Source organism: Garra rufa, chromosome 23, assembly GCF_049309525.1.
Source record: "Garra rufa chromosome 23, GarRuf1.0, whole genome shotgun sequence".
NCBI classification, from domain to species: domain Eukaryota; kingdom Metazoa; phylum Chordata; class Actinopteri; order Cypriniformes; family Cyprinidae; genus Garra; species Garra rufa.
Genome location: NC_133383.1, coordinates 20,003,119 through 20,075,207, shown reverse-complemented (window position 1 = coordinate 20,075,207; position 72,089 = coordinate 20,003,119). Strand labels below are relative to the sequence as shown.

Here is a 72,089-nt window from a genome sequence, read left to right as displayed (position 1 = left end):
GTTAAAAAAATTAAATATTTTCTGCTTTCAAAAACTGTGACTCAACGGTTCATTTTTTTAATTTGTGGTGCAACTATTTTGATTTTGTGCTGACTTTTAGGCTCATCATTAGCAGTCTTTCTCATCATATACTTCATTAATATGATGCTAGTGACTGCTAATGATGAGATTAATGATAATAGGCATCATCAACCATTTGTATCCACTACAAAGTCACTTTTGAAGTGAGTAATTCATAGTCTTCACACATTCTGTTATCAATTCGCTATTCATCTTGACTTCAGTATGAGCTAAACATGTTAATCCCCATATGTTCTTGTTTCTAAATAAACAGCATGTCAAAAATGACATGAAGTGAATGCTTAAACTAACAAAGAAACATGTATGTTGACATAGGGGATAACTGTATGTAGCAGCATGCATGCCTTTACTTAGACATATGGATGTCTTTATGCTTGAAAGGAGTAAAGCTTTGCTGCTTAATATAGACAATCTGAATCCCCAGAATTCAGTGGGAGGATAAACTTGTCAAGTCTGGCAAGTTGTTTTAGATAGTGTATATACACTGTTTAAATTGTATGCGGCACACTATCATCATGGTCTAAAGTGGAAGCTGCTAAATCATACCAACTATTGATCCCCTAAAACTAGTCACAAAGAGACATTTCTGTTACTAAAAATAAAAGAAATGTTAATGTTAATTTTATTTCTGGTTTCTCAGTTTTACATTTTTTAGTTTTCATAGTTCAACAGTTTATGTACTACTTCCTTATATACTATAGATGAAACTAGATACATAAAAAACACAACAAAATTACCAAAACTTTAATTAAATTAAAATGAAAATGGACAATATACACTACCAGTCAAAAGTTTTTGAACAGTAATGTTTATTTTTAAATAAACGTACAATTCTCTTCTGCTAACCAAGCCTTTGCATTTATTTTATCCAAAATATAGCAAAAACAAATATTGTGAAATGTTTTACAATTTAAAATGACTGCTTTCTATTTGAATATATTTTTAAATATAATTTATTCCTGTGACCAAAGATATATTTTCAGCATCATTACTCCTGTCTTTGGTGTCACACGATCCTTCAGAAATCATTCTAATATGCTGATTTGCTGCTCAAGCAGCATTGATTAATAAAAAGATCCAAAGATCAGCATTTATCTGAACTAAAAAGCTTTTGTAACATTATAGCCTATACTATTTAAAAGCTTGGAGTCTTTGGGGAAAAGTTTTATTTAGGAAAATGAATACTTTTAATTAGCAAGGGTGCTTTAAATTGACCAAAAGTGGTGATAAAGACATTTATAATGTTACAAAAGATTTCTATTTCAGATAAATGCTGTTCTTCTGAACTTTGTATTCATCAAAGAAACCTGAAAAAAATCTACTCAGCTGTTTCTAACATAATAATGATTTTTGAGCAGCAAATCAAAATATTGATTTGAGAATGATTTCTGTAGTAATGATGCTAAACATTCAGCTTTGAAATCACAGGAATAAATTACATTTTGAAATATATTCAAATAGAAAGCAGTTTATTTTTTTTTTTACTGGTTTCGCTGTATTGTGGATTAAATAAATGCAGGCTTGGTGAGCAGACCAAGATATAAGAGACTTCTTTGAAAAACATTAAAAATCTTACTGTTCAGAAACTTTTGACTGGTGGTGTAAAAATAACAAAGCAAATTCAAAATATTCATAAAAACTATCCACCTTATTCTTCAACGCGTAGCCTATGGGCGATATACTTCCGCTCTCACGCCCCACATCATGTTTTCACCCAGTGGAAAATACATCGCGGAGCAAAGAGGAAACTAACAACACGAGACAGACAAGACAGGTTACTAAAGGTATGAAACAAAGTCTCAGCTTTCTAATTTTGAAACAATGAATACCGTTTTGAGGCTCTTTAATGTGTCGTGGCAGAGGTTTTAACGCCTCAATTCAAGTTCAGTTCAGTTTGTTGTACAAAATGGCAAATTCTGCGTTATGATTAGTCAGATCGCCTGTCAATCAAACTCCCTGTGAAGAGTCAATTAATCCTTACCTTGTTCTCACATGGTTTGGAAACATGCATCGAACCCTTTTATTCTACAGCACAGCAGTATTAGTGTTATGAACATCACTGTGATTTTAATATACTTAATGTAACATTAATATTAAATTTACATGGACCACAAAACCAGTCTTAAAGGGATAGTTCACCCAAAAATGAAAATTTGATGTTTATCTGCTTACCCCCAGGGCATCCAAGATCTAGGTGACTTTGTTTCCTTAGCAGAACACAAACGAAGATTTTTAACAAAAATGTGTGTTGATGGGCACCAGACCTTTAAAAGTAAACGAAAACAGGCACAGACAAATCCAAATTACACCCTGCGGCTCGTGACGATACATTGATGTCCTAAGACACGAAAGGATCGGTTTTTGCGAGAAACTGAACAGTATTTATGATTTTTTACGTTTGATACACAGCCACGTCCATCTGTCATGAGCACGAGTTTAGCATCAGGAACGTTACATGTGAACGCGCTCTGTCGTAGAATACGCAAACGCCGGAAGCGATCTGTCGCGTGTATACGACACTCATTGTTTACACAGTGCACAGAGATTGTGGGTATAGCGGCTATTCAAAATGGTAATTACTTGCGCTTATTCTGATTACTCAAACCAATTTAAAACTAAAAGATTACGTTTGCTTGCGCAAATTCATCCGGGACTTTTCACCGATTTCCCCTTCCGGCGTTTGCGTATACTACGCCAGAGCGCGTTCACATGTAACGAACCGGATGAAAAGCTCGTGCTCAGGACAGATGGACGTGGCTGTGTATCAAAGGTAAAAAATGATATAAATACTGTTCAGTTTTTCACAAAAAACGATCATTTCGTGTCTTAGGACATCAATGTATCGTCACGAGTCGCAGGCTGTAATTTGGATTTGTCTGTGCATGTTTTTGTTTACTTTTAAAGGTCTGGTGTCCTCCACTTCCATTATTTGGCTGGCATACTGCACCGGTTTTCATTAAAAATCTTCGTTTGTGTTCTTCTGAGGAAACAAAGTCACCTACATCTTGGATGCCCTGGGGGTAAGCAGATAAACATCAAATTTTCATTTTTGGGTGAACTATCCCTATAAGTAGCATGGGTAGATTTGTAGCAATAGCCAAAAATACACTGTATGGGTGTTACACCAGGCCAGCAGAGGGAGCCTTGCCCCTCACTGACTGTTGCTGCTCCCTCTGCTGCTTCGCTGGTTACTTCCTGTTTGTCAGCCTTAAAAGCAAGCTGAGGACACACACACATCGCGAAGTATTGATTTGCCGTTGCGGACTTTACCAAGCGTTATTCCTTGCTCCCAGGTTTTCCTAGTCTCCTTGTTGTTTTCCCCTAGCCATAGTTCTGTTTTTGTTTTCTCAGTCTTAGCCTTAGTTTCCCAGTTTCTTGTTTTCATTTCATTGTTTCCTTTGGACTGCCCACCTGGATTTGACCCACGCCTGTTTTGTTGGATTACGCTCTTGGATTGTCTTCGCTGTTGTTGTTTGCTGGTGTTTTCGACCCTGTCTGCCTGTCTACGATCGTCATAATAAAGCATTGCATTTGGATCCCCACTCTCAGTCGTCCCGCTTGTAACAATGGGTCAAAATTATATATATATTTTAATGCCAAAAATCATTAGGATATTTTGTAAATTCTCTACCATAAATATATCAAACTTACTTATATCAACTTCATTTGGACAACTTAACAGGCAATTATATCAATATTGTGATTTTGTAGCACCCTCAGATTCCAGATTAGACTATATCTTGGCTAAATATTGTCCTATCCTAACAAACCATACATTGATGGAAAGCTTATTTATTCAGCTTTCAGAAATGAATAAATCTCAATTTAAAAAAAAAATACCCTTATTAATGGTTTTGTGGTCCAGGGTCACATGTATTATTTACATTATGGAACAGCAAGCAAACCTACATTGTTTTTGCCATTGCTATTATTTTTATTAGAGATTCCTGTGTAACCTTAGATTTCCTAGCTCTCCATTAGTAGTTCTCTGTGTAAGTGTTGTGCTATTGCAAGTTCATTCTTATCGAGCCAACAACAACTGATCTGCACTTACAGTATAAGGCCAATAGTAAAGGCCATTTCTTTCTCCACACATCTGCTGCAGAGAAGGTCTTGTGCATGGGAGTTGCTAGACCTAAAGCTCTACTGGGGCACAGGCCCACATTACTCGTTAATTCAGTTGTTACATGTAGTTTAATGTCTTTATTTTGGGATTATCAATGTAAATTATAACTTAAATTTGAGATTTTACTGGGGCACAGCATATTTTTACAGGGGCACGTGCCCCAGTAAAAAGGGTCTAGCAACGCCCCTGGTCTTGTGTATTGTGGCTGAACTTGGAGGTTTACACATGTGTTCGATTACTCTCCATGTGTGCTCCTGCATGGGGACATTTTTGCAAAGTGAACATAATTTCTCATGTTTGTAGAAATGACCAAGGGAAAACTTCCTTAAGTATCTACAGAAAACAATAGTTACAGTCCAGAATCCAATGTGATTTGGAAAAACTGGTAAAACATTCCATTACAAATGGAACTGCAAAAAGACTGTTTCTAATCAAGATTTTTCAAAACCACTCCCCCTGCCTGCCATTGGTCATAATACCATGTAGCCCTGCCTAAAACTCACACCATTGGTAGAGTCAGTGTTGCTGACTTTAGGGGTTCAAGTGTGTAGCGCTGAATCCCTATTGTAATTGTTAGAATGGCCAACGATCAGCAATCTCCATGTAAAACTGAACGGGCAGACCAAACCGTAAGTTGTAGAAACTTAAAACTTGGAAGGATGGTAGTACTCACACCATCCATCTACAATGTCACCAAGGCTCATCCTAATTGGCCTGACGGGGGCGCTACAGCGATCAACCATTTGTCTTATGCTATTGGAATCTTTGGCTCACGCCGGACAAAATCTATGCCTTGACCCTGGTGAAATTTTTTAAAAACCTATTTTTGCGAGCTAGTCCTAGGTTTTTCACTCAATCTGAACCTAATCAGTGCAGGATGATTCCCTGGAGAGTGAAAGGGGTAGGGCCATTTTACCAAAATGGCTATAACATTTGAAGAGAATAGGTCATGTGAAAAAAGTTGCGGAGCTTGGGCACTTGGCCAGAGGGAAAAAAACATAAAATGGCCATAACCATGCACTTGTTTGTCCTATCAACATCGCCATGCACTGTCTTGGTCCAAAGTTCCACAAGTTGTTAAAAATTTGTGGCAGAAATTTGAAAGAAATCGGCCACTAGGGGGCAATATCGCATTTTTCAAGGGCCTAAACAATTGTATATAGGCTTTATGCCGAACGTCACATGACCAACCCCGGAAAACAGGTCTCATTGCTTCCGCTTGTCGGAGAACGTGTTAATAGCCGTAATAAATAATGGCGATATCGACGGACTTTTAAGGTAATCAGTTAAACAAGCCAGCTGTTTATTGTGGACGTTTCATTCGATATTTATATATAAATGTTAGTGAAAAGAATAAAAATTTAAAACTTTTATATATCAATCCACATATGTGATGGACATTGGTTATGATCATTTTTAGTGTCTACTTTGAATGAATCTTGAGTAAATCATGTTCATATTTAAAGAGGGATATGCAAAACGCGTGAACCGGAAGCAACGAGACCTGTTTAGCAGAAAACGGAAGCCTGTTGGGCATGAAGCCTATTGCGCCATTTTTCACACATACACACCATATTCATATCATACGATAGACCTCCTTCTTCTGAACCACTGCTGTCAATCAAACCATTTGTTAAAGGGATTGAGAAAATGTAAAAAAAAATAATAATAAATTACCCTTTGGGAAGCTATAATGGGGTCATTTAGAAAAGGGACCTGTCCAAATATACCCAAAAGCCTATAAAGCCTAAACGAAAGCTCGAAACTTCACAAAACCTATTGAGAACATGCAACAGGTGATTCTAAAAGTCTAAAAGCATGCAAAGTTTTAGGGAGATCAGACCACAGCTGGCACTATAATAGTCATAAACATTAAAAAACATCCTGTTCCTATGGTAAATGGCCAGGATTTGCCAAAAATGTTTTTTTAATAATTGATTTAGGTGGTTACAGGTGGTTAGAGTCATTTCAGTTAGTATTCTGAAAGAACCACAAAGACCACATTATATATAGCCTAACTTAACTTTGAGGCAAGTAACAGCATTGAAGGCAGTCATAAAGCTGGGAGGCACCTCCTTCTGTGTAACAAGATGCTGTCCCTGATATCAGAGTGTTGGTATGCCTTTGACTCCAGTCATATATCTGACATAAAGTCGTCATGGCTGTAAGCATGTAGTTTTACAGTGATTTATATTGGTAGTGAGGTGATGAGTGATATGCCTGCAGGGTTCAGGAGCTCCTTCATTAGACGGCTTCAGTACTGAGAGATGGGCTCCAACAGAGAAAGTCAAAAATACATGTGCTGCGCCATTGGCTAGAGAACTGAAGAAACACTATTTTTACTGCATTGCTGTTTGAATATAGGAATTTAAGTAATAAAACAGCTGAGATGGTTATTAAAAATGATTATTTTATTTGAGTTTCTCACAGTCAGTTTAATCTAATGGGCTGTTATCTATCTATCAATCTACTTATCTATCTATCAATATATCTTTCTATGTATGTATCTATCCATCTATCTATCTGTTTATCTATCTGCCCAACATAAGCCTCAATGGATTGCAAAATAAAAGTTTGCGAGAGCAATCATCCATCTTCCTGCCATTTTATGTTTAAATTTCACATTTTTATTATCTTATTCTGTGATTAGGACACTAAAGCACACAAACAGTATATAAAAACATAGCGCAGAACTATCACAGTGACTATTTCGGTGTATAAAACAGGATCGTTTGTGTGAGATTTGGATTTGTATCAGTTCTGACAGATCCACTGGAAGAACAGTCTGTGTGCGTCAGGTTAAAAAAGGAGGAAAGGCTCTGAAGCGGTGCACAAAAGCCAAAACATCCCTCCACGTGTGGATGATTGCTGTGATTAGGAGTTTTTACGAGACCAAACGAGTCATAAAACATACTGAAGCGGTTGTGGTCTGTTTCATCAAAGGGCTTAAGACCTTTCAAACACAAGTAAAGAACTGTACTTCTGGTTCTTGATGTCAATGAACGTTATTATGGTCTTGATTGATTTTTTTTTTGCTTGGATAAAAATACACATTACAGGCATTTACGAACAAAGTGTGCCATTCAAAAGTTTGGGATCAGTAAGATTATTAATGTTTTTTTTAAGTCTCTTATGCACATCAAGGCTGTGTTTATTTGATCAAGAATACAGGAAAAAATAACATTAAAACCTAATTTATTTCTGTGATCAAAGCTGAATTTTCAGCATCTTCACTCCAATTTTCAGTGTCACATGATCCAGAAATCATTTCAATGTGCTGATTTATTATTAATGTTGAAAACAGTTTTTTTCGGAACCTGTGATACTTTTTTCTCAGGATTCTTTGATGAATAAAAAGATAAAAAACAGCATTTATTTAAAATAGAAATCGTTTTTTAACAAAACATACTTCCAATCAAAGGTTTGGGGTCAGTAATTTTTTATTCTTTCTTTTTTAAAAGAAATGAATACTTATATTGTTAGAAAACTGCTGTTCCTTTTAACCTTTCAAATAATCCTGAAAAAAGTATCACAGGTTCCAAAAAAAAAAAAAAAAATTCTGTCAACACAGCTGTTTCCAACATTGATAATAGAAGTAATAAATATCATATCATGTGGCACCTAAGACTGGAGTAATTCAGCTTTGCATCACAGAAATAAATTATATTTTAATGTATATTAAAATAGAAACAATTTTTTCTATTGTAATAACATTTCTCAATATTACAGTTTTGTTCTGTATTTTTGATCAAATAAATACAGCCTTGATGAGCATACGAGACTTCTTTAAAAAACATTACTTATCTTACTGATCCCAGACTTTTCAGACTTTTTGTCAAAAAAAGAAAGAAGAAAACTCTGTCATGAGATTTTTACAAAAGTGTTCCCAAATGTAAAATGTAAAACTTTTTATGCATTTGGGTTGTTTATTTACATGACAATGGCATTTTGTGGGCCTGAAAACTTTTGACAGCAGGTTTTTTAAGTTTGTATAAAGATACTGTTATCTGTCTCCATGTAAACTACAAAAATGCATTTTTGAATTTGTGAAATTTGTAATTTGTAAAAAGAGGGACTTCAAGCATATTATGAATTTACATACATTTTTAGTCATTTCCTCGGATCCATATGATCCGTGTAAACATTTTCGTCTGTATGCGAAACTTTTCTAAATCGCGAAGGAAACCCTTTAGTGTTTAGTACATCGTTGTTGTGTAAATGTACCCAAAATGTGGCAACCAAATCTCCAAATTATAAAACAGATACAAATTGGCTTAGAAGTATGTTGAAACATACTTACTGTTTCCTCATACCAAAACATGTAATCATGCCTTTTTTCTCTCTAGCAGGGCACAGCAGGAAGTTTATCATGCAGTAGTTGAATGTGGAGCGAATCAATGGCCTTAAGGTCACTAACACAAATCTGTAAAACTAATGGCTCTGCAGAGTCTTACACAAAGCTGTAAAAATGACTGATGGAGAGCAGCTTTCTGGCAGCATGGCGGCCTTGCTGTTTGTACGCAATGCTGGAGGCCAAAAAGCCCAAATTCAGAGGAAAACGTGCTCTCTTGTGACTTTCATGACAAAAACTGTTCTCGTTGATTTGACAGCCAAGGAACACTCTTGATGGACACTGGCTTTCAGCCATACTTCACTGAAAGCTCTGTGTAAGTTCTTAGAGATCAAATTTAACAAGAAAAGAGTTGTGAAGAGGGACTTGTAACACACAACACTACTTCTACGACTATCCTTTTGGCGGTGGAGCAGGTTCCCCATGTAGGGGATTATTGCAAAAACAGTTGAATCGACTCTTATAACATACTTCTGTTTACATTATAAAACACATTTATACATTTTAAAGTGCATTTTCCACAAGTTGGTATGTTTCTTTAGGGTCTTCATGAAATGTCTGCAACATACTTTGGTTATATGTGACATCCCAGAAGGTTTGATAGTGAGCCAGTTATGTTTTAACTGAGTTGCAATTAGGTTGAAAATAGGTGCCTGGAGAGGTTTGTGTACAATGAGTGCATATTTCAGAAGTTAAACCCATTTTGAATAATTTGCGTCCAGTTAGATGAAATCTATCTACTGTATAAGTTGATGGTTGGCATTTTTTGTCATGAAGTAGATATTTTTGCAGATTTGTGTCCAGAAAGCAGCATCGGGAGTAATGGATAAGTCTGATTCCCATTTTGCGTTCGGTAGGCTCAATGTGTTGTCTGATTTGGATATTATCCTGTATAATTTGGAGAGTAGTTTTTTTTTAAGGAAGATATATTAATTAGCTCTGAGATTGGAGGTGAAAGGTCTAGATTAGTTATACAAAAGTCAATTTTTGATTGAATTGATGATTTGATTTGTGAGTATTCCAAGAAACAATTACTCCCAATACTGTATTTCTGGACCAAGTGGGAAAATGGTGCCAGGTTATTATTAAAAAGGATATGTTGAAGTTGTGGGATGCCCTTTTCTGCCCATGTGCGTAAATTAAGTGGCTTTTTGTTAACTATAAAATCTGGGTTATTCCAAACCCTGTATTTAGATGGTTCAAGTGGGGAGTTTGTTATTTGGTGAAATTTCCACCAGGCTGTCAGAGTTGCTGCTATTGTTGGCATTTTAAAACAGTAATGTTTTTTGATTGTCCGGTTTAAGAAGGGTAATTCTGAAGTGTTAATGTCCTTACAAATGTTTGTTCAACATCTAACCATGTGTTTTCTGATAGGTTAGGGTGGATCCATTTACAGTGCCTTGCAAAAGTATTCATTTTTTTCACATTTTGTTTTGTTGCAGCATTATGTTAAACTGCTTTAAATTAGTTTTTCCCCACATCAGTTTACACTCCATACACCATAATAATGACAAAGCAAAAAAACAGATTTGCAAATTTTACAAATGTATTCAAAATAAAACACTGAAATAAGTTGCATAAGTATTCATACCCTTAACTCAGTAGTTGAAGCACCTTTAAGCCTCAAGTCTTTTTGGGTATGATGTGACAAGCTTTGCACATCTGCATTTGGCAATTATCTGCCATTCTTTGCCTCACCTTTTCACCTCTCAAGCTCTGTCAGCTTGGATGGGGGCTGGCAGACATTTTCTAGAGTCCTAGTTGTTCCAATCGTCTTCCATTATGGATAATGGAGGCTACATGCTTCTGTGAACCTTCAATGCAGCAGATTTTTTTCTGAACTCTTCCCTAGATCATTGCCTTAACGCAAATCTGTCACTGAGCTCTACAGGCTCTCAGGACTTGGTTTTTGCTCTAATATGCATTTTCAGCTGTTAGACCTTTTCTGAGAGGTGTGTGCCTTTCTAAATCATACTCGTTCAAATGAATTTGCCACAGTTTAACTCCACTTGAAGTGTAGTAACATCTAGAAGCAATATGAATGCTCCTGAGCTAAATTTAGAGTGTCCCAGAAAAGGGTATGAATACTTATGCAACGGGATCTTTTCAGTTTTTTATTTCTAATAAATTTGCAAAGTTGTTACAAACCTGTTTTGTGCTTTGTCATTATGGTGTATGAGATGTAGATTGATGTGGGAAAAAAAAGTAATTTAAAGCAGTTTAACATAATGCTGCAACAAAACAAAACGTGAAAAAAATGAAGGGGTATGAATACTTTTGCAAGGCACTGTATGTATATATTGGAGCTGGTTGGCCAAAAAGTAATGATAAAAATGTGGTGCTTCCAGTCCTCCTTGTGTTTTTGATTTCTGTAAAGTTGATTCTTAGGGTCTTGTTTTTCCAGTAAAATTTGGTAATGATTGAATCTAGTGATTTAAACCAGGTAAAGGTGGGTTGTGTTGGAATCATTGTAAATAAATAATTTAATTTCGGGAGTATAGTCATTTTAATTACTGATATTCTACTGATATTCTGGTAAGTTCATCCATCTTCTATTGTTTTGAGTAATGGTGTGTAGTTTAGTCCAAACAACTCTGACAGCCTGGGGGAAACATTAATACCTAGATATGTGATATGATATAATTGGTGCACAGAGGAATTGGTGGTGTCTGGGATGTCACATCTAAGCATTAAGAGTGTAATGGAAGTACAGCAGATTTACTCCAGTTGATTGAGTATTCAGACATTTTTGAGAATGAATCATTGAGTTTAATCGTTTCTTGTGTTGATGACAAGGGGTCTTGTAAATATAATAAAATATCATAAACATAAAGACTTATTTTATGGTGTATATTTAATGTTTGAACTCCTTTAATGTAGCTGTTTTGATGGATAGCTGCTGCTAGTGGTTCAATGAAGATGGTAAATAGTGAAGGGGAGAGTGGGCATCCTTGCAGTGTGAAGCTATGTGATGTTAGTCCATTGGTGATAACAGTGGTTGAAGGTGACGTATATAGAATTTTGATCCAGTTGATGAATGACTTCCCAAAACCAAACCTCCCTAATGTGGAAAACAGGAATTGTCTCTTTAAATGATAATGAGCTACTGCTAACCCCACCCCCTCTTTTCCATTTTTTGTGTATTTGGTTGCAGAAAACGAAGACTCTTACGTTTACTTTTACATCCAACTACAAAACGCCTTTAAAAAAAATATGATGAAATATTGAGATAAATTAGTTCTCAGATTAAACTCTACTGCTTTGGTGATGCATGTGAGAGCCAAGGAGTTTAAGTGCAATTTCTTATGCTCCACCTTCTTTCTCCTTATATGGTGTTGAACAAGTAACATAAGCATAACATAATTGTGTGTAAACAAACAGATGTTCTTGCTTGGACATCAGATTCAAACTTTTTGTTTTGTTTCCTAGTTATGCACAACTGAAATTTCACTCAGTGAAATTTCACGTATGGCTTCTGGATACTTGCAACAATGCGCACAAGACATGGATTACAGTTAAAATAGTTTTATGTGCTTTTGGATACAAATTTGATTGTACTTTCTTGTGATTTTAGTCTATTATGACTTCTTTGACTGAGAACTTCTTGTTCATTAGTAGTTTCACCACTTGTCTCCTGTGGGTTTGTGTTTTATTTGGAATTTTCTAGTAAGCTCTTTAAGAGGTTTTTTTTTAGATGTGAAGCAGAAATATTTAAACGGAGCGGACATAAAGTTCAGCTTCACGGCTCTTAGCTCATTATTTTACAGGTCATATCTGGAATTCCTCAGCTGTGCTCCATACTGAGAGAATAAATGAACTGATTTGAACTTCATTTCGATGACATTTCATATTCAAACACACAGCTATAACATTTTTGTTTGAGGTTCACACTGAGCTCTGTGTCATTTCAAATGGACCGGCCAACATTTTGTTTGACGAACTAAACAATGTTTGTGTCTGTAAGAGGTTGCAGTTATTTAATGCACTTTTTGTAATGTATGAAGTGCAAACCAATTCTAATTTGTTTTTGTGAGCTCAGTATGTTTGTGGTGAATAAAAAGCAGAAGACATAGATTGATTTGTCATCTAACTGGCTCTTGGGAAAATAAGAAGGTAACATGATATGTGAGATATAAGACCATTTAAATGGTTTTATTTTACTCATAAGAACAACAGTGACCTTGGTTTTGGACCGGCCCTGCAGCTGTGTTTTTATACTTTTCTTCTGAAACAGAGAGACTGTAAAAGAACATGAGCGTGAAAGAATCAGATTTATATTAGTCCCAGCACCATTCAAAAACATGTTTCTCTCTATAAACCAAAATGTGTTTCATGCCATGTTTACGCAAAAATTAAATCATTTCTATCATGACAGCTCTCAGAAGATTTTACCACGGTATTGGATATGACAATGTTTATATATTTGATCTTGGCAGAATAGATCTTCTATGCACGGGTATATTTGTAGCAATTAGCCAACAGTGCATTGTATGGGTCAAAATTGTTGATTTTTCTTTTATGCCAAAAATCATTAGGATATTATAATTTTTGATTAGTGATATGCATTGCTAAGAACTAAATTTGGACAACTTTAAAGGGATTTTCTCAATATTTAGATTTTTTTGCACCCTCAGATTCCACATTTTCAAATAGTTGTATCTCAGCCAAATATTGTCATATACTAACAAACTGTGGGAACCTTATTTATTCAGCTTTCAGGTGGTGTATAAATCTCAATTTCAAAAAATTATACATTACGACTGGTTTTGTGGTCCAAGGTCACATATAATAACCGTAGCAGATCTAAACAGGTGGAGCTGGGGAGGTGGAGGGTTTCAGACGAACTCTGAAAGCGTGCTGCGCAATGCTTTAGTGAATGCTAACCAGCCATTTAAATGTAAAACAGTAAGCCTATTGGCTGTATTTACTAAATGAACCAATCAGCTTGTGCCAAGTAATTTTAGTGCTGTGAATATCATCAGTTTGCATTAAGAATCCATCAATCTGTACGAATTTCTTTTGTTCAACACAAAACAAGATCCTTCAGGAAGGAAAAATATCCTTCAAAATATCTTTTGCAGAAGGCAAAGTCATACAGGTTTAGAACAACATAAGGATAAGTAAATTATAACAGAATTTCTCATTGTTGGGCAAACTATCCCTTCGAAATGACTCAACAATTATAATAGAGTGCCATAATGATCTCATTCCTTTTCATCATATTTGGAGAGAAGAATAATTTGTTAGATTGCCTTTTACCTCAAATTACATCAGCTTAGTTCTTCTAAACTCAGGATCCCAAAACTCCTAAAATTACAAACCTTCAAAAATGGAGCCAAAGAAATAAGGGCCTTAAAATGCAACTGCTCATGTTCTGAAAGTCAGGATACATTTTTATGGTTTCAACTGGACTGCACCCTGGCATGTTAAAGGATTCTTTGTAGAAACATGCTTGACGTGTTTCAAATGTGCCTAAGAACAGGCAAGTATGTTTGACCCTGTCATGTCACAAAGAAAAAAGACCAGATGACATGCATGTATCTTCAGGGTGTTTTTTCAAAAGATGCAGAACACATATGATGGGCCGTCAAAAACGTCACACCCAGTGAATAAATCTTTTATGTGAGGCGAAAAGCAAAAGGTTTTGATTTACTAGTTAAAGGCAGCTGTGTTTACGACGCTCGCATCCTTAAGGTTATAGAATCAAACATAACAAATAAAAGTAGATCTATAAACATGTACAGACTCATTTATTGCCTATTAACCAAAGAATGCTTTGGCTTTAATGTTATTGTGAATTTAATAGTGCGGATAATGGACGACATACAATAGTAATCCCTATTTTAAAATGTATCCATGTTGTCTATTATGTACTTTTTAGAATGAAACTGAATCCGAAGCACACTCAGTTCACAGGAAATGACAGTGTCTCCAAACAATCACAACACAAATTGTGATGTAAGCACATATGGATCTGTAATTTACTCTGGGCACAGCCCATGTTTTGGCGAACATTTGGCAGCAAACCATGTGTATTTAAGTTTAATTCAGTTAAACTTCTGGGTATGAGAGCTGCTCATAATTACCATACAAAGGGCCAAAATCTCTTAGGACTGTGGATTTTTGTATGGCACAAAACACGAATGTTTCTTTCACGAATGAAACAGCAGGAGACAGTACACTTAGCTAACAAGCTAATGCTGCCAAAATGGTCAATTTCAATAAATGGACATCAATATGCAAGCCCTGGAAGTCTGACTGCTAGATTATTACATCCAAAGGGTTTGCCAAACCTCTGGGTATAGTACAATTTAAAGTGAATTGGAGAACAAATGTTGTTTGCACATGTTTAGAACTGCATATAAAATAGTGCCTTTGTTATTTGTCTTGCCTGCAACCCAGGGTTTCATTGATGTGCTGTAAAATTAGCTCAGTTGCAATTATTTGTGAAATAAATTCGTGCAGTTGGGTTTGAAATGCTTCTGTTTTGCATGTTTTTGTTTTAGTCTGTCATTTATTCGTCTTTTGCTTTAATGACATCAGAACTCAAGCTTCTGGATCTTCTTTGTGTTATTCAGCTTTATATTTTTTTTCAGTTACATCTTGTGTTTGCATGCTTTGTCTGTTTTGGAGCTTCATGGTCGTCTTGCAAGGGTCAGCTATTAATGTCCCCTACTGTGGAACCAGCTTTTTCCTGTTGAGGAAAAAATGTGTTCCTCTGCCAACTGCTGACATGAAGACTGTGCTAAATTATGGTTAGCTAAATTATGCTTTTTATTAGGTCACATTTTTGCCAATTTTACCAAGATTAACAACCTTGCCAACAGGCAACATCATGTGTATACGTCATTGGTAAAGCAATCCCATAAGGATTAAGAGGAGCAGATTTATCTCATTTATAATTTTGCCCATATTTCTTGTAATGTCTCTCAAGTCCTAAATTTGGTTAAGTATTCTACTATAAACTCTCAGCTTCATGTGATAAGTCAGCATTGTATGATGTAAACTTGCAATTCTGAGAAAGAAAGTCAGAATTGTGAGATAAAACTTGCAATTCTGAGAAATTATCAATCTTTATTTTTCCCCTCAAATTGTACTTTATAACTCGCAGTTGCAAGTTCGTATCTCACAATTCTGAGAAAAAAAGGAAAAAAGTTTTTTTGTGAGTTGTGAGATATAAACTCGGAAGTGTGAGAAAAGTTCAGAATTGCGAGAAAAAAAGTCAGAATCACAAAATATAAACTCAGAATTGCAAGAAAAAGTCTGAATTGTGAGATATTAACTCAATATTGCAAGAAAAAAGTCAGAATTGGACATATAAACTTGGAATTGCAAGAAAAAAAGTCAGAATTGTGAGATATAAACTCAGAATTAGGAGAAAAAAAGTCAGAATTGGACATATAAACTTGGAATTGCAAGAAAAAAAGTCAGAATTGCAAGATATAAACTCAGAATTAGGAGAAAAAAGTCAGAATTGGACAAATAAACTTAGAATTGCAAGAAAAAAAGTCAGAATTGCAAGATATAAACTTGGAATTGTGAGAAAAAGGTTAGAATCATGAGATATAAACTTGGAATTGTGAAAAAAAGTTACAACTGCGGGATATAAACTCGCATTTAAGAGAAAAGGTCAGAATTGCAAGATATAAACTCAGAATTAGGAGAAAAAAAGTCAGAATTGGACATATAAACTTGGAATTGCAAGAAAAAAAGTCAGAATTGCTAGATATAAACTTGGAATTGTGGAAAAAAGTTACAACTGCGAGATATAAACTTGCATTTGAGAGAAAAAGTCAGAATTGTGATTAAAAGTCAGAATTGCAAGATATAAACTTAGAATTGCGAGAAAAAAGTCTGAATTGTGAGATATTTGCCAGAAAGGCAGAATTGAAAGATATAAATTCCAAATTGAGAGATATAAACTCGCATTAGAGAGAAAAAGTCAGAATTGCAAGATATAAACTCAGAATAGTGAGAAAAAAAAGTATGAATTGAGAGATATAAAATCACTTTTGCGAGAAAGACAAAATTGCGAGATATAAACTCAGAATTTAGAGATATAAACTCGCATTCCAGAAAAAAAATTATGTGGTAAATGAGATTTTTTTTTTGGTAAAATTCTTTTTCTCGCAAATGTGAGTTTATATCTCTCAATTCGGAGTTTATATTTTGCAATTCTGACTTTGTTTAATCACAATTCTGACTTTTTCTCGCAAATGTGAGTTTATAAACTCAGAATTGAGAGATATATCTCGCAATTCTGCCTTTCTCGCAACTGTGATTTTATATCTCACAATTCGGACTTTTTTTTCTCTCGCAATTCTGAGTTTATATCTTGCAATTCTGACTTTGTTTAATCACAATTCTGACTTTTTCTCGCAATTCCAAGTTTATATCTTGGAATTCTGAGTTTTGTATCTCATGATTCAGATTTTTTCTCCCGAATGCCAGTTTAAATCTCGCAATTCCGAGTTTATATCTCATGATTCTAACTTTTTTCTTGCAATTCTGACTTTTTTCTTACAAATGTGAGTTTATATCTTGCAATTCTGACCTTTTCTCTTAAATGCTACTTTATTTTTAAGTCAGAATTGCGAGAAAAAAGTCAGAATCACGAGATAAAAACTCAAAATTGATAGACATAAACTCGCATTTGCAAGAAAAAGTCAAAATTCTGACATATAAACTCGCATTTGAGAGGAATTGTGATTAAAAAAGCTTTTTTTTTGACAGACACAGGCTTCCATAGTATTCACATGATGCACATTTGTCTATGACAAGCATTTCAAATAAATGAGTTATGAAGCAAACAATATGTTTTTGATATTTTAGGTCATCGAATTCTGTTACCACAGAATAAATGATAAAACTTCTTCAGAAACTTCTTTAGAAAACTTCACAGCCACCAAAATACGAAGACAAAAACAACACAGATGGGGTGACGTTAACATTTGTTCTCTTGTGTTTGTACCATATTTTGCTGCCAATCTCCAAAACAATATAAAAGTGTTTCTGATGTGGTGTGGAAATCACTGCTGCTTTGGCCTGGATGCCTCTTCAGTTGGCATAAATGCACCTGATGGAATCACTCCTTCCTTCATTTTTTTTTAGCTTTGACTTACAGCCATTTTTTACGACACTGCTTTTGTCACCATTGTAAGTGAGAGTTAATGGGAACTTGACGATGGCACCGCAGGGTCCCGTTCACCCAAACTCACAGACAGAGGATTTTTCTCAGCCCCACCCATCAGTCCACAGTGAGTCACTGTCTGACAGCTGGCCAGAACGAACGAACCCAGACCAGGGTCTTCAAACAAGTGTTTACCTTGCCCACAGTGTTGTGTAACGCCCTTGAGATACTGCAAGACTTATTTACTTGAGATGAAATGGAGAGTTTGTGATGCAAGAAGAACCAATTAAATTGTTTAAGCACACATGCATAATGCTTTCTTGATTTATTCACTAAATAAGAGGTTCAAAGAATGCACTCTTTGAACTGTTTCTCTACAGTGTCAAGATTAATGACTCAGTATATACATCTTGTCCCCTGAGGACAAGGATTTCAAAAGGATATTAAAAAAACCTGGGCTTCCTAGACTGTTTCAGTGTGATTAAAGGTCATTGGCTAATCAGACAGATGGGACACTCTTATGTGTTTAGGAGCTCAGAGGGTTGGAGTGTGTTTTATGCAGCTCTTTTAACTGAAGCCGTTGAGGTTACAGTATCTCTTGGATCGGATTGACTAATCTGGATGGGACTCAAGTTGGATCTTCGTTTCTGGCATAGCTGCTTTCTCAAGAAAGATCATCATCTAAATGGGAAGTAGTGATGGATGGGTTATTTATGGTTTGTGTATGTGGGTTTGCTGTGGTTTAGGAACAAAATTGTACCAGAAGTGAGTTAAATCTGACAAATCTCCCTTTGGGACATCTTTGAACTTTGCCCAATCTTGGCTGCTCAATTGACCCTTTGCTGAAAAAGAACGAATATGAACTCTGAGACTTTATTTCATACCAAAAGTACCCTGCTCTGTCTTGTATGTGCTGAAAAATACATCACAGAACAAAGAAAACAACTTTAGTTTTTTGGAAACATATTTTAAATTACCCTAAACATATTCAGATCAAAATCATGCACGTTTTGGCATGATTTCCATTGACATTGATGTATTTTTCAGCGCATGAGAACATCATGTGTGGCATAAAAGTGCCATGGTTTGTCAGAAGTAGCAACAGTAACTGAGGGGGGCAGGTCATTGCGAAGGGTCAATTAAGAGTGGCGGGAGTTTGCTGGCTCAGGTTCTGAGATGACAGCATTAACATCTTTCTTACAGTAGAAAATGACATCTGGAGTTTGTGCTTTGCTGCAGTGTCAGAATTAACATGCTGCCTATGACGAGCAATTATTTCACTTTGCTTAGCAGTGGAATCTGGTAAAATAGATTAAAAATGTTATTAATAAATAAATAAGAAATTAATAATAAATGCAAAATTACTAAATTATAATTACATGCTTCAAATACTTTTGGCAAATTCTGACTTAAAGTTACTTTTATTCAACCAGCAAGTTTTTTTTTTTGACCGGAAATGACACAGACTTCTCCCAGAAGATAATAAGACGGTGTACAAGAGGCATCATTGTGGAAAAAAATATTACTCATCTTTTATTTACATTTGAACAAAAAGTGGCATGTCCAAAATTATTCATACCCTTCTCAATAATCAATAGAAAAGCCTTAATTGGCTATTACAGCAATCAAACGCTTCCTATAATTGCTGACCAGCATTTTGCATGTCTCCACTGGTATTTTTGCCCATTCATCTTTAGCGATGAGCTCCAACTCTGTCAGGTTGGAAGGTCTCCTTGCCATCACCCTGATCTTTAGCTCCCTTCACAGATTTTCATTGGATTTAAATCAGGACTCTGGCTGGGCCACTGCAAAACGTTAATGTTTTTGTCTGCTAACCATTTCTTCACCACTTTTGCTGTGTGTTTTGGGTTGTTGTTGTGCTGAAATGTCCACTGGTGCCCAAGGCCAAGTTTCTCTGCAGACTGCCTGATGTTGTTGTTGAGAATTTTGATGTATTGCTCCTTTTTTATGGTGCCATTTACTGTGATTAGGTTCTGATCAGCTAAAAAGCTAAAAAAACAAAACAAAAAAAAAACAAACAAACATTAGGTTCCCACCACCATGTTTGACAGTGGAGATGGTGTTCTTAGGGTTGAAGGCTTTTCCTTTTCACACCAAATGAAGGCTACATCATTGCGGCCAAACAATTCAATTTTTGTTTCATTTGAGATTTAACAGTGCGGAACGTCTTGTATTTTTTTAATAATACTTTGGACTGTACCCACTGGAACTTCAAAACATTTTGGTACGGTCTTATAGCCCTTTCCTGACTTGTGAGCAGCCTCAATGCACAGCCGCAGGTCCTCAGTGAGCTCCTTTGTCTTAGCCATGACTGTCCACAAACCAACAGCAGAGAGCTTCTGTTTTTCACATGTTGAGTTGATTAAAACAGCTGTTTCCAATGAATCAGGGTAATTAGGATGCTTTAGAACAGCTTGGACTATTTGGAATGGTATAGAACTTTGGATTTTCCCATAGACTGTGACAGTTTGCAAAGGGTATGAATAATTTTGGACATGCCACTTTTTGTTCAAATGTAAATAAAAGCTGAGAAATATTTTTTTCCACAATGATGCCTCTTGTACATCGTCTTATTATCTTTTGGGAGAAGCCTGTGTCATTTCTGGTAAAAAAAAAAAAAACTTGCTGGTTGAATAAAATGATATTTGATATTTCAAATTCAGTCAAAATTTGCAAGCACAGAATTGGCCATCTGAACAAAACAAGCTAGCTTCCCACAAAAGGTCACTATAAAATGTATAATAAAAATAAATACTTGTAAAAATAACTTAGTATTCATTGTTTTTTTTTTTTTTTGAGGTCATACCACATATCCAAACTTGGTAACTACATACCAGCCATTGAAAAGCTTATATTTTTCCAAATTTAGACAGTTCCAAATCTGCTTGATGCTTCATTGGGTCCTTGGCAAATTGGTATATGATGCAATGTCCTATCTTTGAATGGATTTCAACATAAACGTCCCAAAATGGTAGTTTCTTAATGGCCGCACCACATGATATTTCATAAAATTGAAATCATCAGACAAAGTTTGTTTGTAAATTATGATGGAAATATAAAAACAAATGCTTTGCAATGTTATACAAATTTACAAAACACTTTGGAAATCATTCCAAATAGTGCAGAAAATGAATCTGAATACATTTAGGGTCATTTAAAATATATGTTTCCAAAACAAAACAAAAGTTATGGCTGATATTTTTGACACTTTGAATAACAGAAATATGACAAATAACTAATATTTTTTTGAAAAGTTAAAGTGAGTACATACATGGGAGAGGTACTTCATATATATATAGCATCTTTTTTTATATAAATTTAAACCAATTTTTAACTGAAAAAATGCAATCGGACAGAAAATATAGACGTCACGTCATTGACCCATCAATGATACTCACCTTCAGTCATTAAAAAAATTAACAAATATTAAAAATATTAATTGCAAAAATAAATGTGAGATTAATTAGTTTTTTATATGAACTGACAGAACTATAAATAACATATAACATTAATTACTGATTTTTTCCCCTACTGGTTTACATTATTTTTATGAACACTAAGTAATGGAAATGTTTCTTCAGAAGAAAAAGGAACGTGATTGTCTTTGTTTTAAAAACAGTCTGTTATGATGACACCTTTATTCCACTGGAAAAGCTGTACTTTCATAACACCACATTACTGGCAAATACAATGGAAGTCTCCGGATAAGGTGTTAGAGGTTTTCACATACATATTTGGCTTTTGGTACTCTCCATTTTCTAATTTCCATGGTCATCATGGATCAGCACTGTGCGATTTTCCATTCTCTGACAATTCTTATTGAAATGGCTTTAGAGAGTCATTAGTCTGTTGTTCTTGAGTTCATGTACAATAAAAATGGGAATACAAACAGACCGGCTTGCTCTCCACCATCTGTTGTGCACCTCAGGAGAACCTCTCCAGTTGGCCCATCTTTTCTGATTAGTTCTAAGAATAAACATATCTTTTCACTATTTAATCGCTGTTTAGTGCTTCAATGACCTTCTGGTTTTGTGTCCATCTTAACTTCTTTGCTCCTGAGCACAGCCAGTTAAGGGACTGCCAAGTGTAACATCCCTTGTAACTGCAATATGTCTAGCCAAGGTGTAAAATAAAACAAAGTCTTTCTCCAGACACTGATGTATCCTGTGGATGACAACTCAGATTAAAGGAGAAGTCCGGTGTGATATTGACCTAAAGTGTGTTGAATCATGATACTGAGTGTGAACTTACCCTTCATAGCTCATCTCGGCTTGTCCACTGCACTACGAAATCTGCCAGTGACGAGCAGGAAGGAATTTATCAGGTTATCAACTTATCAGGTTGTAGTTTCCTTCCAGCTCGTCACTCGACTTATCGTGACTAAATTCAAGATGGTGGCGACCGGTAATTTTACTAAGGGGAATGTCTGTATAAATCTTCTTGTAAATAAACTACCGGTGCTTTTTCAAAGTTCTCAATGTCTCGTTTTAAATGTCAGGGCCTTGGAAGTCTACCAATGAAGTGTGGCGCTACTTTGTGCACGTAAATGGTGTAAAACAGTGATTTATTTACATGGCTAGTCCGATGCCCTATTCACCCTCATTGACAACCTGTTGTTAGCATCGGCTAACTAACGCCAGATTTTGTGGATGACAACTCAGATTAACACTGTGGATGTTCCAGGTAGCCTGAATCTTGAGCGATGATTAATGTGGGTGTCAAAGAGAATGAGAAATGAGAAGAGGTCAGTAAGGTTAAAACAGCAGCAAGTCTTCATGAATCATATTGGAGATGCTATCAGCTCCACGCAGGGCTGGAAAAACATACACAATTGTATTTCGAACACCTTAAATGCATTATACAAACAATAACATCCTTTTGGCCAGTGGAGTCTTTTATATAAAGTTCTTTTATATCACAGTTCTCAACAGGGCTTTGTTTGTTATTTGTTTGTTGATCAGTTGCCATAACTCTCCTTCATTTGTTGGAGAAGAACATTGCAGAACATCTGTACTGCACCAGAACATTTATTTCAGTTACAACAGCATTTTGAAAGAGCTTATGAAAATGTGAATCACACTTGTATTCCTTGGTATTTTTGTGTTTGCATTAAACTTTTTTTTCTTTCTGATTCATCACATAATCTATCCATCTACAGTTGAAGTCAAAAGTTTACACACACCTTGCTAAATCTGCAAAATGTGAATTATTTGACCAAAATAAGAGAGATCATACAAAATGCATGTTATTTACTACTGACCTGAATAAGATATTTTACATAAAAGATGTTTACATGTAGTACACAAGAGAAAATAATAGCTGAATTTATAAAAATGAGCCCGTTTAAAAGTTTACATACACTTGATTCTTAATACTGTGTTGTTACCTGAATGATTCACAGCTGTTTTTTTAGGTGTTGTTCACAAGTCCCTTGTTTGTTCTGAACTGCCCACTGTTCTTCAGAAAAATCCTTCAGGTCCGACAAATTCTGTGGTTGCAGCATTTTTTGTGTATTTCAACCATTTTCAGCAATGACTGTATGATTTTGAGATCAGTCTTTTCATACTGAGGACAACTGAGGGACTACTGAGGGGCAACAACTACAGAAGGTTCAAACGCTCACTGATGCTCCAGAAGGAAACACAATGCATTAAAAACTGGGGGGTGAAAACTTTTTAATTTGAAGATCAGGGTAAATGTTAAGTTATTTTGTCTTCTGTGAAACATGTAAGTAGCTTCTGTGGGTTCTGAAGGGCAGTACTAAATATATAAATCTTAATATTTAGGCAAAATAAGAAAAAAGTACACATCTTCATTCTGTTCAAAAGTTTTCACCCCCTGGCTCTTAATGCATTGTTTTTCTTTCTGCCGTTTCAGTGAGTGTTTGAACCTTCTGTAAAAGTTGCATATGAGTCCCTCAGTTGTCCTTAGTATAAAAAGATGGATCTCAAAATCATACAGTCATTGTTGGAAAGGGTTTTTTTATATATTTTTATATATTTAAAAAAAAATATATATATAATTGTGGGACCTGAAAGACTTTTCTGAAGAACATTGGGCAGTTTCAGGACAAACAAGGGACTCATGAACAACTATCACTAAACAGCTGTGGATCATTCAGGTAACAACACAATATTAAGAATTAAGTGTATGTAAACTTTTGAACAGGGTCATTTTTACAATTTCAAGTATTATTTTCTTGTGTGGACTGTATGTAAATGTCTTTTATGTGAAATGTCTTACTCAGGTCAGTACTAAATAAAAAAAAAACATGCTCTGTTATTTTGGTAAAATAATTTTTTTTTTGTAGATTTAATCTGTTATATCTACAGGTGCTGGTCATATAATTAGAATATCTTCAAGAAGTTGATTTATTTCACTAATTCCATTCAAGAAGTGAAACTTGTATAATGTATACATTCATTCCACACCGACTGATATATTTCAAGTGTTTATTTCATTTAATTTTGATGATTATAACTGACAACTAATGAAAACCCCAATTCAGAAAATTAAAATATTGTGAAAAGTTTCAGTATTGAAGACACCTGGTGCCACACTCTAATCAGCTAATTAACTCAGAACACCTGCAAAGGCCTTTAAATGGTCTCTCAGTCTAGTTCTGTAGGCTACACAATCATGGGAAAGACTGCTGATTTGACAGTTGTCCAAAAGACGACCATTGACACCTTGCAAAAGGAGGGTGGACACAAAAGGTCATTGCAAAATAGGCTGGCTGTTCACAGAGCTCTGTGTCCAAGCACATTAATAGAGAGGCGAAGGGAAGGAAAAGATGTGGTAGAAAAAAGTGTACAAGCAATAGGGATAACCACACCCTGGAGAGAAGTGTGAAACAAAACCCATTAAAAAATGTGGGGGAGATTCACAAAGAGTGGACTGCAGCTGGAGTCAGTGCTTCAAGAACCACTACGCACAGACGTATGCAAGACATGGGTTTCAGCTGTCGCATTCCTTGTGTCAAGCCACTCTTGAACAACAGACAGCGTCAGAAGCGTCTCGTCTGGGCTAAAGACAAAAAGGATTGGACTGCTGCTGAGTGGTCCAAAGTTATGTTCTCTGATGAAAGTAAATTTAGCATTTCCTTTGGAAATCGGGGTCCCAGAGTCTGAAGGAAGAGAGGAGATGCACAGAATCCACGTTGCTTGAGGTCCAGTGTAAAGTTTCCACAGTCAGTGATGGTTTGGGGTGCCATGTCATCTGCTGGTGTTGGTCCACTGTGTTTTCTGAGGTCCAAGGTCAACGCAGCTGTATACCAGGACGTTTTAGAGCACTTCATGCTTCCTGCTGCTGACCAACTTTATGAAGATGCAGATTTCATTTTCCAAAGGACTTGGCACCTGCACACAATGCCAAAGCTACCAGTACCTGGTTTAAGGACTATGGTATCCCTGTTCTTAATTGGCCAGCAAACTCGCCTGACCTTAACCCCATAGAAAATCTATGGGGTATTGTGAAGAGGAAGATGCGATATACCAGACCCAACAATGCAGAAGAGCTGAAGGCCACTATCAGAGCAACCTGGGCTCTCATAACACCTGAGCAGTGCCACAGACGGATCAACTCCATGCCACGCCGCATTGCTGTAGTAATTCAGACAAAAGGAGAAAAGTATTGAGTGCTGTACATGCTCATACTTTTCATGTTTATACTTTTCAGTTGGCCAAGATTTCTAAAAATCCTTTCTTTGTATTGGTTTTAAGTAATATTCAAATTTTCTGAGATACTGAATTGGGGTTTTGATTTGTTGTCAGTTATAATCATCTAAATTAAAAGAAATAAACACTTGAAATATATGTCTGTGTGGAATGAATGTATACAGTATACAAGTTTCACTTCTTAAATGAAAATAGTGAACTAAATCAACTTTCCTCTATATATATCTATCTGTCTACAATTACAACTGAGTCATGGTGGCCTCAGAGAAATTTGCAAAAAAAAAAAATCCCATGATATAAATCACAAAAAAGAAAGATGTCCAGGTCATAAATTCTTATGAATGATTGATACATAACATCTTCAAAGCAGGCCTTATTTTAGCTCAAACTTGTTGAGGCGTCTCATGTTGGACAGTGACACGAAGCTCAAGGTGATGTCTAAGCTTGTTTGAGTCTCAATACCTGTGCTTCCTGGATAAAAATGGTCACAGCATTGAGAGGAAACATGATATTTGTTCAGGAAAGGAGCAAAGGCTAAAATGTTTTACGGTAGGTCCTGTTTTTAAGGAAACTCAAACATAGAAAGTGGGCATCACATCTATTTGGCAGGGTAGCCCTGTGCTCATTTGTTCATTCTGTCAAGTATTATGTTCTTTGACATTAGTCTTAAAGCGGACACCGTCTCTCTCATAACTCAAAAACTGCTAAGCAAAATAAAAAAAAATAGCTTGGGGTGATCTCCTTTGTACATTTCTGAACGGTCTCCAACACATAATCAAATAAGCCATCAAACAATCACACACACAGCTGTTCTTTGACATGCCTGCATCAGTCAAAGAAATACAACACACCCTGTCAGGAAATCCATAATGTGGTCTGTATTGGGTTTGTCTTTGTGCGACGTTTGTACTTTTGGGTTTTGAAGTCTTTTATGTCAGAGTCTTTTATTTTAATATGATAAAGGTCTCATTTCCTGTCTTTAGTTTCCTGTCCTCCTTGTTCATTGTTTCCAGTAATGTCTTGTCCTTGGGTGTGTCTCAGTCCACTCCTTAGTCAGTTTCTAAAGGTAATATTCTAAATATTCATACTTCTCTAGATGGTAAGCAAAAATGTGACAAGATTAATATGTCTGATTAAAATTGACAGTTTCATTACTGCTGATGACATTATGGTCAGAAAATGCTTATTCAAAGAAGTACTGAAGAAGTACGCAGTAAGAAGGCTGCGTTTGTTTTGTTATAAGAGGTAGTTCACCCAAAAATGAAAATTACCCCATGATTTACTCACCCTCAAGCCATCCTAGGTGTATATGACTTGCTTCTTTCAGATAAATACAATTGGAGTTATATTTAAAAAATGTCCTGGCTCTTCCAAGCTTTATAATGGCAGTGAATGGGTGTTGAGTCTTTGAAGTCCAATAAAGTGCATCCATCATAAAAAGTACTCCACGTGGCTTTGGGGATTAATAAAGGCCTCCTGAAGTGAACTGTGCAAAGAAAAATATCCATATTTAAAGAGCAGGTTGTATGTTTTTTTAAGTGTCCTAATATTGTGTTGGAGTCCCCTACAACAGGTTTAAATGCATCTGAGGTCAGATAACATTGTAATTTTCTCAGAATATACATTTATACATTTATAATTTGCCAATGACTTCGAAACGATTAGTTTGAACCAGCTTTGAGCGTAATATCTGTAAACCCCTTCCTTCCATGAGCCTACTCTGCTCTGATTGGTCAGCTGGCCAAGTCTTTTGTGATTGGCACAGAGAGGAGTACTTGCACAATTTAGCGAGCACTACCATCTGTGTTGCCAAGTCTGTGGTTGTTTTTGATGTCAGCTGGTTGAAGAAACCCCAATTGGGTCATATTTAGCCCCTGGAATGCGAATTTACAAGGGGAAAAGGCCATTTTTAATGGGGGACTCCCCTCGAAACGCGATTGGGCTAGTTTTCAGTAGCAGTTGGGCAGGTTTTGTTGTGACAACCTGGCAACCCAGATGCACCTTTACTTAAAACAAAAATGTAATGCTTCAATCCGTTCTTAAAATAATGACATGAAAACATTTTGTTGAACACTTATGCAAGTGAATCGTGCCCACGGCTAAAGTTTAGCTGCTAAACTGTAAACACATAACAAAACAATAATGGTGGATAAGTTAGCCAAGTGCTAACATGACTAACTGATGAAACAACACAGTTTGCAAACTAAAATATGTCTAAGTCACATTTTTTATTATTAAACGAAGTAATTAGAACAACGACAGTCTACATTAATCAACACATTCTTAGGAAATAACAGCTTCACAGCGAATTCAGAACTATTTCAGTAAGACAGTTATATTATAAAGCTGCACTAGGTATACATCACATATTAGCACAAAAAACTTATTTTGAGCACTCACTTGAAAATGTACACATAACGTATCAATCGTACTTACAGGTTGTGGTTCGGAAACGCTTGATAGTCTAAATAAAGAAGCCAATAAAAGAGAAGCAGTCCTCTTCAAAATGATGAGCACACAACAAAAGGTTCAAATTGTACTGCTGTGGTATCATGGGGAAAAAAATATTTTAACCACTGATTCTTCACATCATCATCTTTTGGCTATGAAAACAAAACAAATTTGCTTTCCCAGCACAGAACACAGCATCTTCTCTAGTAAACAAACTAACTAGCAGAAGTGTTTGTGGGCAAGTCAGACTGTAAAAGGAAGAAGATTCAAAAATATGAACACAGGCTATTCTGATTCGACTCTTTCTTTTGAGAGACAATATTTTTTATTTTTTATCTCTTTTGAATGTGTGTATGACTGTTAGCGGAACCTAGAGATTATGGTTTATAAAGGTTTAAATATGAATATTTTTCTAACACAAATGCATTGATTCACTGAGCCATGTGGAGTACTTTTTATGATGGATGGATGCACTTTATCGGACTTCAAAATCTCAACAGCCATTCACTACCATTATAGAGCTATGGCATTTTTTTATATAACTCTGATTGTATTCGTCTAAAAGACAAAAGTGAATACCGTACACTGGCTTATAGCTTAAAGGTGAGTAAACCATGGGGTAATTTTCATTTTTGGCTGAACTAGCCCTTTAAAATAACTGTTGTTGATGTTTAGTGGACCAAGGACCTTTAGTACACAAATTCATCATGCTGTGATTCATGACTTAAAAAACGAATGAGTTGAAGAAACATTATAATGTCATCAGGAGCCTCCCTGTGCAGCTTGATGAGAATAAAACCTGGATTTTAACAACCTGTACACAAAAAGCAAGCAAGATACACCGGGCAGCGTGTCAGCTTTCCACTTAAATGTTCTCTATTGTGTGCTCTGTTGTAAGATGTATTATATCAGATCTATAAAGATTCTCTTGAACACACAATAGGCCTGTGAGCACCTTCTTCCATTCTGTAATTCCCCTATTTGAGCCATCTGTGCACATTGAGGATGCCATTGCCAAATCTGTAATGGCTGAGATTTGACATTAAAATAAAATATATTTTTTGAAAACCACATTTTCTAATGCAGCTGTTGGACGGAGCAAAAGCTTTTATGTTTGTAAGACTTACAGTAAGTTGTTCATCCTGTCACAATTTGTCCCTAAGGTAGACCTCATTATTCAGTGGAAATAAATAGGATCAGGTAATAATACTAGGACGGTTTTAACTGCGCATAATGACAAAAGTAAATTAGGAATCTACTCTACACCACAAGTGGAGCTTGAGCAACATTAGAGAGTGAAACACGTGACATACAAACATTTTCATACAAACAAAAAACAGTTAGCCGGATTCTTAATAGCTCTGATTTTTCCATATCTATAAGACTCTTAATTTCGGTAATGCTGAACTCACATCCTTCACATCACAGTCTAGTGCAGAAAACACATTTTTTTTTTTGCTTCATGACTTGAGCACTTGTGCATTCATTATGGCATTATAAGTAGCAGGGGTGGATAAAAAAGAAAAATCTTGCGCAAGTCCCTTTAGTATAAGAGTTTAAAAAAATTTACTTTTTTTTTCTTTGCGCACAAAATATATTCTCGTAGCTTCATAACATTACAGTTGAACCACTGATGTCACATGGACTACTTTAACGATGTCCTTACTACCTTTCTGGGCCTTGAACTTGGTAGTTACTTTGCTGTCTATGCAGGGTCAGAAAGCTCTTAGATTTGGAACAACATGAGGGTGAGTAATTAATGACAGAATTTTAATTTTTGGGTGAACTATCTCATGATTTCATTCTATATAAAAACAGCTTGAAATGCTGCATACCAGTGAAATATATACATATTTTAACAGTCTTGTCAAGACACCTAATGTTTAGTGAAAACTACAGGCAAAAGAAAATAAAAAAGAAGGAGTTAAGAAAACAGATTCCAGTCTAAACGCATGGAACCATGACTTAATCAGTGAGTGTCTGGCCAGGTTCTAGGCAAGAGATGTGGGCTGTGTGGATGGATGGGGCTTGGATCCAAGGCTGAGCTTTCACAGCATTAAATAACATCTGTCAGTCAAATTACTTCCACTTCTGGAATCATCCATTGTTAGAGGCCCTCACAGGGTGTTAGGCCTGTTGTTTCCTGCTCTAGATTCACTGAAGCCCACAGTACTAATATATATATATATATATATATATATATATATATATATATATATATATATATATATATATGCATGCTCACACCTGCCATGAAATAAAATACAGTTTTAACTGTTAAACTGCGTGGCAGGACATGTTTGACATTCCATAATGATAAAGAAAATTTAATCTATATTTTAATATAATATAACCATATTCAGCTACTGTGTGAACACATTGTTTCACAACAAAGACTTATTCCCCTTATTATGTGTCATTATTTGCCTCAGGTATGTAAAAAGTAAAAACAAAATCTTCGTGTTATGCTCCAGATGGTCCCCTGAAACCATTTTGAAAAGGTTGTCATTTGCCAAATTTTTAATTATAAATATTGTTCCACCTAAAGTTAAATCTAATCTGTATGTTGGACAAACACCACCTTGCGGCGAATATTCATACTTCACAAATCAGTACTTTTGATGCCACATGGGAGATGATATTTTTGCAAACACTTACAGAATTTCACTCCAGAATTCTGCCCCCTTGTCATCTAAAATGTTCATGTCTTTCTTTCTTAAGTCAAAAAGAAATGAAGGTTTTTTTCTCCATATAGTGGACATCAATGGGGATCCACGGGTTGAAGGTCCAAATAGCAGTTTCAATGCAGCTTCAAAGGGCTTTACACAATCTCAACCGAGGAGATTGAGATTGCATAGTCAGACCATTACATAGTCACGTTGGAAAGGTCATGTGTGAAATAGGCAGAAGTACCGACCAGGGTGCGATTTGTAAAAAAAAAAAAAGCAGAGGGCGGGATGCTTTTGAAAACTTTTTTCTCTCCATAGGTGTAGTTAACCCAACTCCAGGGAAAGGCTGTAACCTAAGTAACCTAATGTTAGTGTAATCTGTTAACAATGCACATCATAAACCCAACTTTTTAGGCAAGTGCCTGGATGTCATATCATGAAATGTTTTTAACAGAAACTGTATTTAAACGTTGTATAAAACCATTGCAAGTTAGGCCAATTAATTGTATTGATTTCATGGTTACTCAAACAACGAATTAATGATATAGAGAAAATGAGCAAAGAATATAGTATCAACGGAGCTTAACGGAGTTTCAATCACCAATCACTAAATCACCATTGCGTGGCAAAATGATTAATGCTCCAATCAGAAGCGCTCCAATCAGATTGCGTATCATGAGTCATTTGATTCAGAACAGGACTTCAAATCACGTATTTCAAATCATTTTATTCAGAACGGGACTTTAGAGCATATATAGCGAATTAAATGATTCAGAACGGGTCTTCAAATCACATATTGCAAATCATTTGATTCAGAACGGGACTTCAAAGCGTGCATCGTGAATTATTTGATTCAAAACTAGACTTCAGATCAGTGTTGTTTTCGTCAACGATGACGATGACGAAATCATTTCGTTGACGCCACTTTTTTTCATGACGATAACGAGACGATGACGAGATAAAAATGGCTCGTTGATGACTAAAACATGACGAGACGTGTGTGAGTTTACGTTGACGAGACGAGAATAGACGAAAATGTTAGTGGGTGGTCCGTCAGACGTTTAAAATGCATGACATTTCTGCTTATTGTGCATGCCAATCAAAACCGAAAAAGTATCTGCCACTATGGCAAGCCGTTTTAGCATTAAATACTCTTTGCCATATTAGTATGGCAAGCCGTTTTAGCATTCTATCCTTGTTTGGTTACGCCCACCACCTGGCGTGCAGCACACAACGTGCTCAACGCGTCACATTGTTGTCACACAGACAGACAGACGATTAACCATGATGGCGGCAGTTTGCACACAGGGTGGTCGCAAACGGTGAGAGGACCTATGGGTGTATTTCAAATAAATGTCTTTTATGTCTAAAACCATTCCTTCATTATTGCAATTATTGGTGAAAATAGTCGATCCGGAAGCTCACATTGTGTTGAACTATAGATCTGCTATTTTCACCCAACAGCAAAATACTTACTGACCTACAATAATTTGTTAAAAGACTTTTTCCCCTTTTTTGACTAAAACTAGACTAAAACCTTTTTGACTTTTCGTCGACTAAAATTGGACTAAAACTGTCACATTTAGAATTGACTAAAATTTGACTAAAACTAATAAGCATTTTAGTCCAAATGACTAAGACTAAGACTAAATCTAAGATGGTTGTCAAAAACAACACTGCTTCAGATTGCATACTGCGAATTATTTGATTCAGAATGGGACTTCAGAGCATGTATCACAAACCATTTGATTCAGAACTTGACTTCAAAGCGTGCATCGTGAATTATTTGATTCAGAACAGGACTTCAAAGCGCATATTGCAAATTATTTGAATTGTTTTTATTCCCCACCAGGGATGAAAACAATTGAGCAGAGGCAGGGATGCAAAGACCAGAGAGAGAGAAATCGCCCCCATCCCTATGGCGCATCAAAGCGAAAGTGCAAAGAAAGTCAAACGCCATTTACAAAAAAGGTGAAACAAAGTCGGACAATTTTGAAGTTGAGGGAAAAAATTAGAGTACACAGACAAAGAACTAACCATGCGTGACCTTTCCAATGTGATTACGTAATGCGTGAAGTCGTGGATGTGTGTTGCAGAGCTAGTGCAAGACAAGCATTTGTAGTTAAAAAGTTGTTTTGCTAGATAAGACCCTTATTCCTCAGCTGGAATCGTGTAGAGCCCTTTGAAGCTGCATTGAAACTGCAATTCGGACCTTCAAACCATTGATCCCCATTGAAGGACACAATATGGAGAAAAAATCCTGGAATGTTCCTCAAAAACCTTCATTTCTTTTCGACTGAGGAAAGAAAGACTTGAACATCTTGGATGACATGGGGGTGAGTAAATAATTAAGAAATTTTCATTCTGGAGGGAACTTATTCTTCAAGTGAAATGATGATGAATCGTTTAGGATTTGTTTTATGAATATACTGTATATTAAATCACTAAACCCTGAACCTGAAACCCTGATGCCTGAAATGACGATAGCAGCAGTATCAGCTTCAAGAAGGCAGAAATATGAAAAGTATAGAGTTTTTAAACTGCTACCATTTGCAGATTTTTAATGAAATTAGTCAGAATTTTTGATGGATAGACTTAGCTGCAGAACTGAAACGTAACTGACAAATGGAAAATTACAGGCATTTTAACAGTTGACAGTTATAATTTTTAAGGCCTGTAAAACATTCAAATGCCGAGTTCCTTAATGGGAAATGACGCAAGTCTCTAGAGACTGTAAAAACCTACACATACAGTATCCACTACATGTACACCATTTATTCATTCATTTTAAGAAAAACAGCAATCTTATAGACATAAGTAATCTTATAATTCATCTCAACAAGTTCCCATTTATCTATTTCTTTGACACTTCTATGTGTGTGGATCACTTGCAGCATGTGGCAATAAAGCTGTTCTATTATTCCTTGTTAATCTCAGGTTTACTCTCCTTCATTTTCAGTCAGCTCTCTCATTTGTATTACAATAAAGCTGTAAACTTCTTGATCAAAAAAAAAAAAAAAAAGTACACATTTATCTTTAGCTGTCTTTTATGACAAACGATTTCGGATGCAAAGCTGTGTGCGTGAAACCTCAGTTTCAAACAGTACTGTGAACAAAGATGATTGCTGCGAGACTCATTTAAATTCTTCCTGCTGGCTGGCCGTATTCTCAAACACAAGGTTGAAGCTCTCCAGAGCACACATGTAAAGGTAAATAGACTGTTGTTGTGAACATTTCTTGGTAAGCTCATTACAACTCCCCTTGGTGCTTTGTTCAGCTCAGCCATTGTTTGTTGGCATTACCTGAAACCAATTAGTGGATTTTCTTGGTTGTAAAGGTCTGTGTTTTGTAAAAATGAACTTTTCTGGAACGATATAACAGCAAACAGGATCAGTATGATTGGTGTCAAACTAATTCTAAACAGATCACACAAACTGAAACTGTAATGTGTGGATCTTCCAGTAAGATGATCAGCTCTAAATAACATTATCAAGCATTGTCACTGAGTTACAATCAAGCCGCTACATCCAAGTAATTATCCTCAATCATTCTGGAGCCTTGTTTGAATAAATAATAGCAAATTTGTTTAAAGTGCCTGCGGTTTAGGTTAAATAGCAATGATTTAGCAAATTTATTACAGCACTTCTGTAATAGATTGTGGTTTCAGGGTTCAGCAGCCTCTGACCCACAGACAGTTATTCATGGTCAGTAAAACAGCTGCTGTTTCGTGCAAAAACCCAGATATGTTTTAATGCTGGTTGTGTTCATGGTCTGTTAACATCTTGAGTCACTGGTATGGATTTAAGACCCCTTTAAATTTGTCATAAAACCACATCACACAACCACAATGTAATCTGCAAAGATTTCTAACAATAGTACATTATGGATTACTGGATTTTTATATTGTACAATGATGTATTATATTATTATTATTTGATGCATTATTTTAAATGCATTTCTGACAGTTGCAGCATGTAATTTCTTTAAAAAGTTAACAAACCACAGCTGGATGCCTTCTGAGGCCCAACTGCTCTGAAGGTTCCCTTTAATCATGCGTAAAAGCTGTAATATTTTCACACCGTTATGCCTATTCGAGAGTCTCTCTGAATAAAGCGAGCATGTTAGCACATGTGGCACGTGAAATGACCTTCTGTGATGACCTCCATGAGCTCAAGTTGCTCTGAAGCATCAGAGAGAATGCTAGCAATGACACATCTCTCATCCTCTTCATCTCTTCTGTCAGCATGAGTTTAAAAAAGCACTTTAACCCAGGGCTGTTTTTTTTTTTAAGTATGCAACTGCTTTTATGTAATATTACAACATTGAGATTACATTGAAGCAGTTTATTATATTAGGATTGGAATCTGAGAATCCTTTTCAGTGACACTACAACACCACGATGAATCTGCTGTGCTTGTTTAGTTTAGTGACTTATTCTTTTTAGTGAATCATAAACATACAGTGTAACCAGTTTATTGATTTCCAAACAATTGACTCTTATGAGCCAGTTCTTTTTATTAAATCTTAAACCACAAACATTCTGAAAAGTGAAAGCAAAAGATTTTGATTGCCCCCTGGTGGCTGGCTGCAGTATAAAGCCCTGTCCTCTCCAGTAAAAGGATGGGATGTGAGCCAATTATTCATGGATGGTTTTTGTAGTTATATCACGCTGATGTATTTTCAATTTAATGTTCGTTTTTCTAATAGTTTGGTTTTTGCTATAAAAATGAGGTCTGATGTCCTGATTGACAGTTGCTTGATTGAAGTAGATCCAGAGATACCTTCGGGATGTTCAGGAGGAGATTTAAGCTGTACTTTTAACTTTTTTAATTTTCTGTAACTTTTTCATTTTACAGCGACAAAATTAGTTGTTCTGACCCTGGATAGACAGTAACACAACTACCACGTTCAAGGCCCAGAAAGGTAGTAAGGACATTGTCAAATAATCCATGTGACATCAGTGGTTCAACCGTTATTTTCTGAAGCTACGAGAATACTTTTTGTGCACAATAAAAACTAAAATAATGACTTTATTCAGCAATTTGAGTACCATGAGTATTAGAACACTGGCTCCTGCGTCAGTTCTTTACTTCTTTGCTCACAAAAAGTATTCTCATAGCTTTAAAAAATTACGGTTGAACCACTAATGTCACATGGACTATTTTAATGATGTCCTTACTACCTTTCTGGGCCTGCTGGTGGTTACATTGCTGTCAAACAGAACCGATCCTCCCTATACCCAGAATACGCAAGCTTTCCCTCAAAAGTGATGTGATTTCGTTTTCGAATTTGGCCAGCGGTTATAAAAACATGAATGTTCATTTCTTTTAATGAGGTGCGCTGTCGCCCTTTCTAAGTAAAAATCATTGGATCCATGTAACGTAGTTGCCAGCCTCTTGCTAAAAGTTTACCGAGCTGCGGAAGATGCGCTGTACGTGAGTGTGATTCTAAACAATTGGCACTGTTGCCAATGCAGGGTCATTTCATCAAAGATATCTTAATTTGTGTTCTGAAGATGAACAAAGATCTTACAGGTTTGGAACAACATGAGGGTGAGTAATTAATGATAGAATTTTCATTTTGGGGTGAACGATCTCTTTAATAATTATTTTTTTATGGATTACATGCAGGAGTATGGCTCCATGTCTCATGATAATTTGTAAGATTAGTAAAAAAGTAAAATGTGGTTCTACAAAACGTACATTTTCTTACCTTTTTCCAGACACTAAAACGTAGGGTAGAGCGGGGCACAAACTAACGCGGGGTGAATTATTTCCACACATGCTAGCTTAAAGGTTGTATCAGCGATTTCAAGCCTGAAACATAAAGTGTCAAATTCAGCTGCCCTTTCTTCATGATCCGCTCGCTGTCTGCCCCATAAATCGACTGTAAAAAAAAACGCGTCTCTGTGGTCAGCCTAGGGTCCGAGATATGCCAAAAAAACAATCGGTGCTACCAACTATTCCACAGAAAAACAAACAGTGTTCCAACCAATCAGCATCAGGGGTTTGGTGTTGTGGACTTTCGCTCCGCCTCCCTCACATCCCTGCAACAGTAGGAAACCCGTGCTGAAGTGCATTTTTTCCTTTTCTACAGTGAAAGGAAGTGGAGACAAAGTCCCTTTAAGACAAGTCATTTCACTCAGTGGCTATATTTGAAATGCCTCTCGGGCCTGCAAGTGCAGCTCCTATCTCTTTGAATGGGGAAACATCAAACTTTTCAAAACTGTTCACCAAGCTTACGATTAAATTTCCTATTTGAACAACTGCCTCATAAATGTTATTCCTTATGCTTCAGTAGTGTTAAAAAAGCTAGTTTTTGATGCTAGACCAGCCAATGCGCATGGGCAGTCATGAGTGTGAGTTTGCGAATTAGGTTCTGAAGGAGCACTTGATAATTACAGACAGGAGTGTTTGATCAGGGTTGGAACTGAACTCTGCAGGAAGGTAGATCACCAGGAACAGGGTTGAAAACGTCAATAGGAACCGGAGCTTCTAACGGCAGTTGTAGTGACGCAATGACTTTACTAATCAACGATTGGCTCTTTAATTTAGAAGGCGGGGCTTAATCAGCATATTGAGCGTTACACTTTTTCCCACTCATAAACAAAAGGAGTGCACAGTCTTCCTATATATAAAGTCTCTGGTGGAAACAGGTTGTCTATCCTTTTTTTAACGTCTATGTTTTAAACAGACAGCATGACCAGTGCAGTCCAATTCCTTAATGAATGACTCCTATGAGAGGATTATTTTTAATAAATCACAAACATGTAGCTAGAACAGTTTAGTCTGGTTTCAAATGACCACAGTGTGACCAATTCAGTTTAATTCTTCCATAAAAAAAAACCTTTATGAACTAGTTCTTTAAAGTAAATCACACAAATTCAGTGTGACCCATTTAATTGGATTTAAAAATAAATGACTCTCATGAGCTAGTTCTTTTTAGTAAATCATAAACATACTGTACAACCAATTAAGTCAAATTTTCATATGAAACAGCTTTATGAGCCGGTACTTTTAAAGGAATGGTTAACCCAAAAATAAACCGTTTAATCCCAATTTTTTTCGAGACATGATGAGATAATGTGTGTATTAAATTAGCATATTTCTGCAGTCATAAAATTTGTTATATATCTATTTAAACTGTTTGATCACAGTCTAGGGTTACTATTATACATACAAAACTTACAACACTGATAGGAATACTGAGATAAAATACAAAAAAATACAACCATCAATGTATTTTAAAATGGTTACTTTCTTGTAAGATATATCATCAAATTTTTATATTAGTGCTAGTATTACAACATCAATATTGTAACTTATTTGTAACATTTGAACTTTTGATTCAGTGCAATATTTTGTTCATGCAACATTTTAGTGCAGTCTTCACTAACAGTTGCAATTGGATTTATATGTACAGTAGTCAATGTTTGAAGTGGATCAAAAAAGTTCATAAAAGTTGTCCTAAGACAAGAATGGGTATTGGTTTGGTTTTAGGACAACTTTAATGAAAGATTTTGATCCACTTCAAATGTTGACTACTATATATACCTAAATTCACTGTCGTAGGCCATTACATAGTGTCCTTACATTTCTGTGCCTTGACCGTGCCTTGACCTCTCCGATTTTCATCGGATCACGACATGAGAGTGAGGAATTAATGACAACATTTTTATATTTGGATGAACTAACCCCTTAAATATATCAAACAAATTCAGTGTGACCCATTTAATCAGATTCCAGAAAAAAAATGACTTCTATGAGCTGGTTCTTTTTAGTGAATAATAAACATACAGGACAACCAGTGTAGTCCGATTTCAGAACAAATGAGTTTTTTTAGTGGTTTAAACACGAGGCATACAGTGAGACATAGATCAGTGTAGTTACCGACTGGTTGTTCACACAAACTAGTAGTTAAAAATACACATTTTGTGGTTTGTCAGTAATATTGTTTATAAATATTAATGAATTAAATGTTTCCAGATTTTTTGTATTACTGCTGTTGTTTAATATATAATTAAAACCAGTTACTGGATAGCAATTATTTCACCTTTAAAAATGTTGTGAAAGGTCATTAAGAGTAAACACCTTTTGCAATTAAAAAAAAGTATTTATTTTTTGAAATTATACAAGTATTTAGAAATGGTATGAGTAAATTCTTTAATTATTTGCTAGTTATTTTGTTTCTACATGCAAATTTTAGTATAAAAATGTACATAGCATCATTCTTTCTTTCTTTTTCCCTTACAGCACATTTTATAACACACATACCTGATTATTGCAACTGTACAAAACACAAACACAGCCAAAACAGTAAACAGAACCAACAACACATCCACAGAATGGTACGAGTACCACGGCATCTTGTAGAACTCTGAGCGCAGATGAGTCGCTCCTTTATTTCTCATCACATACTCGATCCAAAAGACAGCCGAGTCCAAAGGCCTCATCGGCTGGTCCCTGTGCAGACTGGAGAGTCTCTTCATGTTCCTCCTGTAGGAGGTGTTACCAATCAGTTCCTGTAGGGCTTGTCCAAAAGTATGTCTGCTGAACTCTGACAACTTAAGTATCTTACCCGCTCCTCTCTCCTGAATGCGTATTAAGTTGTCAAACTGGTCGAAGAACAAAGGGACGCCCAGGATCGGGACCCCATGGTACATGGCCTCCTGTACTCCATTGGTTCCTCCGTGGGCTACGAAGGCTTTGATCTTGGAATGTCCCAGGAGGTCATTCTGCGGTATCCAATCCACAATAAGAGTGTTGTTGCCCAAGGTGGATGGACGGTCTCCAAGATGTCTCCAGATGACTTTTTGAGGTAAACTAGCAAAAGCAGACGCAATATCGTTCACCATGTCATCAGGAATACTTTTAACAAGTGTCCCCAATGACATAATAATAAAGCCGTGGTCTCCTGAGCTCTGGACAAATGCTTCCAGATCTGCAGGAAGAGGCTTGGAAGGCTTGCATTGAAATCCACCCATGTAAACAACATTTGGCATGGTTGGTCTCGGGAACTCGAAGACAAAATCAGTCCTCATGAGCCAAATATCAGCAGCTTGAAGGAGGGTAACAATGTCTGTTTTGTGATCGAAATACTTATCTATTAGTGCATCATAATGTGGACCAACCACAAATCTGTTTTGGAAGAAAGTAAAGCTCTGAAATAAAACATTTTTAACCCTTTGAGTGAAACCCATTTTATCTGTATGGCCAGAGCCTGGTAAAGGTATATAAGACAATGGAGATGGTGCTAAAACAAAATGTCCTTCACCACTTGTGATCCAGCGTACATTGAGAACAAGAGGAAGTTTTAGATAATGAGTTAAAATCACGCCACCTGCTAAGGCAGGATCGGTGAGCACCAAGTCATAACGCTCATCCTGAAGTCTTTTCACAAGCATCTTATCTTCCAAAATGGCCGACACCATTTTACAGGAAATATCATGGGCTTTTGACAACATGGAGAACAAATCGAACTGGACCTTCAAGAATGACAGTCCAGAAGCGTCGCCTCTTTCTATCTCTATCACCTTAAATAAATACTCTTCAAAAAAGTTATCGGATTCGCTAAATTCATCTTCGATTGTAATGGTAGTGTAGAGAGGGGAGTTTTCCGTGATGTACCAGCTGGATTTGGGTCGGATCACGGTGATGCTGTGGCCCCTGGAGTGCAGTTCTTCTATCAATACTTTCATATTGACCCAGTGGCTTCCATCGACAGGATACAGTAAAATTTTACCTCCGCTGCAGCTCGGCGTGAAAACAGAAAATGCCAAAAATAATCCAACAATGAAATGCCGCTGGTCGGAAAGTGACTTCATTGTATCTGACCAAAAGATAAAAAAAATATTAGTAGATTTCAGTTATACCCCTTTCGTTTTTGAAACCAGCCATTCATTCATTTGCCATACTGCCATACAACTTCTGCCATTCCAAAACGAATCACTCTAATGAACCAGTTCTTTTTAGTGAATCATAAACATGTGGCTCGACCAGTTTAATCTGATTCCCAAATGAATCATTCTCATGAACCAGTTACTTTTAGAGAATCATAAATATATAGCTTGACCAGTTTAGTCTGATTCCCAAATAAATGATTCTAATGAACCGGTTCATTTTAGTGAATCATAAACATATGGCTTGACCTGTTTAACTGATTCCCAAACGAATCACTCTAATGAACCAGTTCTTTTTAGTGAATCATAAACATATAGCTTGACCAGTTCAGTCTGATTCCCAAATGAATCACTCTAATGAACTGGTTATTTTAAGTCTATTATAAACATATAGTTTGACCAGTTTAAACTGATTCCCAAATGAATGACTCTCATGAACTAGTTCCTTTTAGTGAATCATAAACATATAGCTTGACTAGTTTAATCTGATTCCCAAATGAATCACTCTCATGAACCGGTTCTTTTAAATCAGTTATAAACATATAGTTTGACCAGTTTAACTGATTCCCAAATTAATCACTCTGATGAACTGGTTCTTTTTAGTGAATCATAAACATATAGCTTGACCAGTTAAGTCTGATTCCCAAATGAATCACTCTAATGAACCGGTTCTTTTAAGTCAATCATAAACATATAGATCGGCCAGTTTAAACTGATTCCCAAATAAATGACTCTTATAAACCAGTTCCTTTTAGTGAATCATAAACATATGGCTTGACTAGTTTAGTCTGATTCCAAACGAATCACTCTCATGAGACAATGAGTCTCAATATTTCTTTTTAAAATACCAATCAATCAAAATAAAACACTTACTAAAAAAGATTAAATATTTTGTTTACCTGAATGTCATGTGACCATGAACAAACATTAGAGATCTGTGAACTATGATATGATACTTAATTATTAAAATCTCAGGGGTGCTTCAAGTAAATATACAGTCGTGGCCAAAAGTTTTGAGAATTACATAAATATTGGAAATTGGAAAAGTTGCTGCTTAAGTTTTTATAATAGCAATTTGCATATACTCCAGAATGTTATGACGAGTGATCAGATGAATTGCATAGTCCTTCTTTGCCATGAAAATTAACTTAATCCTGAAAAAAACTTTCCACTGCATTTTTAAGAAGGCTTCAGGGCGTCCAAGAAAGTCCAGCAAGTGCCAGGATCGTCTCCTAAAGAGGATTCAGCTGCGGGATAGGAGTGCCACCAGTGCAGAGCTTGCTCAGGAATGGCAGCAGGCAGGTGTGAGCGCATCTGCACGCACAGTGAGGCCAAGACTTTTGGAAGATGGCCTGGTGTCAAGAAGGGCAGCAAAGAAGCCACTTCTCTCCAAAAAAAAACCTCAGGGACAGATTGATCTTCTGCAAAAAGTATGGTGAATGGACTGCTGAGGACTGGGGCAAAGTCATATTCTCCGATGAAGCCTCTTTCCGATTGTTTGGGGCATCTGGAAAAAGGCTTGTCCGGAGAAGAAAAGGTGAGCGCTACCATCAGTCCTGTGTCATGCCAACAGTAAAGCATCCTGAGACCATTCATGTGTGGGGTTGCTTCTCATCCAAGGGAGTGGGCTCACTCACAATTTTGCCCAAAATCACAGCCATGAATAAAGAATGGTACCAAAACACCCTCCAACAGCAACTTCTTCCAACAATCCAACAACAGTTTGGTGAAGAACAATGCATTTTCCAGCACGATGGAGCACCGTGCCATAAGGCAAAAGTGATAACTAAGTGGCTCGGGGACCAAAACGTTGAAATTTTGGGTCCATGGCCTGGAAACTCCCCAGATTTTAATCCCATTGAGAACTTGTGGTCAATCCTCAAGAGGCGGGTGGACAAACAAAAACCCACTAATTCTGACAAACTCCAAGAAGTGATTATGAAAGAATGGGTTGCTATCAGTCAGGATTTGGCCCAGAAGTTGATTGAGAGCATGCCCAGTCCAATTGCAGAGATCCTGAAAAAGAAGGGCCAACACTGCAAATACTAACTCTTTGCATAAATGTCATGTAATTGTTGATAAAAGCCTTTGAAACGTATGAAGTGCTTGTAATTATATTTCAGTACATCACAGAAACAACTGAAACAAAGATCTAAAAGCAGTTGAGCAGCAAACTTTGTGAAAACTAATATTTGTGTCATTCTCAAAACTTTTGGCCACGACTGTATTAGGTGAAAGAGGTTAAAAAATATGACAAAAACTTTGCATTATGACAAAAGCCTTCCAAAGACATAGTATAGATAAATAGAGATAATTCAAATAAAAATTATATTCCTTAGAAGTTGATGTAATATTAAAACCTAATTTTTGTAAATCCAATTATGAAATGGTGTGTAGCCCCGACTAGAAAATAATTCTAAACAATTTATTAGCTATTGTGTGAATAATATGTAATCATGTAATCAATAAAAAATAACTTTAATCTAATTACAAGTATTTTAAAAATGTAATTTAATCTAGATACAAGTACTTCATTTTTGGAATCTGATTATGTAATCCAGATGTAATAAGTTACTAACCAGCTCCACATACAAACACAACTAAATTGTTGCTAACTGATGAGATTCTTACCTCAATTGTTCATGCACGCGTGAAAGACCAACACTTGCTCATTCCAGAGCTCTATTCATCTGAGCCACAAAGTTCAAATTATGCTTTACAAAGTCCACCTAAATTATTAACATTCAAATCAATAATTAACAGGCAGACACTGCGGTTTAAGGTGCACTCATATTTTCTCTGTAACCCTTTTGGACCATTGCAGGTCATTTGTAACCAGTTTTGACCCAGTTTTGACCACAGATACAAATGTATTCTATCAAATTTTTATATAATTTTGTCAAGTTTATGTGTAAAACAATCAAATAAATTAATAAAAATTAATCTTATCTTTTCAATTTTCCAACTTTTTTTCTTTTTAGGGATATTTAGATACAGTCAAACCAAAATTTATTTAGACACCATTTCTCACATTATCAGTTTATTTGCTTATTTATCCCAAGTTTTTATCAGTTTTACTGGTAGTCCACTGTATGAAGAATTTTTGGGTATAATATGTCACAGTTTACTTTATTTTGCTATCCTCACTTACATAAATGAACTATAGTGTCCTGCACTAGCAAAAAAATATCAAAATAAGTTACTAATTTTTAGTTTGACTGTATTTTGCTGGAATATATCGGCAACATTAAATATGATCCAATTAAATATAGATGGTTAATTCATTAATAGTTTATGTACTGTAATGTGATCTATAATTTAGTCACAATTTTTATTTTCACTTGATACATGTGTTCTTGATTGTCATTTGTCTTTAGGCATCACACTCAGGCTCTGGGGTTTTATGGCCACTTTCGTACTCAGATATACCCACATAATGTCAATGCATGCTGGCATCCAGACACACATATGTGCTTACACATTACCTGCTTATTACATGCTTGCTTTAAAAGAAAGCTGTACAAGTGGAGACAGGACTGATACTCTGATGGATTGAAAATCTGGCCCGCAGGACAAAGTATGAATCAAAGTTTAAGAATGAAAGGGTGACACAATGAATAATAGTAAAAATAACTATAGCTTGTCAGAGAAGTGGCCCAACAGTTGCACAAGCGCTGGCACGTGCTGCTCATGTCATGATGGAATTCAAGTCTAGCATATCATTTAAGATCATTCTTATCAAAAATACCAAAAGAAAGCATTACATGTCAGGTTGGGGCAGTGCTAGGGTACACCTGAAGTGGCAATGCAAAAGTGGAGTAGCTACACCTTGGGTGTGCATTATTTTTCTAATAATTCAATGGCCTGTTGTCAATTATTCCGTTTATACTATGGTTACTGCACCTCAAGACATTGTTCATTTGTTGTATTTCAAGACATTTGTTAAGTTTTTTTTTCTGAAAACGCTGTTGCGTGTAGGGTTAATTTCTTACGCTTTATCTCAAGCCTTAGTTGCGAATTCCAAAAAGTAATTTCAGAGCTAGTAACCGAGGCTTGAGCCAATGCAGTTATATGAGAGAGAGAGAGAGAGAGAGAGAGAGAGAGAGAGAGAGAGAGAGAGAGAGAGAGAGAGAGAGAGAGATTTAGCGTGTATGATTTACCTGAGTCTGTGAGTCTCTCAGCAGTGTTCGGCAGAAGTGTTTCTACTAATAGCGAAACTGAAACTTTGACCGCGTTAAGAACAGCAACGTTGCCATCTTCCTACTGATAATGTAGCTTTTAAGTTTCAAAACTATTTTTTTGATAAAGTCGCGGGGCAGTGCTGACTACCTGTTTCTGTGCGCATCTGTTTCCGTGTGTGTGGGAGTGGTGTGTCTGTACTGTCTGTATGAGAGAGCGAGAAAAACAAAGTGTGCTTTTCTGTCGATAATAAAACGTAATTTTGTTAGGAAAACGTCGAAAATAGTTATTGGTTACATTCAGTTGCTTGGCAGTGTCCTTGCGTGTTTGGTTCTTTTTGCTGTGCTTCAAGGATCTTTGAAAAATCTAACATCATTTGGCGAAGTGATATGGAAATGTAATGAGGACTTGCCTGGAACTACTTTAGGTGTGGATTTCCTGAAAAATGTAAGAAAAAAAGTTCAATGGCAGGTTTCTTGTGACAGCATGCCCCTTGTGTTCAACAAACTGAATCTTTTTTTCGAGGCAATGATGGTGCGAATGTTTATCTTTTCAGAATTATGCGACTTTACAGAATTTTTCCGTTCATTAATAAAGCTATCCTGAGAAACATTGGTGTAATAAGCGTACAAATAAGACTAGCTTCAATATGTATTTATATAGATAAACAGATGTTTAAGACCATAATGTTCTGCAGGTGTTACTTACTTTTTTCTTACATGCCATAAAAGATGTTTTAAAAGTTTATTGTAATACATTAAATAAATTTAACCCTATAAACCCTGCAGCTCCTGAATACACAACTAATTAAATAATACAAACTTTAAGCATTTAATATTTAAAGTATTCTGCTACAGTTATAAAGATCTCAGTGATCTACATTACAATCAGAATTTCATCTTACTTTTTGATCATATACAGTTTACATACACCAAAATGTTAATTATTTTACTAAAATAAAAAAGATCATACAAAATTCATGTTGTTTTATTTAGTACTGATTTGAATAAGATATTTCACTTAAAAATGTTTACATTTAGTCCACATAAGAAAATAATAGATGAATTTATAAAAATGAAGTTTACATACACTTGATTCTTAACACTGTGTTGTTATCTGAATGATCCACAGTGTTTTTTTTTTTTTTTTTTTTTTTTTTGTGAAAGTTGTTCATGAGTCCCTGTTTTTCCTGAACAGTTAAACTGCCCACTGTTCTTCAGAAAAAAAATCCTTCAGGTCTCATAAATTCTTTATTTTTTCAGCATTTTGTGTATTTTAACACTTTCCTGCAATGACTGTATCATTTTGAGATTCATCTTTTCACACTGAGGACAACTGAGAGACTCATATGCAACTATTACAGAAGGTGCAAGTGCTCACTGATGCTTTAGAAGGAAACACGATGCATTAAGAGCCAGGGGATGAAAACTTTTGAACAGAATTAAAATGTATACATTTTTCTTATTTTGCCTAAATATCATATTTTGTTTTTCATTTAGTACTGCCCTTCAGAAGCTACAGAAGATGTACATGTTTCCCAGAAGACAAAATAAGTTAAATTTTCCCTGATATTCAAATTCTAAAGTTTTCACCCCCCAGCTTAATGCGTTGTGTTTCCTTTGTGAAGATGAATACGGGGTCATTTTTATAATTTCAACTATTATTTTCTCTTGTGGACTATATGTAGACATATTTTATGTGAAATATTTTATTCAGGTAAGTACTAAATAAAAAAATTACATGCATTTTATATGATTCCTCTTATTCTGCTAAAATAATTAACATTTTGCAGATTCTTCAAGGTGTATGTAAACTTTTGACCTCAACTTTAAATATCAGCATCACCACCAAATTGCTTTTTTTCTCCACTCTGGGGGTCTAAATAAAGAATGAGGTGTTTTCCCCCCCTGTATGAGCTCCATATTCTCTTATGTCACACTATATGCTCCATAAAAGTTTGATGTTTCAAATGTGTTACTCAACAAAAACACACATGCATTTTTTGAAGGTTCAAAACACTGTTCCATGTACAAAAATGAAGATTTTTCAGACCATTATTTCAGGCTTTGCAGGTTTAAGCTGAAGTGAAGTGTGGTCCTATTCGTTTTGGTCTAGACTATTTATGAAGGTCACGAACTCTATTTCTGAAGGATAGGTAAACACAGAGCCCACAAATCTCAAGAAAATGAAAAAAATTCCTCAGAAAGGGACGGCAAAATACATCTAAGTCTAGGTCACTGAGACTACGCAGACTATTGCAAGACTGTTTTATACTAGCCTCTTCTCATCCCGTCTTGGAAATTGTGTTTGCACCCGTTCCCCGAGCTGTCAACACAATTAGAGATTTGAGGGGATATTATATAAACCGAATCAAGGTAGTGCAACAAGATAGCAAGCTTACTCAGATATACCATGGAAACATGGAGATTCATACTGGGCAATGTTTTCTCCCTCAAGGGTCGTTTCCACTCACACTGAGCGCATTTTGGTTTCAAAACCCCTTCCCCGATCAGATTTAATGTCATCTTTAAAACGTTTGGAGCAAAACACAATGCCAGGAGTGTGATGCCAAGCATCATGGTTTAAATTACACGGTCTTACACAATATCTCTGCATTCGCTGGTCACTTGGCATGCAAAATAAACCATAGTAAAGCTGGACACTTTCTCTGGATCTCACTATTTCCTTCTTCGTACATTAAGACAATGACAGTGAGCAGTCCAAGCAGTTAGAGGCAGGGTTACGTAATCTTAGAACATGATTTCACTCTTGGATCGAAGCCATTTGTTTTAGCGGACCATGCATGTCCTTCAAGCATTAACACTATGTTTATAAACATTATTAAAGATTGTTAATAAATAAATGAAGGGAGGAACTTCATAATCCACTCATAATTTATACATTCGCTCATCAATCACTGCCAGACACTGTGCTTACTGGAAAAAGCTTGAATGTTTGTGAAATCTTGACAAATCATCTAAATAAATCATTGACTATTATATTCATTTCTGCAGACTTTTCCCAGAATCATTTTATGAATGATAAGCTCTATTTGGACAAACTTTTGTCCATGTTTCATATTAATGAGGATGCGAACAACTAAATGATGCCCTCTTTTGGAGTTACTTCTGTCACGCTTAGGACGAGGAACAAACGAACAAACAACGACGTAGTAAAACGAAATACATTAAATAATCCAAAATGGGAGCAGAGGAGGAACAGGAGCAGAAACAGGAAACACAGGAACGAAGGGTAGAAACATCAACGACCGACAAGCAACAGAGCAAACACACCAACTATTAAAGACATACTGATTAACAAGGACAGCTGTAGGGAATCACGGTGACGAGGAGGAGAAACCAATAAGCACATAACAGCGGGGGGAGACACAGGGAGAAACCAACTCAAAGTCCAGGGGTGTGACAACTATAGACTATACTGTTCTATAAGATTTATTTTTGAACGTATTAATATTTTTATTCCACTGGGATGCACTGTGATTTATTAAAAGTGACAGTAAAGACTTTTTAATGTTACAAAGGATGTTGTTTTATTAAAAATTCTTATAAAAGTATCAAATTTTCTGAAAATACATTAAGCAGCACAACTGTTTTTGACATCATAATAATAATAAATGTTTCTTGAGCAGCAAATCAGCATATCAGACTGAATTCTGAAGGATCATGTGACACTGAAGATTGGAGTTATGATGCAGAAAAAGGCAATGTAGCCTAGTATTGACTTTTTTCTCTGTCAATACTGTATACTCAATACTGTACTGTATACTCAATACTGTCAATACTGTATACTCAATACTGTCAATACTGTAGTAAAACCATGGTTAATTTTGTGGTTACTGTGATTTTACTACAAAAACATAGTTAAACTATGGTTCTTAGTAAAACCATGGTTAATTTCGTAGTTACCAAAGTTTTACTGCTAATTATATGGTAAAATCATGGTTAATTTTGTGATTAATATGGTTTTACTGCAAAAATGATAGTTAAACCATGGTTCTTGTAGTAAAACCATGGTTAATTTTGTAGTTACCATGCTTTTCCTGCAAATTCTATGGTAAAACTATGGTCAGTTTTGTTGTTAATATGGTTTTACTACAAAAAAATAAAAAATAAATAAATAAATAAACAATAGTTAAACCATGGTTTTACTGCAAATTATATGGTAAAACCATGGTTAATTTTGTTAACCCATAGTTCTGATAGTAAAACCAGTTAATTTTGTAGTTAGCATGGTATTACTGCAAATTCTATGGTAAAAACATGCTTAATTTTGTGGTTACAATGGTTTTACTACAAAACTATGGTTCTGTAGTAAAACCATGGTTAATTTTTGTAATTAACATGGTTTTACTGCTAATTCTATGGTAAAACCATGGTTAATTTTGTGGTTATTATGGTCTACATTACAAAACGATTGTTAAACCATAGTTCTTGTAGTAAATCCATATTTCATATTAATGAGGAAGGAGCGAAAAACTAAATGATGCCCACTTTTGGAGTTACTATAGAATACTGTTCAAAAGTTTTGAGTAAGTAAGATTTATATTGGAATGTATTAATATTTTTACTTTGCGGGGATGCACTGTAATTTATTAAAAGTGACAGTAAAGACTTTTTTTAATTACAAAGAATGTTGTTTCACATATCACATTTTCCGAAAATACATTATGAAGCACTGTTTTTAACATTGATAATAATAAGAAATGTGACACTGAAAATTGGAGTTATGATGCTGAAAATTAATCTTTGACATCACAGGAATAAATTGCATTTCAATATATATAAAAGAGGTATTTTAAAATGAATTGTTTCACAATATTACAGTATTTTGACTAAACCACCGCTTAGTTAAACATAAGAGACTTACTGAACCCTGGCTTTTGAATGTTACTGTATATTTATTTGCTTCATTTCTGAAGTGAGTTTCTATAAACAAAGGACTTCAGTGGAATATTTTAGGCCTCTAAGCAGATGTAATGCATTGTCATTAATGTTTTCAAAGCTTATTAATCTTTTTTGTCTTTTTTAATTTGAAAGGATCTTCATCTCACACACACATACACTGTACGTCAGCTGTTTTCTGTTACAGACCTACAGCAAGTTTTAAGTGAATGCAGTTGCTCATGAAAAAGGGACTGAATATCCAAACTGTCAAGGGTGGTGGGTGAACCAGGCAGCCTCCAGCGTTTGGAATAATAATGAACAGAATTTAAGCCTAATAGATTTAATAAACCATATGTTGTGTTGTCAAAACATATTTTCATGGTTTATAATCAAGGAAGCATCATTTATAATGATCATAATGTTTGGAGAACACAAAACATAGGACTTAATGTGTTCATATTTTCATTGTACAACGTACAAAGTATTTACTTGTAGTAAAACCATGGTTAGTTTTGTAGTTACCATGGTTTTACTGCAAATTCTATGATAAAACCATGGTTAATTTTTGTGGTTACTATGGTTTAACTACAAAAGTGATAGTTAAACCATGGTTCTTATAGTAAAACCATGGGTAATTTTGAAGTTACCATTTGAAGTTTTTGGAATAATAATGAACAGAATTTAAGCCTAATAGATTTAATAAACCATATGTTGTGTTGTCAAAACATATTTTCATGGTTTATAATCAAGGAAGCATCATTTATAATGATCATAATGTTTGGAGAACACAAAACATAGGACTTAATGTGTTCATATTTTCATTGTACAACGTACAAAGTATTTACTTGTAGTAAAACCATGGTTAGTTTTGTAGTTACCATGGTTTTACTGCAAATTCTATGATAAAAACCATAGTTAATTTTGTAGTTACCATTGTTTTACTGCAAATTATATGGTAAAATCATGGAATATCGTGTGTATACTATGGTTTTACTACAAAAAACATGGCTATTTTTTTTGGTTACTATGGTTCTTTTTTAGTAAAACCATGGTTAATTTTTGTAGTGACCATTGTTTTACTGCAAATTCTATGGTAAAATCATGGTTAATTTTGTGGGTATTATAGTTTTTACTACAAAAACGATAGTTAAACCATTTTATGGCTAATTTTTGTAGTTACCATGGTTTTACTGCAAATTCTATGGTAAAATCATGGTTAATTTTGTGGTTATGGTTTTTACAAAAACGATAGTAAAACCAATGTTCGTTTAGTAAAACCATGGCTAATTTTTGTAGTTACCATGGTTTTACTGCGAATTCTATGGTAAAATCATGGTTAATTTTGTGGTTACTATGGTTTTACTATAAAAACGATAATTAAACCATTGTTCGTTTAGTTAAACCATGCATGGTTAATTTTTGTAGTTTTCAAGGTTTTACTGCAAATTCTATAGTAAAACCATGGTTAATTTTGTGGTTACTGGGATTTTACTACAAAAACATTTAACCATGGTAAACCGTGGCTAATTTTGTAGTTGCCATGATTTTACAGCAAATTCTATGGTAAAACCATGGTTAATTTTGTGGTTACTATGGTTTTTACTACAAAAACCATAGTTAAACCATGCTTACTGTAGTAAGACCATGGTTAAGTTTCATAAGGATCTGAAAGGCAAATTTTCTTATTTTAATATATCTTCTGTGTAATAAAAAATGTTTAAAACAGATGTTTATGATGTATGAACCCTACTTACGAATTAGTAATTTCTACGTTAAATCTACATTAGCAGTTCTCATTCGGTGAAAACATGTTAAAAATTATGTTTATATAAAATGTCTTAATTTATTGCTTGAACACTTGTTTACATATGAAGTAGGCTAGTGTCTGGTTTTACCATGACTATATGCTTTTATGTCAGTGTTTGATTTTAAATGCATTTTTGTATATTCATGTATGTTATTAACTAAATGTTATTGCCTGTAATTTATGATAAAGCCTTTGTATTATTTCAAAATCAACCCGTATAAAAACAGAAATGTGTTTTTTCGCTCTTTCGTACGTTCTCGCAGCGCCATCTAGTGGCCGTTTGGTACAACAACAGTCTCTCAATCCCATCCTGCACTGCGAGCACCGCGCCGACTCCGAGTCCGAGCTGTCTGTCTGCTGCCAGGGGCGGACATGTTGGGGCGGCCTGTTGGAGGACAGTACCGCACATATTTCTGATTTTACCGGAGAAAGTGACCGCAAAGCAGAGACGGGACACCATGGATGCCGTCAACGCTTTTAATCATGAGGTGTGTGTGTTCAATAAGCTGAAACGGCCGTAAAATGGCGGTTTGTTGAGCACAAGCGTTCAATGTGTAGCAACGGCCCAAGCTAGATGAAGGCCTCAGTGTTTAAAATGCGCAGTTGCATGCCGCCAGTTTGGATCTAGATGATCATACAAAACCGTCCATTCGTAAATGTTAACGTAAAACCTTAGATCTGTGCATTACGATACTTTAAACGCCGTAATAACAGGCCTAGTAATGATAATAGACAGCATGGTCTGCAGTTGGTCAGTTTTCATGTTGGTCTCTCCTTTTTCCTACGTCTGATCTCACATGAATACATATGAATACACATCTGTGCTAAAGTTATAAGTTGACGTAATTACAAACTAGTGCTCGTGTTGTTTACAGTGCGCGCGCTCTGTGTGTAGCTCGTCTGCCATGAGTCTCCAGCGTAAAGGTGCATTCGTGGTCATGGATCATCTCTAACCTGTCATAGTTCGTTCTTTCAGGAACTTTATATGTTATCTTGGACCACAAAACCAGTCGTAAGGCTCAATGTGTCGAAAATTAATCGGAAAACTTAATTTATAAGCTTTCTATCGATGAATGGCTTGTTAGTATAGGACAGCATTTGAAAATTGAGGGTGCAAAAATGTAAATATTGAGAATATCGGCTTTAAAGTTGTCCAAATGAAGTTGTTAACAATGCACATTACTAATCAAAACTGCGTTTTTAGGAAATTTACTGAATATCTTAATGGAACATGATTTTTACTTTATATCCTAATGATTTTTCACCCATACAATGTGTTTTGGGCTATTGCTACAAATATACTTAAGCTAATTAAGAGGGTTTTTTTGGTCCAGGGTCACATATTGCTTGCTAATAGTTGATAAACAAATGTGGCTGCACATGGCTAATTTGTCTAAAACTGTGACAGAATGATTGCAATATACCACAAAAAGCTGCATTTTCTTACATTCCATTAAGCACTGAAAACTGAAAAATCAAATGGTGTTGCAAAATGATGCTTTTCCATCTTTTCTCTTGCTCATTGAAAGGATGTTTTTGTTACTGTGCCTTTAAGGTTTCATTTCATCTAACCTTCACCTACTGTAGTTCAATGTTCATGAGTAAGCTTGCAGGATAACAAGTTTATGTAAATTTGGGCGGTTATTTGTAAAGTGTTGTAATTGTTTTTTACAAACCTGATACGCGAAGTAATTTCTACACCACAAACCTCACTAAACCAAAATACTTTCTTTTGTGTGTTATTGGTCAGCCAAATCTTAAGTCGTTTTAGCCAGTGTCACTATTTCTGGACAGGTCAGGATGCAGGTTTGCATTTACGTCACGTTTTGGTCAGTTACCTGGATGCGCAGCCATTTTGGAGATACTCGGATATAAACAACAGCATGGATTGCATGGTTAATGTACTACTGAATACAATGTTCTGCTAATTTATGCTGTTTACACCATGGAAAAAATGCAAGGAAGCTGCTAAATCATACAGAGAAGGACTTAGTAAGCAGGAAAAGGTGCAATATTTTGACACACTTAAGTTAATAGGTGGTAAAGATGCATACGAGCACAGTATTAGTTAAGACAATAGTCTAATGTTTCATCTACCTGACCTGAAATAATAAGAACAAACGTGAATGTTGTCAAGATTCTCGCCCTGAAAATACTGGTTCAGTTTACCACAAACAGACAGTTTTTTGCACTGTTCTCTTTACATGTTATAACTTTTGGCAGATTGTACTACTCCAAATGTTTTTTTTCCCAGTCTGACCGATTGGTACAGCCCAAAACATGACAATAATTGACCATTTTCAGCAGCAAGAATCAGCTAAATTTGCAATGTTCATTCAGTTCAGTGGTATTGTAGGGAAGTATTTGGATGCAGCTTTGGATTTGGAAACAATAGATGTAATGTTTTTTTGTGAAATGTGCTTACTTATACATATGTTAAAGTAGCTTGAGAGTGTAGGCAGTCTGATTATTACATCATTCACAGTGCTTCATTTTAAGTGGGCGGGTGCTAAAGAGTTCATTCGGTCTGATTTGTTTGTTTTGATTCTCAGACTGGAGATTTAAAAAACAATTTTATAGAGAGTTTTTTTTTTTACTTACAGAACTGTCACTGAGTTAGAGCATGATTGACGTTTTATAGTTGTCTCTGTATATTAAGAAATATGGGGAGGTATTTTAACTTAATTGATTAAATGATTAAAGTACAAGCTAAAATCACTTTGTTTTTTCCACAAGATGTTCAGTATAAGCAAGATATATGAGAACCACCTTCTGGTACACTGTATTTGTAAATGGTGTCTTAAATTATGAAGGCGTTTTGTTAATACATAATAAAACCGTTTAGCTTGACAAGAAAAATATTTGGTTTTATTCGTTACAATTTTTTTTTTTGTAATGTAGCGTTTATAAGTTTTTTGAAACATATTCCTTACAAAAACAGAGATGGGATAAGTTGGTAATAGCATGCTACTTTGAGATATACTTCTGTAGTGAATTCTTTATATATTCCATATTTACTTACATGTAAAGTATACTACATGTCCATAAACCATTGTCTTATTCCACAGTATTTAAAAACATAGCAATATCATTGTATTTTTCATGTTTAGGGAAGGTTGCTTCCACTTTAAAAAGCATTGCCAGAATGTTTCAAGCTTTCTGCGTGAGGTTCATCCAGTAATGAAGTCCACTATTTCAGCCGGCATTAGCATCATATGCCCTAATGTTACTTTATGTCTCCATTGCAGTTGTTCTCCTTGATGGACACCAAACCTCCCATCTCGAGGGCTAAGATGATCTCCATCACCAAATCTGCCATAAAAGCCATTAAAGTAAGTTGATCTTGAGGTTACAGTGCAGTGTACAGTGTTTACACCCATCACAACTGATACCGGATGCTGTAGCACATTTGAAAATCTTCTTTTTAATCTCTTTTCATTTTGTGTGTCTTTCAGTTATACAAGCATGTTGTCCAAATTGTGGAAAAGTTCATAAAGAAGGTAGGTGCCCATTTGGACTGGGTTTGAGATGGATCATTGTTGGTTGTGTTCATTAACTGAATGTTGTTTTGTGCACAGTGCAAACCAGAGTACAAAGTTCCTGGACTCTACGTGGTGGATTCCATCGTGAGACAGTCACGGCATCAGTTTGGAGCCGATAAAGATGTGTTTGGACCTAGGTTCACTAAAAACATCACAGGCACATTTGAGAATCTATGCTTGTGTCCCACAGAAGATAGGGTGAGAATATTTATACAGTGATATGCAAAGGCTTTTTATTCGGTACCCTTATTGTAAATTATTTGAATGCTTACTTTATGTTTCTCTTTCGTCTTCAGAGTAAGATAGTGAGAGTGCTAAACCTGTGGCAGAAGAATGGAGTATTTAAGATTGAGGTAATCCAGCCTCTATTGGACATGGCTGCTGGATCCAGCAGCTCAACAGGCTTTGACAGCGGCCCTGATGGGGGTAAGACACTGATGTGTAACACTGAATATACAATTTTAATGCACTTCTTATCTGTGCTGCAAACTGGTCTTTCTGGTCGCGAATATAGACAGTAGCAAATGTTTGGCATCAGTAAGATTTGTTTTGAGATAAATCACTATTGTTACTATAAATTGATCTAAAGCAACAGTAAAGAAATAAATGCTGTTATTTTTTACATTTTATTCATCATACAATTCTGAAAAATATATCGCAGTTTCGACAAAAACAAGATAAGACCTTTGTTCATCTGAGATCGTTTAGAGCCCTTTGAAGCTGCATTTAAACTGCATTTTGGAAGTTCAAACTTGGGGTTCAAACAAGGTTTCACCTTGTTACATTTACTTATAATGGCTTCATTATCAATGTTTCTGCTGCAGCATCTCCACAGTCTCCCATGAGGGAACAGGAGGCTCATCCTGTGGTGACGCCGAACACGATCGCAGCAGCTGTGCCTCAGCTTCAAAATTCAGATGCCTTTGCGGCTGTTGCTCAGCTAATTCAGTCTTCTCAAGGACAGCAGGTTAGTTGACTGAATGCACTGGGTTTCCTGCATATCAGATGTTTGCAAAGGACATTGAACACCTTGGGGTGTTTTAACATAAAAAACAAGAAAGAAATCATGAAATAATTTTAGTCCTTGTAGGATATTCATGTTCGCTGTTTTCTAAAGCTTCAGCAGATGCTTCAGAACTTTCAGCCACCGGAGAAACCTCAGTCTCCAGCTGTGGACAATAACAGAAGTCACCTCCACCTACAGGCCCAGGCTATGACTGCTTCTTCCACCATCACACATCAGCACATCCATCACGCACCACAGCCTGCGGAAAAGAAAGCCACCTTCGACACGGTGAAAAAGAGATTAGTTGATTTTGAACATGCTCTGGGTATCTAAAAGAGTACAGCTCATCTTAAACAGTGAGATATTTATGTTCAAAAGTATACATACACCTTGCGGAATCGGCGAAATGTTAATTATTTCAACAAAATAATAGTAATAAAATATTTCACATGAAAACGTTTTAAATTCAAAGATCATGGAAAATGTAACTTATTTTGTCTTATGGGAAACATGTAAGTATCTTCTGGAGCTTCTGAGGGCAGTACTAAATGAAAAAAATTTGATATTTAGGCAATATAAGAAAAATGTACACATCCTCATTCCATTCAAAAGTTTGCACCCCTGGCTCTTAATGCATTGTTTTTCCTTATAAAGCATCAGTGAGTGTTTGAACATTCTGTAATAGTTGCATATGAGTCCCTCAGTTGTCTTCGGTGTGAAAAGATAGATCTCAGAGTCATACAGTCATTGTTGGAAAGGGTTCAGATACACAAAAATGTTGAAAAAACAATGAATTTGTTGGACCTAAAGGATTTTCTTGAAAACAGCTGGCAGTTTAACTGCACTAAACAAAAATCACTAAACAAACAAACAAAAAAAACCCTGCTGTGGATCATTCAGGTAAGAACACAACAATAAGAAAAGAAAAAAAAAGAAAAATAAGAAATTAAATAAAATTACATGCATTTTGTACGTTCCTTTTTTTACAAGATTCTGCAAGGTGTATGTAAACTTCAACTGTGTATTTATAATTTCAAATTACTAAAAAAGTATAAATAAATGCTGTCCTTTTCTCATATTTAATTTTTTAAATATCAAATAATCAAAATTTATCCAGCAGTTTCCACAAAAATGCTGTTTTCAATGTTTCTTGACCAGGAAATCAGAATGATTTCTGAAGGATCATGTGACACCGAAGACTGGAGGAATGGCTAAAAAAATCCCTTGTTGGTCTAAAGTCCCTGACATTCTCTTTCCTCTTTATCTTTCAGACCATTCTGGACCGCTTTGACTATGACGATGAGCCAGAAGCGGGTGAGGAATCCAAGAAGGATGACACTCCATCCATCCAACCGACTATGTAAGTAGCATTTTCTTTACCATGTTTGGAATGCTGATATACCATGTATCACTTGCAAAGTTTGTGTGCAAAATTTTAAGTTTGTTATTTCTTCTGTTTCTGCAGGGGATTTCCTGAGCAGGCCGTCCCAGGATTTCCTCCAGCCAATCAGCTGCAGCACTTTCAACAACATATGATGGCCATGTCACAGCGGCAGCAGGTATATTACTGCAAGCCCCTTATTTGAAAACAATTTGGGCTGAAATATGAATCTAAATTAAGACATTTTCCTGGAATTTAATAAATTTTTATTGTTGTCTGCTCAGGTTGTTCTACCTTCGAACGGACAGGTCCAAGGCTTTGGTCTCATGACCTCTCAGCCCTATCCAGATATGATGCCTCAGATGGGACAGCCACACGCAGCTTTCCCCCCTCAGAATGACACCTTCAATCAACACATGCCTGGACATCAGCATCCAGTAAATTAATTTAAATTGAACAATTAACTAATTCTTAACTCTTAAGCTGCTGTAGAATTGAATACTAATCTCTGATAACTTGGCACAGGAAATAATGAATTCAGATGCATCTGCCAGGCCTTACCCCGATGGCAAGAGGTCACGGTCACGTTCAGGGTCGAGGTGCGTACAACAAATCACTGTCCTCATGAATAACATTTTTTAGTTCTAATGCCAAGGTTAAATAATGTTGTTGTTTTTGCTTCAGATCTCCTAAAAGAAGAAGGTCACGATCCAATTCCCGTACCAGACGAATGCGGCATCGACGGTCGCGCTCTCGTTCTCGAGAACGACGGCGTCAGTCGCCTCGCTCGCGGTCTCAGGAAAGAAGAGACAGAGAAAAGGAACGAGAACGAAGACAGAAAGGCCTTCCTCCTGTGAAGAATAACACTCTCAGTGGTAAGCAGTAACACTTTAACTACTATAACCACCAGTCAAACTTGCCCACTATAAAGTATGAATAACACAGTAATAATTTTTTTTCCTGATGCAAATGTGACATTGTGGATTTCTCTCTTTCAGTGTGCAGTACTACTCTCTGGGTGGGGCAGCTAGATAAAAGGACACAGCAGCAGGATGTGGCGTGTTTACTAGAGGAGTTTGGGCAGATAGATTCAATTAATGTATGTTCTTGAGAATTAGAGTAACAGAAGATGTTGGATTTCTGTGCTAAAGCCTCATTTTGTCATTTTGATAGATGATTCCTCCTCGTGGTTGTGCCTACATTGTCATGATTCATCGTCAGGATGCCTATCGAGCCTTGCAGAAACTAAGCAGAGGTCCATACAAAGTCAACCAGAAAGCCATTAAGGTATCGGATGATACTTTTAGCTCAGATTGATCAAAATAAAACCAAAGTAGAAGAACATTTTTAACTTTTCAACTTGATGCATCACTATATTTCTCCAGATTGCCTGGGCTCTGAATAAGGGCATTAAGACTGAGTTCAAGCAGTATTGGGATGTGGAGTTGGGTGTAACCTACGTACCATGGTCCAAAGTAAAGATGGAGGACCTGGATGTGTTTAGAGAAGGAGGGATGCTAGACCCTCATACTCTTGCACCAGGTAACTGTTGCAACCAATTGTTAAAGGGTTAATTCACTCAAAAATGACAGTTCTGTCATTAATTACTCACCTTCATGTCATTGCAAACCTGAAAGACCTTTGTTCATCTTCAGAACACAAATTCAGATATTTTTGATGAAATCTGACCCTGCATAAACAGCAACACAACTACCACGTTGTAAGGCCCAGAAAAGTAGTAAGGACATTGTTAAAATAGTCCATGTGAGATCAGTGGTTCAACGTAATGTTCTAAAGCTACAAGAATACTTTTTGTGCGTGAAGAAAACAAAAATAACCACTTTAGTCAACAATTTTTGATTCAAAAATTGCATTTATGCAGTCTATGGAGGGTCAGAAAGATGAACGAGGGTCTAACAGGTTCGGAACAACATGAGGGTCAATAATTAATTTAATTTTCATATCCATTAAGGGCACATAGTAACATTGTTTACATGTCCATGTTCAGAATGGAGAAGCTCTCAGATTGAGTTGGAGAAGGCTGAAGAGTCTCAGAACGGCAGGCCTGAGGTGGGAAAAATGGAGGAGACCCCGAATGTGGTACCTATGCAGGTAACTCAAAATGCCCTGGTTCTTCTTAAAGTTTTTGTTTTTGGTTCCCATTATTAATTTTTCCTATTTTTTTTTCTTATTCAGGTTCCTCCTGTCCAGCCAATGGGAGCAGTCGGTGTCCCACCTCCAGGATTCCCAGGACCCATGAACATCCCACCGCCCTCATTCCCACCTGGGGTTCCCCCACCCCCGGGTCCCTTCATTCGGCCAGGTTTTAACCCCATGCAGATGCCACCAGGTACAGCAAAACTAGTGACAGAATGTTGTTGAAGAGATACTTCACCCAAAAATGTGAAAATTCTGTCATAAATTACTCAACCTCAGGTCGTTCCAAACCCATGAGACCTTTGTTCATCCTCAGAACACAGTTAAGATATTTTTGATGAAATCTGAGAGCTTTTTGACTTTGCAAAGACAGCAATGTAACTGAAATGTTCCCAGGCCCAGAAAGGTAGTAAGGACAATGTTAAAATAGTCCATAGGACATTTTCCGAAGCTGTGAGAATACTTTTTGTGCATAAAGAAAACAAAAATAAAGAATTTTTTTAAATTATCCATTTTTTCTCCGCTGCCAAGACTATGGAGGGTCAGAAAGCGCTCTGATTTCTAAAAATATCTTAATTTGTGTACAGAAGATGAACAAAGGTCTTACAGGTTTGGAACGACATGAGAGGGAGTAATTAATGACAGAATTTTCGTTTCTGGGTCAACTGTCCTTTTGAGTGTGTTGTCAGGATAGATGTTTTGTTTTCAGAGAAGTATTGCACCAGTTACTAAAACACCTTATTCTTGATTTAGGATTTCTCCCCCCGGGTGCCATGCCTCCTATGGGCGCCACTGGGCCTCCTCCACCTACAGCAGGGATCGGCATGCCTCCAGGTGGGCAGGCTTTATTGTATACACACTACCTAATTTTATTTTTATAGGCTGGACCAGTAAGCCAGTATTTAGTTTCTATAAATTACCTATCTTGACAGCAACACTGACTTGATTCTTTTTTTCGCTGTAGTTGGCAGCTCAGTTGAAGACCTGTCGAAAGATCCAGCAGGTATGGGCCCAAGAATCAACAGTGATGGATCAGAGGGGTACAACTCAGGTGGGTGTTTGTGTCAATGTGTAGATTTATTAATCAACCAAAATATTATGAAATATTTTAACATAGATTAAAAGTAGAGCTGCCCCTGACTAACAAGTTTTCTAGTCGACTAGTAGTCATTCATTTTAAGCATTAGTCGATTAGTCGCATGTTTATTAATAAACTATATAAATCATAATAATGAGCCTTTAATGGCCTTAATAGCCTAATAAGCACTCAATGTACGCAAAAAAACCTTGCCACGTCACATTGACAGATGTACTAATTACGAATGTGTCAGGAAAAAACAGCAAAGACATTGCATTAATGTTTTAATAACTGATAAAATAGTGTTTTTTTTGTTTGTTTTCGACTTAAGAGATAAGGTCGGCGACACTAACTTGTCATCTCCGCAGTAGTGGATGCGCCATGTTTCATGGATAACATAAGCTGAGAATATTTGTTTTCTGTTTGAATTGATTCATTTAAAAGTAGACATCTTACTCTCTCTTATAGATAGATATATTTTTAATGTTTGTGAGGCAAGTATACACAGTTTTGAAGTTTCGCGCTCAAGTTCAAAGAGACCAAGACGACAGAAAGTGCATCCTATTTGCTTTAATTATTTTACAAAAGTGAAATGTTTTGTTGTTTTCGTGAGTGCACACAAATAAATGTAGTCCTTACAGATTAGATTAGAAAAATTAATTACTTCTATCTGTGTGACCAAAAATTTGGGGTATTTTAAGAGCAAGTGATCCATCATGCAGTAAGCATGCTACTATTCAGCTTCCACACTCCGCACAGACACTTCATACGTCTTTCAGATGAAAAGCCATATCTGAGGTTAATGAATGATAGGTGAGCGTTGGGTATCTGTCACGGACTGTTGGATTTTGGTCGACCAAGCCTCTTCTCGTCGGCTAACTGTTAGTCAACTATTAGGGGGCAGCCCTAGGTAGATGTGTCTTTGTAAAGTCATTTCATTTTTATTTCATTAACTCCGCAGGAAACCAGGTGCCTCCTGGAGGTCCACCAGGGATGGGCATGCAGTCTCCACCAGGTCTTCTAGGTTCAAGGCCGGGTATGATGCCTCTCCAGCGGCCCCCGGGAATGCCGCTCCCACACATGCAGCGTTTCCCTCTTCCTCCTCGGCCTGGCATGCCGCCCATCCCACCACAGATGATGCCACCCAGGGGTCCACCTCAGATGATGCACCGCGAGCCACCACCCGGTGGCTTTGGCATGCCGCCCCCTCCTCATGGCATCAGAGGCCCCTTCCCCCCTCCAGGTCCTCCCTTCATGAGACCCGGCGGACCCAGACCAGACGGGCCGAATGATCACGAGGCGAGACCGTTCAGAGGCGAGCGCCCCGGTTTAGGGAGGGGTAGAGATCGAGAGCAGGACTGGTATGGAGGGCGTCGCCCTTTTGGTGAGGGTCGTGGCGGTGAGAGGCCCGATGGTCGTGAACGGTTTGGGGGCTGGCACGAGGAGCCAGAAAAACAAGGTGGGTGGGATAGAGAGAGAGAACGCAGGGACTGGAGGAGAAGTCCGGATGGAGAGAGGGATCGAGATCGGGAGCGAGATCGAGGACGGGATGGTGAAGAAAGAACAAGGCGCTCTGCAGGGAGCAGAGAGAGGAGCACACGCTGGGACCGAGACGATAGACTCGATCGACTAGGTCTCACCAGTGAGGAACCCAATGAGAGACTTGCAGCGAATACCAACGAGCCCAGTGCAAACCCTACTAAAGAACTTCCCGAAGCCAAGCCAGATGTTCCAGCATCTTCCACAGCAGACTCAAAAGCCTCAGAACCTAAAGTAGAGAGCAAATCTACTGAACAAACACATGCAGAAGAGTCGTAGAGGCCTCTTTATATGTCAAGACCATATGAGCTTCTCTCATGGCAGTGCTAATCTTGAATACTGCTGGCTAGAAAGCAAAGTCCAACTGTTGTGGGATGCTTTATGCATATGATGCTTGGTTCTTCATCGCAAACTGAGTTTTTCAGACTTTATAAAGCATCTTTTTGGCAAACGTGGAGCGTTGCCTTGTGAATTTATTGTCCCACCTCAATGAAGCTTGAATGTTGTATTAAAACTGAAGATAAGGAAAAGAAACGATTAATGATTCTGCTGTAAATATGCTAACATTACTCGAATAATGTTTGTAGATTTTGACTGGCCATTTTTGCTTTTTTGTTTTTTGTTTTACAATGATACCCCTGTTGAGTTTCAGTAATGGAAGCATTCACTAAAATATGATATTAAGACCCTTTTGCTGTAATGTTTTTAACTTAATGTTTACAACATACAAAAAAAAAAAAAACACAAGATGTTTTTATAATTTTTAAGTTTTTGGAGATAGGAACTCCAAATATTTCAGCGATAGGAATTTGGTTTTAATAAAATATTTTCATACCAAATGAATGAACTGACTTATATGCAAGTTGTTTCAGACTTTTTATCATTTAACCTAGTGATTTATAAATATTTGTGCCAACTAGTAGTAAGATTATCAAGTTTAAAACAAAATAAACAAATTACTGTTTACTGGGCCTTACGGCATATACAACCATACTGGTGTTTATCTTGTGACTTGTGCTTCCAATGACTTGGCTTGAATAGGACGTCTATATCTATATGAATTGGTTATGACTGGAATTAGAGGACAGTATGAGACCATATGTCAAGGTCAAAGTGACAATCATGTGCTTTGAATTAACAATTGCAATATCTCATATATAAGTGTAATACATATTGGAAATTGTAGATGGTATATGAGAATTCTAATTTACAGTACGCAAACATTCACTTTACTTATTTTATGCATTTGATTTTACTATATACGTCGATCAAAGACGTTAAGATGTCCATGTCAAAAGAAATCTACAAAGGTGATTTTATGTCCATAGGAAGCACATTAAATGTAAGTAAAGTGTCTACTTTTAAGGTTTCAAATAAGTTTTTGGAGAATAAAATGTCAAAATTTGGTTGAAATAATGTTACATTGTCATTCAGTGTAACAATATTTATGTAAAAATTCAAACAACATGCTTATTCTGATTTGCACATGTTAAAATATATGACAGAATGAGGGAGTATACTAAATTTAATTTTAAAGAAGTAAAATATTCTTACTGATAAATGGGCAAAACCTAGGATAGTGGCAAATTTTAAAACTAGTTAGTACTTGGGGTGAAAGTAATTCGTATTTTAATGTGTCATAAATTGATTTTTGTTGTAAATATGCCTGACAAGACTGGTGCACTGAATGACATTGAAGTGGGTGTCTTCTGTAAATTAGGGAAAAATGTATGAGATTTTTTTTTTTTTTTAGAAAAAACAAAAATTCAATTAAATTAAACAGAAAACTTTTTAATTTTGGGGGGGGGGGGGAACAACAATCTAAAGCAATATTACACAATATTGTTTTTATGCTTAAACCCTTTTCGCTGTTGACCAACATATATATATATATATATATATATTAGAACATTTTAAAATAATAAAAAAAAGTTTTGCTTTTGTAATAGTTGCATATGAGTCCCTTAGTTGTCCTCCGTGTGTAAAAGATAGATCTCAAAATAATACAGTCGTTGGAAAGGGTTTGAATACGCAAAAATGCTGAAAAACTAAAGAATTTGTGGTACCTGAAGAAATTTTCCTGAAGCACAGCAGGCAGTTTAACTGTTCAGTGTGGTGTTTAACTAGCCTAGAATCTAGACGCGCCCCTAGCGGCAGCAAATTACATTTGCTTCTAAGGTCAGTCTAGTTACTCTCAATTCACTTAAATTTCCGAAAAATCCAAGATGTACCGGGCCAATCACGAGTCGGTGGGCGGGCTTAACATGATGACGACTGAACTGCGACCATAAGTTCAGTCAGACATGAATTCCTGGTTCCGTGAATTAAGCGTGGAAAACTGAACAGTATTTATATATTTTTTTACTTTTGATACACAGCCACGTCCGTGTGTCCTGAGCAGGAGCTCGTTACATCTGAACGCGCTGTGGTGTAGAATACGCAAACACCGGAAGCGATCTGTGGCGTGTATACGACACTCATTGTTTACACAGCACAAGAGATTGTGGATATAGCTGCTATTCAAAATGGTAATTACTTGCGCTTGTCCTGGTTGTTCAAACCCATTTAAAGCTGAAAAAGATTACGTTTGCTTGCGCAAACTCATCCTGGACTTTTTTTTTACATATTTCCCCTTTCGGTGTTTGCGTATACTACATCGAAGCGCGTTCACATGTGACGAGTCGAATCATAGATATGCTAAACTCGTGCTCATGACAGATGGACGTGGATGTGTATCAAAGGTAAAAAGAAAATTATATAAATACTGTTCATTTTCTTGCAAAAACCGATCGTTTCGTGTCTTAGGACATCAATGTATCGTCACGAGCCGCAGGGTGTAATTTGGATTTGTCTGTGCATGTTTTTGTTTACTTTTAAAGGTTTAGTGCCCATCTATGTCTATTATTTAGCTGACAGACTGCACAGTGCACTGATTTTTGTTAAAAATCTTCGTCGCTCTGACTACGTCACCTGACCGACTAAGTCTCTGATTGGTTGTAGCGCTATCCTATTGCGTGGAGAGGAGTTTGAAAGACAACCGTTTATCCCACCCCTCCGGTTGAGCCCTGTCTATGGAGAGTGCCCAGACCCTACATTTATGTGGGTCTGGCTTGCCAGGCTAGTGTTTAACAGCACAGTATTAAGAATCAAGCATCAGCTGTTGAACGGGCCATTTTTATAAATTCAACTAAGAAGTTATTTTCTCTTGTGGACTGTATTTAAACGTCTTCTATGTGAAATATCATCTTCAGGTCAGTACTAAATAAAAAAAAAAAACATGGATTTTGTATGACACCTCTTATTTTGGTAAAATAATTAACATTTTGCAGATTCTGCAAGGTGTATGTAAACGTTTGACCTCAACTGTATTCAACTCCTTTCATAAAAGGCGAAGGCCAGAGTTTAACGTCACTTCCATATGACATAACTGTGACACGCCAGACATTTGTCCCAATCAGCGTCAAGGAGTGTCTTCTGTCTTCCGATTGGTCAGTTCGGCTGACGCGCCTCCCATTTCTTATAAAACACTATCCCTTTCTTTCACTATCTGTCACAACTTTACAGTTTGCATAATTCAAAGGAAGCATGGTGAAGAAGGCTGTTTGCGTGCTTAAAGGCACCGGAGAAGTAACCGGCACCGTTTATTTCGAGCAAGAGGTAAAAAAAACGTTATGTTTTTTTTTTTTTTTTTGCGCCGTTTCTTATGACGTTCCTGTAGCTGGAGGGCAGCTTGAGCAGCGAGCTACGTTAGCCTACAACTAACAGTTACGTCGCAATGCATGTAACGTTATATGTACTCCATGATTCAAGAGTCCAGCATTAGATGTGTGATATGTATTTACACTAAATTAGCTATGCTAATATCATGCAGATATTGATGGCCAAATCTGAGATTAAACTGCACTGGCCTGTTAGACATGATTTCACTTCATTTTTCACTTTTTTGACTAATTTCTATGCATTGCATGCTACGTTGCATAAATGCGTTAGAACCGTTAAAAGCAGCTCAGCAATGAGCTTTGATACGATTGCAGGCCTGCGTTTAGTATACGCCCCCGTGCACAAGCAAAGTAATTATTAGTCTTTATAAACGCATTGCAAATGATTAAACTGTCAAACGTTTGCACCTGAAATTGGGACTTTCTGAAGCGTTTAATGGCAGAAACTGATGTTACTGACTTGCCTTAAAAGTCTCATGAAATTATAGCTAGAAGGGACAAGTTTGCTGAGTCACGCTCCTCCCTTTGTTTGCTGTCAAAATTTGTCCAAATAGGACAGAGATCTTGGCACGCAATAAATGCTGGCAGAGGCCCAAACTGTACTGGTGTAATGGGTGAAAGCCTTTGCTCTTCAAACACCATTTGTAGTGTTTGTTAAAGTCACAGTACTAATCATATTTGTAGTCATAAGTTTCATCCTCATTTTATCCAGCATCGTGTCATTCTGGGTCTTCCTTAGTATTTTTGTCTTGTTTTCCTGTTTAGATATCTAAACATCACATGTAAACACAAGATAGATTTCCTTGAGATGCAAAATGAAGGTATGAAGTGAGAAATTTGATCAGTGGTTTATGATTAAAACCTGAACAAATCTCTACAAATGGAAAATGAAAACTTGTTTAAACTCGCTTATTAAATCATTTTCCGTTTCAAGTAAATGTGTCTTGGTTTAAGAATGGAGTGTTTTAATGACTGAACATAAACAGTGCCACTGAACCGAACTAAGCTCATATATTTAGCTGATTATCACTGCTGAAAATGGTCATTTTGTCATGTTTTTGGCTGTACTAATTGGTGAGAACAGGAAAAACATTTGAAGTACTATAGACTGACAAAAGTTATAACAAATCAAGGAGAAGAATGCAAAAAACTCTCTGAGGAACAAAAGGCGTTTGTGATTGGCCAAACTGAACCAGGATTTCCAGGGCAAGAATCTTGACATTTGTGTTTCTTCTTCTTATTTCCGGTCAGCTAGTGGAAATATTAGGCTAATATCTGCTTGTACTATTAATTTTAGTTTGTCAAAATGTTGCGCACGTCCTTGCTTACTAAGTCCTTCTCCATATGATCCAACAGCTTACATGCATTGTTTTCCATGGTTTAGACAGTGTAAATGTGCAATCCATGCTGTTGTTTACATCTGAGTATCTCCAATATGTCCGTCCATCTGGGTAACTGACCAAACTTGGATGTAGGTGCAAACCCTCTATATTTAGACATTTGCACTGAAAAACAAGACAACCACTGAGAAAGAACATAATTTTTGTTAGTGTGTTTAGAAGATACAGGTATCCAAACACACACAGGAACCATGCTTCATGCTAAACAGTTAATGCTTCTGTTTTTTGAAGTGATATGAAACTATCATTAACCAAATGAGTGATCTCTTTGTTTTAGAGTGACGAGTCTCCAGTGAAGCTCTCAGGGGAAATCACTGGCCTTACTCCAGGAAAGCACGGTTTCCATGTCCATGCTTTTGGAGACAACACAAATGGTAAGCACGGTTACTCCTGTCACTGATCTTAAAGTACAGGGCAAACTCATTAGGATTGAAGACTTTATTTTAAACCTGTACATATGTCTTTATTTTGAACACAGACATAAACCATGTTGTTTCCTCACAGGCTGCATCAGTGCAGGCCCGCACTTTAACCCTCACGATAAAACTCATGGTGGACCAACTGATGGGGTCAGGTGAGTTTATCAGTGTGCTATACAGCACAACCCCTTGTACCCCATAACCCCTATGTGTTTCCTAATCTCTACATGGTCAAATGCTTGTTTTTATGATCTAGTCATGTTATAGATCACAGTACAAACTCTACCTGCCCACAGATTTGTCAGATTTGAATAAATCTCCACAAGTCAAATGAGTGTGTATCTAGAGAGCAGACTTCCTAAATAGTTTCCCATTACTTTTGTATTCACGAAGGACTATAATAATTTGTTTGTTAGCTGTTCTGTTCATCTTATTGGTGGTTACTCAGTTATTTACAGAAGAATATGAATTAATCACCTGAGCTATGAATGTTACCAATATTTTGAACCCACCGCACTTCCAGAGCAAACATTGTCATCCAAGATGTTCATGTCTTTCTTTCTTCAGTCGTAAAGAAATAGTTTTTTGAGGAAAACGTTTTAGGATTTTTCTCCATGTAGTGGACTTCTATGGTGCCCCGAGTAAACTTCCAAAATGTAGTTTAAATGCATCTTCAAATGCGGTTGTAAACAATCCCAGCGAAGGAAGAATGGTCTAATCTAGCAAAACGATCGGTTATATGTTTTGTTTTGTTTTTAAATTACAATTGTTATACTTTTTAACCTCAAATGCTCGCTTTGTCTAGCTCTGCCTGAACTCTTTAAAATCATCCTACATCGCTGTTTTTCCTTTTTTGTTAAGGGTGTTTGATCTTTTTGCATGTTCACTTTTCAAACACTGGTTTAGTACTTCTGCAGTGATGCATGTTTCATTTGGGATCATTTAAAGCCACATTTAAGCTGCTTTTTGGGCACCATAGAAGTAGAGTATATGGAGACAAATCCTGAAATGTTTTCCTCAACATTATTTCTTCACGACTGAAGAAAGAAAGATATGAACATCTTAGATGACAAGAGGGTGAGTACATTGTAAAATTTTGTCTGGAAGTCTTGAAATGAACTTCTCCTTTAATGATAAAAAAAAAAAAACAGGTACATTTAATACATTTAAACAAAATGAACTGTAAGCTAAATATATGCACAATATAATATGATGATTTTTATTGTTCTTCAGTGTTTAATTTTTTTCTGACAGCCACTATTTAACTGTTCACTGTAAAAAAGTATAAGGAGTACAAGTATAATTATGTAATTGTAAGTTCATTATTATAACGTAATTGAGTGTAATTTATGTGGTTGTTACAAATCAGCAAATTTTAACATTTCAACATTAAATTTGTGTCTAAAACCCAACCCTAATATTTCTTGCTTTGATTAAAATGTTTATGTAATGATATTCACAATAAGTGTCAATATTAAAGTATAATCTTTTTATACTTAAATCAAAAACAGTAAGAATGTAGCTTGTAAAAACTCAAGCGGAAAGACGTGTGTTTATTTTTATTTTTTTTATACCCCTCTAAACTTTATGGTTTGAGGTTTTTTTTTTTTTTTTTTTTAATCGTTTATTCTGCAGAAAAATCACCCAAGTCATTCTAGAATGATTAATTAATTTATTTAAATCATCTTCAGGACAACAAAATGTCTGTATTTTTGATATTTTGCAGAAACCTGAATATTGCAATGGCAGTTATTTTCTTGTAACATACAGACCTAATTTTAAATTTAAAAAAAAAAAAGAGTAAATAGTCTACCTGTTTTTTGTTTGTTTTTTAATGTAAATGCTTATCTTTTTAATGTAACTTGCAAACAGCTGAGTTCCAGCATATGTGTTTTTAATACTGTAATGTGCTGTATCTCACAGACACGTCGGAGACCTTGGTAACGTGATAGCTGGTGACGGTGGTGTTGCAAAGATTGACATTGTGGATAAACTAGTGACCCTGTCAGGGCAACACTCTGTTATTGGGAGGACCATGGTGGTAAGAAATCAACTGTGTGGATTTATAATCCGTAACATATCTAATAGCAATAACTAGCTAACCTCATTATGTATATTCTGCTCTAGATTCACGAGAAGGAGGATGACTTGGGTAAGGGAGGCAATGACGAAAGTCTCAAGACTGGCAATGCTGGAGGTCGTCTGGCCTGTGGTGTTATAGGCATCACTCAGTGAAGTCCAGTAAGCTTGGATATAATGGCGACCAATGTGGATACCCTTCCGTAAGCCCACTGACGATTACATCTCTATTTTTGCAAGTTAATGTTTAAAGAGTTGTACTTCAGCCATGTAAAGCCGTTTTTCTGCACACGTCTCTTTGGGCCCTCTCTGCCTGCAAACAGCTACAAATTTATGTTCATTTCCTCTGATCTCTGCTTTATTCAATAAAGATTGCGCAGACTGGATATGTGTGTGTGTGTGTGTGTGTGTGTGTGTCTTTATAAATTACAGTTATGGGTAGTGATGGGGAACATAAATTGTGCAGGTAGTATTAAACCTGATTCTGTTTAATAAATTAAAATAACTAATAAAATAAAAATGGAAAACGTACTGAAAATGTTCACTGCCAGCCAAAAGTTTTTAAACAGTAATATTTTTTTTTTTTTAAGAAGTTTGCTCTCCAAGCCTGCATTTATTTGATTTAAAGTACAGCAAAAACAGTAATGTTGTGAAATATTTGTACTATTTAAAATAACAGTTTTCTATTTCAGTATATTGTAAGATGTAATTTATTCCTGTGATCAAAGCAAAATTTTCAGCATCATTACTTCAGTCTTCAGAGTCACATGATCCTTCAGAAATCATTCTAATTTGCTGTTCAAGAAACATTTATTATTAGTAGTATTTAAAACAGTTGAGTACATTTTGTAGGATTCTTTGATAAATAGAAAGATCCAAAGATCCGCATTTATCTGAAATAAAAAAACATTTAGTAACATTGTTCACTACCATTCAAAAGCTTGGAGTAAATATACAGTCATGTGAAAAAGTTAGGACACCCTTAAAATTTGGAAAATAAATCCTCAGATGAACAAGTGACAAATTGCACTGTGTTATTTATTGAACAGAATTAAAGCCGAAATGGAAAAGCCATTTGTGATGAAGTTAGGACACCCTTACTGTTAACATTGGAATTAAGAGGGTAAATAACAGTCAGGCACTGCTAATCAAATACCTTTTGATTAACTGATCATCAGCAAGTCTGAGTGCCTCTATAAAAGTAAAAGCTTTGGCAGTTTGCTTTTCTGGAGCTTTCAGGTGTGTTAACAAAATGCCAAGCTGGTAAGACATCAGCAATCATCTTAGAGTAGCAATTGTTGCTGCCATCAATCTACGAAGAGTACTACGGCCATTTCCAAACAATTAGAAATTTATTCACATGTGGAGGACATTTAAAACGGACACCTCTCCTTCCGGGACTGGACGTCCCAGAAAATTCACCCCAAGATCAGACTGTGTAATGCTCAGAGAAATGGCAGACAACCCAAGAACTACACCTCAGACTCAACAGACCTCAGTTAACATGTTAAATGATAAAGTTCATGACAATAAAATATGGGACAAAAATGGCATGTTTGGAAGGCTTGGCAGAAAAAAAAAGCCTCTTGTATCTAAAAAACCATTGCAGCACAGTATAGGTCTGCAAAGTTGCATCTGAACAAAACATAAGTCTAAAATAATGTACTTTGAACAGACGAGACTGAAGTGGGGGATGTTTGGCCATAATGCACAGTGCCAAGGTTGGTGAAAACCTAAAGAGCATATCAGCACAAACACCTCATACCAGAAGACAAGCATGCTGGAGGAGGGCTGATCATGTTGGGCTTGTTTTGTAGCCACAGGACCTGGGAAAGTATTCTAGAGTCAAATGTGAGGGCATCTGTCCGACAGCTAAAGCTGGGCCAAAATTGGGTCATGCAACAGGACAATGATCTCAAGCACACAGCAAATCTACAACAGAATGGCTGAAAAGAAAAAGAATCAAGGAGTTGCAAAAGCCCAGTCAAAGTCCAGATCTCATCCTGACACAAATGCTGGTGAGAGCTGTGTATAAGCAAATGCCCACAAACCTTAATAAACTGGAGCAACGTTAAAAAGAAGAGTGGTCCAAAATTCCTCCAGAACAATGTGAGAGACTGATAAACGCACACAGAAAATGAATGCTTCAAGTTATTGCTGCTAAAATGGAGCTATAGGCAATAGAGTGTCCTAACTTTGTCACACATGGCCTTTCCATCTTGGCTGTGTTTTTCTTAAATAAATAATGACACTGTGTGATATGTCATGTGATGATGTTTATCCGAAGATCTATTTTCCAAATTTCAAGACCTGCCAAAGACCAGATAATTTTTTATTATGTCCTGATACAGAAAACAACGAAATTCAATAGGGTGTCCTAACTTTTTCAGATGACTGAATAAAAATGAATACATACAGTATGTTTGTTAATTATTTTTTTAACCAAGGATGCTTTAAATAGATCAGAACTGATGAT

The 72,089-nt window shown here is 36.2% G+C and overlaps 4 protein-coding genes across 5 annotated transcripts in view; 3 read left to right on the top strand and 1 right to left on the bottom strand.

The window, feature by feature from the left end:
* postna (periostin, osteoblast specific factor a) overlaps nt 1-34 on the top strand; it is a 29,047-nt gene extending 29,013 nt beyond the window's left edge. The window contains exon 26 of the mRNA XM_073829173.1: nt 1-34. This exon is cut by the window's left edge and continues 582 nt beyond it. The gene's annotated coding sequence lies outside the window, so the exon portion shown is untranslated.
* A 38,608-nt stretch (nt 35-38,642) lies between these two features.
* ugt5d1 (UDP glucuronosyltransferase 5 family, polypeptide D1) lies at nt 38,643-44,745 on the bottom strand. Of its 2 annotated transcripts, none has more exons than XM_073829372.1 (2): nt 44,564-44,745; nt 38,643-40,333 (listed from the first exon to the last, which is right to left on the bottom strand). In XM_073829372.1, exon 2 carries the CDS (start codon nt 40,326-40,328, stop codon nt 38,730-38,732), a length of 1,599 nt encoding a protein of 532 aa, XP_073685473.1. In that variant the 5' UTR covers nt 40,329-40,333; nt 44,564-44,745; the 3' UTR covers nt 38,643-38,729. The 2 variants fall into 2 exon arrangements, with proteins under 2 accessions (XP_073685473.1, XP_073685472.1); XM_073829371.1 differs by lacking the exon at nt 44,564-44,745 and adding an exon at nt 43,035-43,094.
* Nucleotides 44,746-51,644: 6,899 nt separating this feature from the next.
* Nucleotides 51,645-62,858, top strand: scaf4a (SR-related CTD-associated factor 4a). Its single transcript, XM_073829188.1, has 20 exons — nt 51,645-51,781; nt 54,542-54,625; nt 54,749-54,793; nt 54,872-55,033; nt 55,132-55,261; nt 55,660-55,802; nt 55,953-56,129; nt 57,113-57,201; nt 57,307-57,400; nt 57,507-57,659; nt 57,748-57,821; nt 57,907-58,097; nt 58,221-58,321; nt 58,396-58,509; nt 58,608-58,764; nt 59,231-59,334; nt 59,419-59,572; nt 60,133-60,213; nt 60,344-60,430; nt 61,419-62,858. Exons 1-20 carry the CDS (start codon nt 51,752-51,754, stop codon nt 62,273-62,275), a joined length of 3,027 nt encoding a protein of 1,008 aa, XP_073685289.1. The 5' UTR covers nt 51,645-51,751; the 3' UTR covers nt 62,276-62,858.
* A 2,640-nt stretch (nt 62,859-65,498) lies between these two features.
* sod1 (superoxide dismutase 1, soluble) lies at nt 65,499-69,999 on the top strand. Its single transcript, XM_073829103.1, has 5 exons — nt 65,499-65,653; nt 67,393-67,489; nt 67,620-67,689; nt 69,458-69,575; nt 69,662-69,999. The coding sequence occupies exons 1-5, from the start codon at nt 65,582-65,584 to the stop codon at nt 69,767-69,769; spliced, it is 465 nt and encodes a 154-aa protein (XP_073685204.1). The 5' UTR covers nt 65,499-65,581; the 3' UTR covers nt 69,770-69,999.
* Nucleotides 70,000-72,089: the final 2,090 nt, after the last annotated feature.

Bases quoted from the DNA above. Each gene is read 5' to 3' on its own strand.
- scaf4a (XM_073829188.1), top strand. From the start codon at position 51,752: ATGGATGCCGTCAACGCTTTTAATCATGAG. The intron at 57,401-57,506 runs GTATATTACTGC...TTGTCTGCTCAG, and splicing joins CCATGTCACAGCGGCAGCAG to GTTGTTCTACCTTCGAACGG. The intron at 60,214-60,343 runs GTGGGCAGGCTT...TTTTCGCTGTAG, and splicing joins AGGGATCGGCATGCCTCCAG to TTGGCAGCTCAGTTGAAGAC.
- ugt5d1 (XM_073829372.1), bottom strand. From the start codon at position 40,328: ATGAAGTCACTTTCCGACCAGCGGCATTTCATTGTTGGATTATTTTTG.
- sod1 (XM_073829103.1), top strand. From the start codon at position 65,582: ATGGTGAAGAAGGCTGTTTGCGTGCTTAAAGGCACCGGAGAAGTAACC. The intron at 67,490-67,619 runs GTAAGCACGGTT...GTTTCCTCACAG, and splicing joins TTTTGGAGACAACACAAATG to GCTGCATCAGTGCAGGCCCG. The intron at 67,690-69,457 runs GTGAGTTTATCA...TGTATCTCACAG, and splicing joins GGACCAACTGATGGGGTCAG to ACACGTCGGAGACCTTGGTA.